At 39.9% G+C, this 72,089-nt stretch overlaps 2 long non-coding RNA genes across 2 annotated transcripts; one reads left to right on the forward strand and one right to left on the reverse strand.

Moving 5' to 3' along the window:
* Positions 1–30,135: 30,135 nt before the first annotated feature.
* Positions 30,136–31,607, reverse strand: LOC119145250. Its single transcript, XR_005103363.1, has 3 exons — positions 31,411–31,607; positions 30,930–31,165; positions 30,136–30,590 (listed from the first exon to the last, which is right to left on the reverse strand). It is a non-coding gene; the product is annotated as an uncharacterized LOC119145250 (long non-coding RNA).
* Positions 31,608–31,757: 150 nt separating this feature from the next.
* LOC119145296 lies at positions 31,758–37,262 on the forward strand. The gene is made up of 2 exons (XR_005103377.1): positions 31,758–31,965; positions 35,825–37,262. It is a non-coding gene; the product is annotated as an uncharacterized LOC119145296 (long non-coding RNA).
* Positions 37,263–72,089: the final 34,827 nt, after the last annotated feature.

The following is a 72,089-nucleotide window of genomic DNA, read 5'->3' on the forward strand; positions in this document are numbered from 1 at the left end:
TATATTGTCCTAATAAACTGGTCTTAACCATGCTGTTAGACACAGCTGCAACACAAGTGATAGAAATGCACCAGTAAAATCATCATTTATTTTCTCTGGCTTCACGGGAAATTGCTTGTATGCTTTGGAAAGAATACCTTCAATATACCAAAAATTGAACATTACCCAGAGGAGACCATGGGAGAACACACTAAGGTTTTAGGGAGGCTTGCCTCTGTTGAAGCCCTTCTAGAACTTAAGTAAAATAGAAGCAAGTTGCAGTTTTGAGGAAAAAAAAAAATCCTAAAAAGAGAAAATAACATGACTATGACTGAAACCAGAAAAGAGCTGACAGAGTGGTTCTTTGGAGACTAAGCATATTTATGATGAAAGAAAAATTATCATCTATGATTTTTCAGCTAAGGAGCACCTCAGTTGTCAGGGTTGTTGATTAAAAAAAACCTGGTATCCAATAACTACTGGAAGAGACAATTAGAGATCTTCTGGAGGAAAAAAACCCACCAGAGAATCCTTTACAGCCTTTTACAAACATATGCAAATTAAAGTCTGATTTTATCAGAGTGAGGTAAATATTAGCTGAGATAGAATCAAAAGTCTCCATCAATGTCACTGCTCAAGTATTAAGGACTAATGCTACAGAAATTAATAAAATAATTATGAAGATGCAGAAGTACTATAAGATTGAGGAGGACATGTGAATGTGGCATATTTCTATCAATCAGAGACATTTCAATAATGGATTTTTAAGTAAAAAATCCTAAACCTAATAAACATACAGAGAAACCCAAGAAGGTATAGATATAGATGTTCATGAAGAAACAACAATAATTGCTTTATGTTAACTCAGAAAGGATTATTTGATCCAAGTGCTTTGGCCAGTGCTTGCTTTCCCTAGCAAAATCTGCCCCTCTTGGAACAAAACAAAAAAAATGTAATTATAAATTCAAACCCAATAAAAAAAAAAGTTCTGAAATGAAAATTTAAGAGATTATCAAAGTAGCTGAATAGAAATGAGCCATTATCTTGAAGGGCCTTCCTCTTCCTGTTTCCACTGTTCATTTCTTCCCTTTTTTTGTGGCAGAAACCACTCACCATTTCCTAATTGCTTCAGTGACCTCTAAAAACTGCATTTTTGTCAATTTACTCTTCAATGAAAACATACCACTGAACTCTAATTATAACAGCATCTATTAATGTCAACTACTAATACCACACATTTCATTGTTTCATTAAATCATCCTATACTGTATGGCCGTTGGAGCAGAGACCATTTCTCAGCACAGGGAGCTGAGTTCCCAAGAACATGATGGGATCCCATTCTGGAGACCTTGTATAAGGCTGCACAAACAGGAGAAAGATCATCACATCTCACTTCCCTGTGGGATTCCTCCCTCAGCCTTGAAAGGGGCTCGGGTTGTGATTAAACCTTCATGCTATTTACCTCTTTCTGGTGTAGGCAGGAGAAGAATTTGGATAAAAGATTTACATTGACTCCTAGCCTTTTATTAAAACACACCAATCCTTGCTTAGTTACCTTTGATTTTCTTCACTCACTTTCTCTGAGCTGCTGCTGTGCATGTACCCATCACTGCAAAGGGGACAGTGGCTTGTTGCTCCTTAAGCACCACTACGCTGTGCTCAAGCACAATGGGAGAGTATTTTTAGTTAGCATGTAGACAAAAGGTGTAGTAGGAGCTGAGAAAGCAGACAGAGTCCTCTCCTTCCCTACTCCTTATCTCTGAGGGAGGGTGGGGCTGTGTTTTATATATTTTAAACAATCTAGCTACAGCTGTGAAACTGGTGATAGAAATGCTTATCAAAGGGCCTTGAAAATGCCTGCAATTTGTGCAAGTCTCCCCAAGGAGAGGAGGGGGAGGAAGGAATTCCATGGTAATCCATGTTATAGAAAATGCTCAAATGTATGTAATGCTGATTATTACCACCTGCTCAGCCTTTTCTGTGTTACAACCCTCTTGGGAGAGGCATACTTAAGGGTCTTGTCAAAAAATGTCAACTTTATTTTTTTCACCAGATGCAATAACTTTCCTTGAAGACCGCCTGCTTTGGATCCCACGTGAAAATACCATTAAGCCTTCAGAGAAGGGGTTTGGGGATGGCAATCGATTTGGGACTAGTTTACGGCTGTTGCAGAGCTTTGAAGGGCCCATTGCTCCCCCCTACCCCTTACTGAAAAGGCAAGGCTGGAGGAAATACTGTGCCATTCCTTTTGTATCAAATAAAACACAGATAGGAAGCACTTGATTTGACTGTCTGTGATTTCTTTTAATTAGAATCCTGAAGCCATCCTTTTCCCAGGGGCTAATGCTGCTAGATAATCTTGAACAATGTGTGTGTGTGCGTTACAAAACCGGCAATTCAACCACTTTTTGGCTACGGTTACGTGTCAGAAATGAGTTGACGGCAGGCATTAGGAGGTGCCTCCTCTGAGCCGGGAACAAGGATGTTATATGCTTGTACATAAAGAAGTCAGGCAAGGTTTTTCTGGCTTCAGTAGCTTGGAAACAAAGAGAGTGTGTTACCAGGATTTCTGGCAGCTATAAAAAAGTCCTTTCACTTTTGTGCTTTAAAATGTTGCTGTCAGTGATATACACAGTGAAAACTGTATTGCTGAAGTCCATTGTTTTCCTTGTTTTTTTGCTTGGTAGTTCCTTTTGCCTTCTGTAGCAGTTCAAGGCAAGGAAAGCTGGAGTACATTATGTCTCTTTAAAGGGTTTCAAGTGGTAGCCAAATGCCAAAGAATAGATCAGACAAGAGCATCTTTGGCGTTTGCTTCTCTGTCCCTAACACACTGCATGCTATTGTTGATCCATGCTTCAGATCATCCCCTTGCAAGGTTTTAGTTCTTTGGCTGGTTAATGTTTAATGTTACATACATTTGAAATAAGGGTCAGGGTGCGGTCACTGCTGATAACTAACTGGGTTTTCTTCTGACTTGTGGTGGGTTTGGCGTAGCAAGCTTTGAAAAACCCTTTCCTTTGAGCCTGGAGGAGGCAACTGCAAGCAGAAGGCTTAGATCAATGTACCTGGGGGTCCCAAGCTCAGATCTTCACATTGATGCTGACTCTCCATGTGGCCTGAGGCAAATATCCCACTCTCAGGCTCATGCATGTGAAAATCCAGCAGTCTTTGCTCCTTTCCATTTGTATTTTGTCTTGTCAGTTATATGATGAGCTTCTCAGGTCTCAGATGGAGGTCCTGAAGTGAGTTTTAGCATCTTATACACCGCTGTATTCAAATAGCAAATGAAAAGACAGGAACTCATAAGCTTTAAGGGAGTTAAAAAAATTCTTCCATCTGTAAGCAGCCACGGGACTTTTTGGCTTTTTCTACAGTCTTGAGGGCCCATGTTATTTCTGGAAACCATAAAAAACATACAAGCTGAGAAAGTTATGATGTATCTTTTTGACCAATAGAGAGGAGGAAAAGTAATTTCTGCATGAATGAGATATGTGAAAGGTCTTGATTGAGCCATAACGGTGAACTACCTGATACTGAGTTAGTATGATCATCTTTATGGTAGAAGATGCAAATAGAGTCTGTGATGGGCTACTGGCCACTGATCAGTAACAACAAAAGGGTATTCTGTATTATTTTCTGCTAAGTACCAAGTGCTGGTGAAATCAGGTGAATTAGGGTGGGTAATATTTGAAAGGTTTAAAGCTTTCAGTCAACTGTATTGTAGTCAGAGCTTGGCAGAGTCTTCCACGTGTCTACAGGAGAATTTCATGTGGGTTTTCCAGAGCTACCTGCAAGTGCTTGGGAGAAACTTCAATGGATAAATCCGTTAGTTACTGCATCATCACCCTGTACTGTTAGTTCAAGGAAAATTGCCATTTGACGTTGCACAATTCTTTTTTTTTAATCAGGCATCCTATAACCCTGACTACTCCATACACATTTTGTTAATAGTTTTTTTCCATTTCAGCCAATTGTCTGCAGTGTTGCCAGTTCTTTTTAGAAAGAAGAGAAGGTAAGAAGAAAAATCACCCTGCCTTCATATAACCTATGACTTTTATGCCACTAGGTAACTAACAGAAAGCTGATTTTCCTGGATATAAAATACAGTCAGTCTGCTGCAAGTAGATGCTAGGTTGACTGCCAGATTTGGCTGTGCTCTCTGAGAAAGGAAGGATGCTGTGTGTTGTTAAGCTGTTTGAAAGAGGTGGGGGAAATTTAATTCAATCCATCCCATAGGGCATTTCTGTGATCATAAATTGCTGTGGGAGTTACTGTAATTCCCTGTGAGTTCAGTGCTAAACTGAATGTATTTGCTCACTTCAACAATACAAGGAAAGAGCTTTTCAACTGAGAATCCATCAGAAAACGATTCTGTAGTTTTAAGACAAATAAGAGAAAAACAGACACTGCTTAGAAGAAATCAGAGACATGTTCAGGATATTGATGCGTAGCATAGTCCCAGATGATCAAGTCCAAGGCCACTTCACTCAGTGCTGGAACTGGAGACCATTACACATAGGAAAGTTAACTTGGCAAAAAAATGATCCTGTGGATATGGCATGATAGGAAATAAACATTTGTAGTGTATGGACTCTTTGTTGGTGATCCAGGATACTTTCAGTGTTAGTCCGTAGATACCGAAATTAAGACTTTCAATATCTATATAATTTAATTTTATTCACTGTAGAGGGACTGAGGAATGATCTTGTGGTTAAAGCACAGACCTGGGACAGAGGAGGTCTGGGCTGAAGCCAGACCACAACTGAAAACTTCAGAAAATAATTCCAAGTACTTACATCAGGCACCCAGAAACAGAAGTATCCCAAATTAACTGTCTTTAACTGCTGACTTAACTTCTCTTTACCTCCATTTTTCCCTGTCCACTGTAAATGAGTTTAGTAATAAGGAGGATGATTTTTTTTTCCTTTTTATAAAGTTGCTTATCTATGGAAAAGAGATGATAATACTCTCAGCATACTACCTGATAACAATACTAAATCATTAGCTACTTATTGTTATCCAGTACATCTGTATGGTGTGCTGAGATGCAGAAGGAACACCCTAACCAAATGCATATTTTCACAATATAGAAGTTTACAAAAGTATTTTTAAGTATTTGGAATAAGTATTTTCTTTTCTTCAACGTTCAGTTTTTTGAACATTTCTGCTGACAGAAAACCCTTCTATATTTGATGTTAGTTTTAACCTTATTAAGGTAACTTGGCCTTGCTGTTGTAATGCCTTGGCTTCTGCCACATTACAAATGTTGAATGTTAAACAGAATTGATGGGGAATATTCTTATTAATTGTCACTTGTGAAAAGATAATTATATTCTCTGTCTTGGGTAATACACTGTGGCATTTGGGACTAGCTAGGCGTGACCTGCCTGACCTTTCCTGTTCTCAGTTTTGGAGTGAGTGGTGTGGAAAAACAAAGGCTAGTTGAGACTAGAAAAAGTAGGTCGTCAACCTACCATAATTAATTTGGAGGAAATATGTTTAAAGTTAATGCAATCAATAAAAAATGATGGTATATGTTACTAGGAGTGACTGGGAGATCTTAGCATTGAAAGCAGTTCTATTTTATTATGTGGTGCAGTTTGAGTGTCTTTTTGAAGTCCAAATACAACAAATTTATATGCCGATGTTGCACAAAATCTTTGTCAGCAAAATACTACTAAGGGAAAAATTTGCTGCCAACCTGCACTGCACCCTTGTAAACAAGGACTTAGAGCAGGTGAAAGAATATATTTTTTACAGAACAGTTACCTGGTGAAAAATGACACTTCATTAAAGCTAAAATATCCCATCAATTCTGTGGACTGTTTTCTCCAGGTCTAGGATGACTCTGCAAACGTAGGTGGACTGATTCAGTTTCAGGCCCTCGTAGGTAACACCAGTCACTCTAGTTCAAGTCCCTGCTTGTTTTCTGGAACATCTGTGAGCCTGGTCTCACACATCACATACACATACCTATTACCAAGTCTTCCTGGGGCTTCTCTTTAATTTGTTTTCTCCAAGAAATTCTGAAAAGCTTTGCTTTCCTTTTCTATAGCCATGAAAACATGTTTGAAGCTTTGATATGTTTTATGAAACAGAAGTGCTGTTTTCTGCTCCTCCATACTTTGAACGTTCTTCTTCTGCTTCCAAGGCACCCTGTCACTTTTGCAGCCTTGATTGTGACACTTGAAGTCTAAAGGGCTAGAGGACCTTACTGCTCCATCTATAAACTACAGAAAATTCAGTGCTCTATTTGTAAAGTGGTGAGAGTGCCCCTTCCCCTCTTTATTTGACTTGTTGTTTTCTTTGTTTGTTTTTACATTTTTGACACTTATTAGCATTGGGCAACCCACTTAAGTGAGAGTCTGATCTCCTTTAACACTCAGCATGCTATTATTATAATGCAAATAATTAACAAGATGCAGAAAACATAATTACAAAACGGCAGGGGAGCACAAACAAGAGCAAAAATAAAAATTAAATTACTAGATATTTATTACCATATCTTTGCACCATTTTTTCATGTACTGTAGGAGGAAGAAAGATAAAGAGAATATTTCATTCATCCACTGGATTTTTGTTATAGACTTCGACACTTTTCTTAGTGCCATGCAAGTTTATGGTCTATTTACTTCTGACTAATTTCTGCACTGTTATACTTGTTCTAATATTTTGTCATCAGGCTTCAGGCAAAACACTTCTCACACTTCAGCATATTAGCCCTGCTTGATTCTTTCTTTCCTTAAAGCTCTGCAGATTTGCCACCACTGCTTTTCTTTACCTCTCTCTGAAGTTCTCACTGACAATTAGCATATGTCTATTCTATATTTTTGCTAAGTTACAATAAAAATTTACAAAGCTCTGCAATAAAGGGAACTTAAAACTGTGTTGTAGGCTGAAAGAGCTAGGATTTTCTGACAGAATTTTTTTACAGGATCCTGACATCTTCTCCTATACAATTAAGCAGTTCTAGATTTCATCCCTTCACAAACCATCAAATTCCTGAAAACCAAGCTAGCCAAAGACATGAGTCAGCAATTTCTTCATTCACTTTTCTCTTATTGCTTTTTCTAGAGCAATGACTATTTCCAGCTGTGCATTGCTTGCCTTTGAGTTAAATGTGGGTGGCAGCATGTACCATTGCTGACTGGTTTATGAGCCCAAGCCAGTGCTGAAAGAAACCACTTCAAACAATGCTACCACAACAACTAAGTGATATCAGATGGACATTGACTCAAATTTGGTCTATTTCGAAACAGTTCCCAAAAATGCAACCTCTTTCCAGATCTAAGTGTGGTGTTCTTTTGTACAGCTAAATTAGGTAATTATGGGGAACGTGTATCTTCATAGCTATATTCAAAGGCTTTTCTTGCCTATATTTTAACAGAACAAGAATATGTGAGGAGCACAAGGCCCTGATCCCCTGGATGCTGAATATGTCTTATTCACTATGGTATGCACATGAGAAGAGGGAATGATGCTTGCCAGGATATGGCTCTGAAGGTGCATGAACTAGGCACAAGATCATTGCGTTGATCACTGTAGACTATCAGTGAATATGAAACAGTAACAACGAGTCAGGTCCTGCCGTTTAAGCCAGACAAAATGTTCCCACTAATGGTAAAGGCTGAGTAAATCTTGAACTGTTACCCAACCAGTTTGCCTCCTCTTCCTTTTGGCTTAAGAAAACTCATATCCTAGGATGCACATCTGAAGTGACGTACAACTTTAGTAAGCGAAAATAGACATGCTTTGAAGCCTCCTTGGCATCTTCCAAGTCCTCAGGCTGTTCCAAAGGGTGTTCTGGGAAAGGATTAGGTACGAGAGTTGGGCCACCTGCCTTGGCATCAGAACAGCAACCTACTTGTCCCTGCCCAGATATATGAGGAAAGCAGGAAGCAGTTTGGCAGTCTGAAATCCAGTTTTGTAAAGGCATCTTGCTGCCTGCCTGAGCTCATCATCGCCGTTCAATGTTTTTCACACAGCCCTTCTTCACACGTTTCCTATCGACTGTCAGGTGCTGGGCACTTACCTCTGTTCAGATGGTGCAAGCTGAATTTTGATGCCTCTTCCAGTCGTTTGAATTATACTTCCCCAGCAGCTCCAGATATCATGAAATCTAACACCCCCCCCCTTTCATATCCCATCTTCCAGCTTTGGCCACTCTCCATATATTTGTGTATTAGGAAAAAATGCAGGGACGTTGGGAGCAGAACAAAGTGACACTGAATGGCCTTCACATACAGTATTAATAGTAGAATACATCAGAAATAAAATCACTGATAACTGAGTCAACAGGAATGAGATACAGAAGGAGAGAAAAAGTATTAGGAGGAAGAGTGAAGAGGAGAACATGGATGGGAAAGACTTGGGAGAAACAGCAAAGAAAGGAAAGGACACAGAAAGATGAGCAAACAGAAAAAAGCAAGAAACAAGGTGAATCATAAAACTATGCATAAAAGAAGGCATAGTCAGACTAAGGACTAAATGGCAGAACTGATCCTGAGTTCTTAGGAAAGTCTGGCCCCTGCTCTAGATGCTTGTTTGACCCCACTTGTCTGAAGTGAAATGCCTTCCTAATACTATAAAATACGTCATAGAGGAAGATGCAAAACCATTTAGTTGATATTTGTGACTGTTCACTTTGTCCAGGTTAACACCCTTCTCCTTCTTTCCCCGTGATCTTCAAAACGGCACAATCACATTTTAGCAGCATCTGCACAAAATCCCAATGTTTTCTGAAACAAACTGATCCGAAAGTCTCATATGCCAATTATTGCTCTTTCAGCAGGCATCAAATGCATTTCAAAGCATCATTTTTTAGTAGGTGAGCCTTGAATTGTGCTCAGAATATGATAAGGGCTTATATCTCTCTTTTCAAAATAGCATGAGAATATAAGCAAAGAGGCAGCCGACCCACTGCTATGCTATGTGATCCTCTGTGCCCACTAAAGGTGCTGTTGTAATTTATAGCCCTCCTTGTTTGTATCTCCTCACAGTAATCTTAGCACTGCCATCTTGGAAAGTGATATATGTGAATCAATTACTAACTGAGATTACTAGGATAGTGGCACCTCTGAAAATGCTTTGTCTGAAGCAGGGAGGTGAGTGTCTTGAGACCTGACCAGAAAGCAAATTAAAAAAAAAAAAAAAAAAAAAAAAAAAAGAAAGAGAGAGAGGAGAGGAAACAATAAAAAACTGAAGTTGTAAATGGAAAGAAATAGTGTGGTTTAATAGCCTAGATTAGGACAGGTCTTTAGCCTTTCTCTGTGAATTGGCAAGGTTAACCAATGATTATTTAAATTAGTTCCTCCTATAAAACCTATGCTGACTATTGTTTGGACCTGGGTGGCGATCAATTTTGTTGCATGCCACCTTGCTGGGCCTTAATTCAAGAGTCCATTCTCTTCCAGCAGCACGCTTCAGCCATGGCCTAACCTCAGGTATTCTGAAGTTCTGGTGACTGGTCTCAAAGATTTCACAACTTTTACCCTTTGCAAAAGCAAAAGAGGGATCCCAGCCCAGCTTGCACATCCTTTTGGTCTCCATTTTGAAATGGAGGAATAGGGAACATCTGGGCAAACATCTTGGCCTCTTTTTGTTATGATGGCTCAGGCCAAAGTTTGTGTTTCAACAATGCCTTGTAGCATACAGTCACAAGGCACAGAGTAACTTTAGGTCCTTAGAACTGAAAGATTTTGGAAAATTCCGTACAAATGAGGCCCAGACGTATAAGAAGCAATTATGGTGTTTCTTTCCATTTAGCTTTGAATTAACATTTGTTTGAAATAAAAAGAAGCTTTATTTTTCCCCTAACCCTGATTTTTTTTCTGAGTTTTGAAGACATTTTCTTTTTTTCATTTAGGAGATCAGGTTCTGGCTGTTTATGATTTTTGTGAAAGGGTACTATTTCTTCTTTTGATTTATTACCTTAACCCTATAGTAAACTTTTCCAAATTCAATCTAGATAAATATATATGTAAAATCTTAAAAAAAACCAATCAAACAACCAAAAACCAAACCCAAAAGAGAATATTAACAGGAATACCTTCACTCTAAATCAGTAAGAAAAAGGTTGCTGCCATATAGGTGTAAGGTTTTGTTATTATTTTTCTGTGTATGTGAATTAATTGGTCTCTGTATTCATAAGTCAGTGAAATGGAATTTACCATGATTTTTATTCTTATTTTCTTTAAACAGCTAACTGGACTGACTACAAAACTCTCTTTAGAACTGTTGTGGAATAGGTAGTAGCAAATAACGTCTTGTTGAAAGCAAGTTTCCGTTCTCAGCTTGTAAGGGTGGAGATATTTTTGCTTAGTTCCCAGGGGTGAAATTCTGCCCCATTGAAGTTTTGCCATTAATTACAGTTGGGCCAGAATTTTGCCCCAGGTCTGCAAAATCAGCTGCCAGATGTACAGTAAAATACCTGAGTTTTGGCCAGCTTTCCTCCTTTCTTTGCCAGCAGTATGCATAGAACAAATAGATACAGTAAAGAAATCTTACAGAAAATCTCACAGACTTGAACACAATTTAAGCACAAAGGATTCTGTATATACAGGAAAGGAAAGTTTTGTAAAGTTGCTTGAAGGACAGAGCACCAAGCAGACATTCACACCATCTAGGTCTTCTAGCTCTGCCACTAGTATATTTGGGGACTTTGTTCAAATCATTGCAGTTTACTGAGATATTCTTGCATTAAAAAAGGAGTAATAGTTAATTTCCTCTAGGAAATACTTAAAGAACTACTGATCAATACTAATACATAATTTGTTGGTGTTTTTTACTTCCCCCTAGTGAAAACTGGACATTCATTTTTCATTTTTGGTATTTTGCAACATGTGATTTAAAGAGTTGTCTTTACCATGCATATAGTTCAAAAGTTATTTCTTGGGTATCTTCAGGATGCATAGCAGAGACATAGTTCGATACAGTGTCCATCCAAAGTACCCTTGGGAGATTCATTGCACAAATGTTCAGTTCTTCTATAAGAAAATAAAGATACTCTTTGTGGAAAGAAAGTTCTAGGGCACATGCCCACATCGCAGTGTGCTGTGAAGAACCCATAAAGTGAAGAGGGCTCATACCCCACAGCTTTTATCTGATTTTGTGTTCACTAGAATTTTTTCAATGGCTTTAAATGCAGACTAAAGCTTATGAGAAATATATATATAAAAAAACACTTAAAAGCAATTGTTCTGCTTTTTTTTTTTTTTTTTTTTTATGTTCAGCAAAGGTAACTGTTTACAGTAGTAGTATCTGGAATGTAAATGGAAGATTACCTGTAATTCTGCATTGTGTAATTACTTTTCTTTGGGATTTTACTTTGTTCATGCGATGGAATTTTGTTTTTTATAAGGGTGTGCCTTATAAACAGCAATGTATTTTATGTGAAGGAAATAAATACATGATTCTTTTCACTAAGAGAAGTAAATTAACAGTTTAGTCAAGAGATGCCATTATACTATTTACCTAGATACTGTCTTTTATTACAGCCCTTTAAATATCACCTACTTACTCTTATATGAAAACTGTAATTTCTGCTTCTATTTCATCTTAAAGATGTATTCCAGAAAGACAATCTATCCATGCTGTCAGTGGTTTGTTATACTGATTAACTGTTAAGTATTTGTCCATTATTTCTTGTATTATGTGATGCCTTTCTCTCCTAGATCAAAGCAACTTTTTAGTATCCACTCCTTTCTCCCTGGGAAAAGGGTTCATACTTGTAATCTTTCCCATCCTTTTTGTGATCAGATAAACAGACTGAGACCTTTTAAGTGTCTCCATGGACAAAATTTTCATCATCTTCAAAACATTTTAAACTTTCTTCTGAACACTCTCCAGCTTTTCTACAACAATTAAAAGAGGTAGAGTGCCAGAAAAGTGTGCATCATTCTTCTGTAGAGGGTAGCAGAAGACTATGCAGCACACAGGGCATGGTCACCTCTCTCTGCTGGCTCAGTACTCTTAACTTGTACACTAAAGATGACATTAATCTGTTCTGTCACAGAATGTATGTCGTGCCTGCACCCAGGGTCCCCTAGATCCTCTTCAGACTCCTGATACTTAGGAGCTTATTTAGAATGTTGAACAAGGCTAGCTCAAGTATCACACCAAAAGGGACGGTTTCACGACTACATATTTAACTTTATTCACCACAATTTAAATGGAATAATGACAGTGGTTACAAGGGGTAGGTATAATAGGTAGAGTTTATATTTTCTACTCCAGGAAAAACTGGGGGTGGGGGGGTGGGGAAGGTATTTGTTGTCACAGCCCCATTAATATACTAGATTTTCTACAGGTTACATTTTCCAGAATACCTAGGTCTCTCAGAAAGTTGTCAGCCTATTCTGGGACTGTTCCAGAAGTTCAGAGGAATTATTTGTAGCATTTTCTCTGCCAAATTCTCCTGGAATGCCACCATTTTCCTGGTAGTTATTTGTGCTGCTTTAACCAGAAATATATGGGATATTCTTAGAACATGAGGGGCTGAGATACAAATTGGTATTTGGGACCACCCTTCAGTGGTCACTCGCCACCTTTGCCTTCCTGCAACATTTCCCCAGAAAAGTACTCGCCCAGGGGCCACCACAAAAGCTTTGCACCTGTACTCCATGAAAGGCATTTCCTTCAAAGAAAACATCAAACTCTGAGAAATAACCATGAGAAACATTTCTCTGAGCATCGTTCTAACTATTATCTTGACACAACTGCTGTGTTCTGGGTACTTAACCCAGGAGATTAAATCTTTATGCACCAGTGCAAAAAGATCATAGCCATGTAATTTTTCATATATATAATTTCTCAGCTGCCATAGTTTAAACCTGTCATATTTATGGCACAACCATAATTTAGGTGAACACTTTAAAATGCCATTCTCAAAGGACAATTGTCTCGAACTACTACAACAAATGCCTTCCCTTGCCAGTATATTGGGTGGTGGAACTGATCATTGTAGTCACTTATATTTCTGAGCCAGTGACTTCTTAATATTCTCTAAGAGAAAAATCATTAGGGAGTCTGTACCAATAAATTACAGTACAGTGTAATTGAAGTAGGAACAAAAAGTAAGACTCCGTACTTAACTGCATTTGCTGCAGAAGTGAGTTAGACAGGAGTAATTCACCTTGGATGCCTAGAAAAAAATGGAGTGGAGGAGTATATATAAAAACTGATTTAGCAGCTCCCTGTCTGCTTTCGGTGATTCTGTACCTACTCTTCAAACTGTCTCCGCTTGTCCAGTGCTAAGCTAATCATTTCCATGTCTCCTATCAATCACTGCAGTATTTCCTGTACTGCCTACTGTTAAGATCCTTTCTGCACCCTGAGAATCTTTATACAGGACACATTTTTGGGGTCTTCAAATTGCAATCAAGCCGATGTCATACTAACTGAAAGTGGCTGAGATGACTAATGCAGTTAAAAGCAGCTGACAAGTAGCCTGTGCTTAAATGTCACTGAATTCTGTGTGATTTAAGCATTTACTTAGGTGCAGTGCCAAACTGGGGCATTTGTGTTCCTGTCAGCACTGAATTCTGTATTGAGCTGATTCGGCTCATCAGTCCCTAGGGACCATGGTGGTCAGGAAACCACATAACTGTGCACCTTTAGGCACACTGAGAAACACAACCTCAAAAGTCAACTGCCGTTAGACACTGAAGCGATGTGGCTAGCTACCAGGCAGCAAAATGCACTTCTGGAAGAATGCTGTTGTTTTATAGAATGTTTCTGGTTACCCTCTTGTAAGATCTTAAAAAAACCCTTGGAATTTCCAAGAACACAAGAGAATAAGGAAAGCATAGACTGTTTTGGAGCGGCAGAGAGGGTACACCACATCACACAAACCTCTACCACCATTGGCATTCTTGCTGTTGGCCTTGGATGGCAGCCCAAGGGCTGAACAGGCAAATGAATCTGAACTCCTCCCTCTGACCCCCGCACCAGGCTTGGAGCCTGTGTGGAGAGCACAGTCAGGAAGCTCTCCTTGACACTGTTGCTCAGGCTGCTCTTGGATAGCTGAGTCTCCAGGATTGTTAAAGTGGTGTCTGGATCTTCACACTTACCTGATTGAAGAGGGTCATCTTTCTGCACGGGATACTCTGTAGGGCAACTCCTTGAACCTCAGTTAGGTTGCTGTTCCTCTTCTGATGGATCTTTCCTCTCTATGCAGCCAGCTTGAGAGGCCTAGGCTTTATGGAGTGTCAGCTTAGACACCTAAATCACCAAAAGTCAAACCTTAAAATGGAGGTGGATCTTCAAGGATTTGGATGGAAAGACAACTTGATTCCCATGCAGGCCTGTAAAATCATTAAACTCTTCATTATTGGCAGCTGACAGTTTTGTTTCAGGATGTGCTGCCATATTTCCTGTTTAAAAAATCATGGAGTCTGTGCAGAAACAGTATATATGGGCTTTACAAGGCAAAATCCAGTTTAGTATTTTCTGAGAGCGAAAATAGAGAGGAAAGTAAACTCCAGCACCAAATATAAAAGCAGTGAATCACTGTGTTAACTGCATGGCATGAGGAGTAGATTGCCAATGGAGTGTCTGCCTGATACAAGGCTAAGATCAGTACCAAAAAATAAAGTGTAGTTCGCAACAAAGGTTCTGAAGTTGTCAGTATCCGTATGCTGTCTCCACATATGCAATGAGAGCTGATCAAAACAGCTGTATGGGGCTTGCCACTGGCCTGAAAAGCACTCTTGGACACAAGACAACCTTCAAGCAAAAGAGAAAGAGCTTCTGCAAGTGGAAGGGCTAACAAAGGCCTGTCCTTCAGAATTACTCTCTCAGTATTCTCCTCTGTGAGTTTTGTGTGTATTATTATTCCCATGTGGCTTGTGCTGCACACATATTATGAGATTTCAGGGGTGGATCTGAAGCTGGGACTGAGCTGAAGTTGTACTGGTGTAATAGGTTCTGGACCTAAGTTTTCTTTGCTGAAGAAGCAGGTGAGACAGCAGGGCCTGCATCATTAGATCATGATGCAGCCGTATTCCCTTCAGAGCCTTTGTCTTGAGGTGAAGCAAAAGCATCACATTTTCTCAAATATATGAATCCCTATTGGTGCTGATCAGCCTTTCTAGGTGTGCATCATGTGCTTTGTTACCATGCAAGGCTCACGTTCACAGCTTGCTAGGTCAGCAGGAATGCATTCCTTTGAAGTGGACAATTGGCTTACAGGTTTTTAGAAAGCGATATTTGGAAACCTCTTGGGATGCTTTTAAAAGAGATACCTGTAGGTGAAATTTGCCAGCACAATGTCTGAGAATATTGCTGAGCTCAAAAACAAATACTCATATATATAAAAAAAAAACAAAACACACCTCTGAAAAAGTACTGATGAGTCAGCAAAAAAAGAATATCTTTGTAGTATGTAACTGACCCACACCACACTAAAACTTTGAGTTTTAGTGGCAGTCTTAGAAGTGTGCAGTCTGGTTCGTTTGGCTTCTGATTATATTAAGTACTAGTTTTCAAGACCTTTCTGTATTCCCTGCAGGACTGTTCAGAAAGTTTCTCCTGAGGTTCAGGGACTAGACTTTTGTATTACTCTTCTCTCAAAATCAATGAATGGTGGTTGTAACAAGTCAATTAGGATGATAATTTTTTCAGGTAGCCATCAAAGTTAGGCGTTCACCCTAAGCTAGTCACCCAGGCTCTATCCATACTCTGTGGAGTGAGAAATGTAACTCCATAGAGTGATTCATTTCATCTATCTCAGACATTAAGATGGGATGAATCACAGTTTTGGAGACATCCACTGGTTTCCCTTGGAGTGTTGCTCAATTTGGTACTTAGAAAATGCACAGCCACTGGAGCATGGAGGTCTATGGCAGTTATTCCTAAACTCACTGGAGCTTTGTGCCTCTGTGACTGGATCATTTCCATTACCTATGTAGTTTCTTCAGGTGACCTCAGGTATGACAGATTTTTTTTCCTTCTTCGTCTGCAAATACCTCCCAGAATACCTTGAACACATAAATATTGCAAAAGTTGTAATGTGCTCAGACACCTACTGGTGTAACCTCAGCTGTGGTTATACAGCCATCACCATGTATCTGTGGCAAAATAAAAAACAAAACAAAACAAAAGAACTTACTAGGAGAAAAGACAGATTGATGCAGCTAATTAAAACTAGTTCATTCAAGCTAAAGTGCTGCGGAAAGATAGAAGTCATCTAAGGTGAAGAGTCGAAGTTTCTGTCCACTGATGTTGAAACATCAGTTACTAATTTGAAATAAATCTCTAAATCTTCTATTTTACAGATATTCTGCTGATCTTTGGTTAGAGAGACACCATGTCTTACTTTATGCTCTTTCATCAATACTTTAGGTGGAAATCAAGATAATTATACAATTTTTTCAGACAAAGAAAGATGCAAATACAGGTGTTTGTCAAAGAATAGATGAACGAGTGGCTGTGAAAAAGCAAAAGGAAAAAAACCTGGCGTGTGTGGTTGTGAGACCATTACAAAAGGAAAAATCTTGATCCTCTAAATTTGAGTCAACAGGCTCCAAACTGAGATTTCTTCTGATTTTAGTGGACTTCATTTAACACCGATGAGAGTCTTAATTACAGGCATTCATTTCTTACAAGCATTGACAAATTTAACCCAAGATTTGGGTATTTTCTTTGTTCTGAATTAGTTACAAATTCTACTCTTTCCTTACAGCTATACGATGACGTGGATTTTGCTTAGGCAGCACAGGTGTAGCTGGAAGATGAATTTGGCCCAGAATGTTTTCCCACATTAACAATTCATTTGACATTTTAAATAAACCATACAAAGGCAACAGATTAATCAAGCCAGATATTGTAGATATGCCTGGGGCACAAGGAAAACAACCCCACTGAGCTCAGAGCTGCGTTGCCTGAACTATAAAGCAGGATTTCATTAAGTGTGTATGATTCAGACAAATTAGGAACTGAGTACAAGGGGAAAAAAGTCCAAAAATATAATAATTCCTGCACACTAAATTAAGATTAAAACAATAGAGCTGTTTGACACATTGCTGACCATGTGAATTTCTATGTCTAGATGCTCAGACTATTTTGTATCCACCAGAATCTACCAATGCTTTTTGTTGTTGGGTATTTTCTCCTCTCTTCCAATGCATTGTCAAGGACTCTTCCTTAGCCCATGGAGTTTAAGCACAAATTCAGATTCCTTGTAAAGCAAACGTACTATGCAGTCACCATATCAGCAGGATTTCCCACATGCCTGCATTTTAAAGTGTACCCAGGTTTTTCAGACGTGACCAACAATTTTATACAACACTGAAAACAAAACCAGTAGTAATGTGTGTTTTCCATTCCTAATTTGTGAACTTTGTAGTAACATAACTACGTAGTAATATTTTTTAATTTATTTTTCAAAATACCATTATATTTTACCACTACAGCAGTTAAGATTAAAGATGTACTGAGTATTGGACTAATTTAGTTCAGGTCCCTATTCTGTTACAAAAGCGTTTTTGACCTTGGGTAAGATATTTAGGAATCAGTAGGCTACCGATGCCTAAGTTTCATTGAAAATCTGGACCTTTTTATCCATCTGTGCTCTTGTTTCCTTTTTGTAAGATCAGGGTTAATAATACATCTCTACTTCCCAAATATCTTGAAAAGGTTAACAGCAAGCTATAAGAAATCATTAGCTTTTTTTGTTGTTTGTTGTTTTGCAAGGCAAACTAAAAAAAATGGAATTTGTGCCTTTTGATTCTTTTCAAGTGCTTCTTTTTCTATGAAAACTATTAAACCCAATCACAAATTATTTTGGTCAGAGGTATCATATGCAAAGATACCACCTAGGGTCAGTAACGTGGGTTACTTCATTCTTTCAGATGAGAGCTATATCAAAAGTGAAGCTATTAGGTAAGATATTCTTCCCTGCACTTGTCCTATGTGGGTAACTAAATCTTTGATTTCTTTCTTTGTATGTCTTCTTTTTTTTTTAAAGACGGTACTAATTATTTCCTTTTTCTAAGGAGACTTATCTCTGTATACAAATTGTACTTGAGCCACTGGAGCTGTCTGAATCTAAAAGATCATTCCTGCAGTAACTGGTATCAGTCTTTGGAAGAAGTCACTTTTTTTTCCTTTTTTGATTATTGCAAGACAGCAGTTGCAAGTCTCCAAGTTCAAGCAGAAACCCTTGCTGATTTTGAGGCCTCTTAGCAGAGACAGATTATCTAGATCTCAACTGCAATGCCACAGAGCTGCCATATGCCTTACCCGTTCAGATTTCACAGTGTCCAGTAGCTGCAGATCTCACGGTGCAGACATACTCCACTTCCACTGGAGGCACACGTCTATAAATGCATGTGCAACTGCAGTTGTTAGGTACAGGAAGATTGCTACTGTAAAATAATTGAAGTTGAAGCCCCTTGCTATATTCTCTTCCTGCAAATTTTTAGGATGCTTAAACTGAGTTTAGCAATCTGCTATTGCTCTTGCTAGAGTAGTAAGTTACCCTTTCAGCCAGAATGCAGGGCTGCAATCGGCCTTTGGATTCACTGAACCCAGTGTCCAAGCATCACAGACAGCAAAAACAGCAGGTTCCTTAGAAGGATCTGCAAAGCATTGGTTCCATGAACCTGTTCAAAGCACCAGTTACAAAACTTCTAACACAAATATTATATAAGACACTTCTGAACTCCCTGAGGCAAATCAAACACCATGGAAATATAATAAAACTGCCACTGTTCTGGCTCCTTGACATGTAAACATTTTTAGCTCATGGTAACCACATTATTCAGGGGCTTTCTACATACCAAGAGAAGATCCCGTGGCTTTTAACAGGACATGTAACATTGCAGGGTGGATGAAACAAAAAAATCACCTTAATAATTGAAAATTATGGTGGAATATTTGTTTATTTAATCACTACAATAGGCAGTGACTAGCAGCAGATCTTGATGATACATCATAAAAGTAAAGCTGTTAATTTTAATGCAACAATTTTTGTGCAAATGCTAATAAACATAATTGAAACTTGCGGTTATGATTATTGTGGTTTTATTCAAGAGATAAAGACGGGATGATATAATGACACTGAGTCATTCACTTAAAGCTTCTTCAGGCTCTAATAAAAAAGCGTACTGCAGAATAACATGTTAGAAAAGACTCCTATTGCTTCTAGTTTTCGTCATCTCACAGCCCTCTGGTGCAGTCTTACTCTGAAGCAGTCGGCCACAGCAAGCAGAGGAGCTGCAGTCATCTGAGAAGAGGACACAGTGAGGGCAGATCGAGGCCGACTGTTATATTTTAGGAAGAGGTCTGAGCCACAGTGTTCAGATACTGATTCAGTCTTCCCCAAATTACAGAGGCTTCTAGATCCAAAGTTTAGCTTCAGGCTGAACTCTTCTGGTTTTGCAGTTTTAAAAACAGAGTTTGGTATTCACAGTGTGTGTTGATCTTGTCGGAATACTCAAAGGAGAGCAGTACAGAGTATTCCCAGAATGACTGGTTTGTTTTTTTCTCCTCCCACCTCCACTTAGGAAATTTCCCTTAATGTTAACAGTCTTAGCATCCATTTGTGAATGTGAAACTGAAGTCAAAGAGGCAAGGACGGGTAGTTGTCAACATCTCTGCTTTTTCTTTCACCTTCAAGAGAAACAACAATATTTTTTTATCTGTGCTTCTTTATGAGGCTGTACTTCAGAACCTCATTGTTTTGGAAAAGAATTACTCCTGCTGTATAAGCTGAGAAGGTCTAGTCACGGTCAGTAACCATTTAGGACCCCAAACACTTACTTCTCCAAAGTGTGTGTGTTGAAGTGCATCAAGGATGCAAATACCTTTTTCCTTTAATGCACTTGGAAAACATTCACAAGCCACTTTAGGAAAGGTGGTTGATAGTTAGAAAGTATGTCTTCCCCATCATTTTTTTAAAATGTGAAGATCTCTAGACTACCTAGTTGATGATCATTAGAAACCCTTCGTTATCTTTGACTGCCCTGTTCACCTTTCTATGTGACTTACTTCAGTCTGCTCTTCGATGAGTTTATTGAAATAAACTATGTTGACTAACCTTGATGCAAACTATCTTTGAAAAGGGGCAGCTGAGACCAAAACAGGGCTTTCAAAAGGATTATTCAGTGATCTGACAGTGATACTTGTTGATTTGAAGTTCTCAAACCTGGCTGCTGTTCTGAAAATCTGGGACGTATTGCTAGCATTATTGCTTGGGCAGTGCCTTTACCACAAAGAGTTGTTTGGAGATGAACAATGCTTTATGAGCTGTTCTCTGGCTTCATTTTCACCCTCTTCTAAAAGCATTTCCATTGTTTGACATGAATACTCTTCCTGGAGGCTTACCTGGTGCTCCTAAGTAGATGCACTTCTGTATTGCCACCACTTGCTAACATTCGAGGGGCACAAGCTTGTCACACTCCCTTGCTCTCAGCCTCTCACAAGCCACCAGCATGTTTACATCTCTTGTCCACAGCAGAAGCAGTATTTAGCCTGTCTGCTTCACCACAGCACAACTTCTCTCTGTTCAAACATCAAGTCCATTTCAGCTTAAGGGACTTCAATGTATTTTTTTTTTTTTTCTATTTATGCCAAACCTCTGATGCCTATGGCCTAGAATGGGGCACACCACCATGGAATTCAAGTCCACTCTTCATTGCTAAGGTCCTGCTGTATGAAGACAGCGTGAAAGGCAAAGGTCAGGATTGTTGCCGTATGTTAAAATAATGTCACCACCAGCAACTGATGTCAAAGAGGCAATGTACAGATTCAAACAAATTTTTTTCACTGCCTGTAGATCTTACGGGCCCACAGGATATGCTGCAAGATGAAGCTCTCAAACTAAACAGAGTGGTTTACCTCCACAACTGCCTGCTGGCCTCTGGAAGCTGGGCTGAAACTCAGCACCACACAGCAACCACCTGTTGTTGTTTATATTCTGGGCTGGGAAAAAATAACAGAATGACCGTTTATTGTTTTGATTCCGTGGAAACTATTTGTTCATTAGAGGACTTAATGATAATTTGATATTTTAATTGTGCTGTTCCTAATAAGCTTTTTTTTTTTTTTTTCTGCATGGTGTTGGGGAAATCAGGGGAAGAGATAAGTGTGGGTTAATAGTGAGCAGACCTAGTTTATGGAACTACTGAAAAAGACTTTCTCTTCTAACCAAGTGTCTCAGGGGTCAACTCCTTATCTGGGGTGCATGCAGAGGGAGTCCAGGATCGTTCTTCTCCTTCACCTGGGGGAAGCAAACTTGGACCTCTGTAGCAAAACACAAGCCACCAGCCCTACATTAAGTGCTGTTTGCAGTATTTCCTCTTGACACTGGCTTGATTTGCAAGAATATTTACAACTGGCTACGCTGTGACTTGAACTCAACATGCTACCCTAGGTGAGGAATCACCTCTGTCACACTAACTGTCTTAGCATTTTAAGCCGGTTGACAGCTTTCCAAGAGGAGAGGAATTTCTCATGGAAGATGAGAAAAGCAAGGCTAGGCTTCTCATGAGAGCATAGCCATTTTCAGAGTAACTCTCTGATTCAGAGTAGCAATTTAACTACAGGTTATGTTTACTTGCAATTTCATTAGCACGTTGTAACAAGGTTCAGCCCCTCTTCTGAGATGCTGCAATTCAGACAAATCCTTGGATTTCCATTCCAAAGTAAAATCTATTTTCATCTTTCCTGCACCACAGATACAGCAAAACAGAAGTAGTTACTGAGGCTGTGGTTCTCAGCAGAAGCAAACAGCTGAGAAGTAGTAACTTTTAAAAAGATGCCAACATGACCTCACTTTCTTCATTTTCCCAGGTGAATTTTCTTCCCCACTGGCTAGCAGATGCTACAAACCAAATGCATTGTTTCCTTTTTTTTAGGATTTACTCCATTACAGTCCTGAGACACTGAGACAGAGATGAAGAAAGCACAACACTTCTCATTTGACAATTAGGATATGTATGAGAAGTGCAATCCTTAAATTTCAGACTTTTCCCCAGTGAATAATTAAGAATACAAAGTATCTACAAAGGGAAGTGAGCCAATTTACCTGTAAATTTTCATAGTCTTGACTTTCCATTCTAATGCATGATGTTTTTTTTTCCTTCCCCAAAAAGGACACCTTTTTTTTTTTTTTTAAATGGGAGGTTTCCTGGTTTTTTGGTCCATGCTAATGTATGTATTGCACTGCTGGAATCCTCATTCTGCCTCTTCACATCATTTTCAGAGGATGCAAACTGAGCTGAATAAAGTCAGTTGATATTATTGCTGAAACACAGTCTGAAACACTGGAAGCTAGAGATATTGGCAGGAAAATGTCAAGCATTACATTGTGGGGTTGTTAGGCACTTGTAAACCAGGATATCCAATAAAATATTAAAAAATATCTCTAAATATTTTAAAGAGCAGTCATACTCTGAAAAGTGACTGTAAAACGGTTTTATAGGCACTGTGTTTATATTCTGTCATAAATTTGCTTACTGTCTCAAAACGCAGCATATTATATAGACCCACTTTAGAGGCTGCAAACTTCTCCAGCTTCTCCAGAGTCCAGTTGCACAGCTAAAAAGAGAGCCAAGAGACAGGATTTTTCTCCTTGGATGAGAGCTCTGCAGGAGTAAGGAGAGGGCTGATGCAGACTCCTGGGTGTGGGCTCTGGCAGCCTGAGGGTGTGAGGACAGCATACACCCAAGTACAGCAGGGAGACACTCAAAGGAATTTGGATACCTAGCAGGGCACAGTGCCCAAGCTAATCAGCCTGAAGGTTGTCCTGCATTCTGGGCTTGAAATCATGTCCCAGAAGGGCACCGGACCATGCCCTGTGGAGGTACCAATCTGTGAAGAGCTTGGGTGGGGATTTTTGCACCTCACACCTGGTGAATATGGTCCCACTGCTGCATTAGCCACGCATATTAGCAGAGAAAAACATTGCTGGTCTGGTGCAGTCACAGTCACTGTGCACATATGTGGATTGTGCATAAAGAAATGGACATACATCATCTATGCATCCAGTCAAACATTTTCCCAATGTGTGACCCATTCATTGTCATTTTAGTTTGTAGCAGCTTTTGGACAAGTATGTTCCTAAATGAAGCGTGTGGGCCTTGGGATTGCACTGAAGCAAACTCAGCTGAATTTACAATTTAACATTTACATAATTAAAAGTCCAGCTTTTAAATGCATTTGTAGTTGTTCCTGCATACGTAGAAACATGTATATTGTTGTACATGTACTTCTTCCTTTAATTAATCTTTGTCTTGCCCTTTTACATGCTAACGTTTTCCAGCTGAAGCAATTATTTTTAGCCTCCTGTAAGAAAATGAGGCACTAGGTGGAAAGGCAATGAGCTCGAGAACCTTTGGTCTTCTACAATGTGAGGACACACTGTTTTAAAGTGAAAGGTCTGATCCTGCTTGATCAGAAAAATCAAAGCTGTGGACCCCTTTATCATTTGTAGGATCAGACCCAAAATAGATTTGAAATCGTGCTTCTACATATCCATATTTGAAAGCTTTGTTTGTACTTCCTTCCATTTTTAAACATAATTAAAAAGAAACGCCACTCTTCAGAGAAATGCATACCAGTCTGCAAAATTCCCCCTTTCCCAGGGCAGTAGCCCAGAAAGAGACAATGTTTCTTCTCCCCAGAATAGGTTCCGGTTGCACTAAACTGAATCCAGCAAGAGAATAAATTGTCTGTGGTCACACATGAATCAGGGCTCTCTTTTGGTAATTTGGCTCAAGATATAGGAAGGCAAATTTACTGGACGGAATTTTAGTGCACACATTTCAATAATAAAGACTCTGCAAAATGCATAGCTGTAGGTGGCATTAATTACACAGGATGCGAGTCAAATAGCATACACATACGAAAAGTCTATATGCGATCTATTTTGTGGGAGGCTGCAACTTTGCCCTCACACACAGATACTTCAAGTGCTAAATTAACAGCTACATGCCTAAGAGGAAACAAATACATTTTAAAGTTGGAGTATAAAGTGATCAACAAATGAAGATGGAAATAACAAGCTGAGATTTGGGGATATAGCTCAAGCTTTTGGAAATGTTACACAAACAGGATTCAGAGTTGGGAGTTAGTTGGCTGAAAGTAGAGGGAGAGTGTGAGACTAACCTTTTTTGGGGGGGTTATGTTTAGCATAAAGACAAATATGGGTGTGGACTTGACTTCACGGCTTGACAACCAAAGCAAAGCTATAATGTTGAACAAAGGGATCCCTCTTCTATGTGGGAGAAGAAAACCTGTTGACCAGCTGATAGCTGGAGTCATGCATTACGAGGAACTAAATGCTCATAGCTTGCAGATTCCTTCCCACACGGAGCTAGGACATCCCGCGCTCTCTCCATCTGTGCTCCATGGCAAGCATGAAAATAGTTCCCTGAAGCTCCTGCCACTACGCTGAGCCTTCTCAGACTCTTTCCATCACCACTTGAAATAAGAGTATGTTTTTCCCTTGTTAAAGAAGATTAATCTACCATGATGTCAATGACTGAGTGGACTTCATGTATTTGGTCTCAGTCATGGTATTTTTAGCCTAATTGGAGACAATGTTGCTGATTTAGACCATCTGCTGAAAGATGACATCCTTTTGAGGCACTCGCAGACCATAAACAATAACTGCTCAACATGCATAGTGATGTTTTACACTTCTACCCACCATTTCCATTAGAGGATCTCAAAGCTCTCTACATATCAGTGAGTTTAGCCTCCCAGAGACTGTGATGAGTAGACAATACCCCTCCTTTACAGATGGCAAGATGAAAGCCCAAAGAAGCGAAAGAACCTGAATTCAGGATCACTCAGCAAATCTTCAGCAGGATGCGGAATAGAAACCAGGTCACCTTACATGTGGTTCTGCACTTTATTCACTCCCCTGGTGCTCTGACCTCACTGTGCTCCATGAACCTCATCATAACTATATGGGATATGCAGCTGTTAGTAATAATACACTACCTGTTTGAACTAAAAACACACTGGCAGATGGAAATACAGTAGGTTAATAGCTATTCCAAGAAGCAATCGTTTAAGGTACCAAAAAATTGCTTCTGTTAACCTTTTCCCATTGTGACATTTGACCAGTTTATATGCAGGTTACAAAGGTCACCCATTATCACCATTTTATGAGACTTGGGTTGCCTCTGATCTTTCTCCACATTCTGCATTCAATAGCCTTTACCTGATCCAGCAAATGGTAATATTAACCAGCTACAATACATTTTTTCCTTTATGACCCAGGGTCCACAATCATAGAGAAAGTCTAATGTAGCTTTCTTTTCACTTAGATTTTTGCTCTTAAAGTCTTATACCAATTTTATGGCAAAATCGTATTCCCCTACATCTTTGATCCAGCCTCAATTTCATATGTATTTTAGAGTCGGCTATTATGTTTCTAAACAGATTTTGGATGTTCTGTGTTTTGCAGTTATGCCTATTTTGTTGATATATCCCTCCACTGTCAAGCTAACCTGCCTGTTGTACTCCTTGCATCAGTGCCCAGATTTTTACAGCTTCTGCTTTATAACAAGCTTTGCATAGATCTGTATGTTATCTAACACAGTTGTAAAATATTAGGGTGTGTCTGGCTTATCAAGTCCTTCTGAGGTTCAGGCAATCAGCCCTGCTAACTTCCTTGCCTGATTTGTATGCCTTCAAGGACAAAAGTCATTCATGAAATCATTTTCCAAAGTGATATAACAAAGAACCCTTAGGGGAGAAAGGGTATGTTTTGATCTAAATTCATATCATAGAGGAAGTTATACAGAGAAAAAGGAATGTGGTGATGATTTAATTATTCTCTTCAAAGCAAAAAGCATGTTATTAACAAAAGGCTGTGTGACTCAGAGGTTTATACTTGGTTTAAGTTCTTATTAGTGGTTTTGAAACAAGGGAGGCTGATTGATTCTTGTTCACTCATTAAACTCATTACTTCACAAAGATTCATTGCACTTGTGTTAATTTGAGAGTTGCAGGAAGTTGCAGAAAGAAATTGAATATGGTGTAGATAAAGTTATTTCAAAGCCCGATCATCAATTCCCTGTAAAGCTTCCTTTGAATCATGTTTTTGAGGCTTTATTTCTGTATTTTTAGCATGTATAACTAATGAAGGGGTATGGGCATGGGCATTCACCTCCTGACCCAAAGCATTTTGTGAAATTGTCTCCAGAAGCAGTTACTTTAAGGAATAACATTTTGACATCTAGTCGTTTTATTGCTGTTATTTCTACCTTCTTGAGCTTTTCTACCACAAGAAAGCAAACACAAGAGTTTGAATCAACAACTGTTCCAGCATTAGCAGTGCCACTTAAGGACATTGTGGGCTTATCTTTCTTTGAGTCAGGCCATGCCCAGCACAATTTCTTCCTTAGATATCATATCAGCAATAAAAGATGTGAATACAGGGTCTGTCGTACAGGAAGATACTGAGCTCCTTCACAAGGCTAAAGCAAACTAGGGTGTGGAGTACAGGAGATGAAAATAAAAACATTATTTCAGTTTCTGCCCTAGATCAAAACCAAACAGAATCAGCACATGTGTGTGACAAAAAGCGTCAGGTTAAACCACCTTTCCTACTAACAACTGCCTGTAATTGATTACAGCCTTGTTTTACAATGTTTAATACACACTATTAGGATTTAAGGAACAGTCAGTGATTCTGAATATCCCATTTGGGATCTCTTTGCCAGAAAGCAAGTGCTTGGTGCTTTCTCTAAAAATGTAGCACCTTTTAAATATCTCAGTTTGGTTACAAAACAGCAAATATCCCCATTCCTTGCTAAACTCAGTCTCAGAAAATATTGGCTGTGGTGTGACAGTTAAGCTGCTTATGATGAAAAAAGTCTGTTCTGTGTTACACTCTTAATGGATTAGCATCTTGTTGGTCAAGGCAACACTTCTCTCTAGTCCTTGATGCCGAAAGGTTAGGTATGAGTGCAGGAGGTCAACTCTGTTACTTTTTATGGAGGCAGAAAATGGCATAAAATGAAAATAATTTCCTGTGAAAGCTGAGGACATTCCTTCATTAGATTTGTTTCCTGTGCTAGGTCATATGGCTTTTTTCCTTTTTTTTTCCTTTTTTTTTTTTTAACATGCATTTGCTGGTTTCCTGTGCCCCAAGGGCCTTAGTGATCTGCTTTTATGAGACCAGGCCCACCAATGCTGTTTTGTATGGCAAGAATGAATGAACTAAGTGAATCAAAAACATCAGAGGAGAGCTTGATAAGGGACAACAGGTGATATGCATTTGATAGAGGCTAAACCACTCAAGTTATAAAACCCTGACTTATTTACGAAGCCACCTTCTAAATCGCCACTCCACCTCAGTACCTCACAACTACAGGCGACACATCCTCTTCCAGACAGCACCAGCTGGACTTCAAACAGTCCTGGTTAGTCACCTGCCTCTTTTTTCACTGTTGAACATAAAATGTTGAGCAATAATAAGATCCAGAGGTTTTTTTATTTTTTTTTTCACCCTCATAAAAGCTGTTGTTGCCTGGTGGGAAGGAACAGCTGGTCACCTCTTTTCCCAGCTTTGGTGGGATGCAAAGCGAAACTGTGTTCTTCATTCCCACTGCCAGTAGACCTGAATCCCAGAGCAGTCCCAGAAGATACCCTCTGGATACGGCATGAGCTAGACCAATGCCAAGGAAAGAGGTGATACAACATGTCAGATCATGCTGACCAGCTGGTATCTCTGCAATATCACACTGAGAGATTACTTTTTCACAGCTTTTTGTGACTCTAAGGAAAGAACACAGCAAAGGTGAGCAACACCCACCCTCCCCAACCCCACCCCATGTAAACAGGATGATGGAGTTTGAACTGACTGCTACCACTGAGAGACAAAATCTTGTAGTCACAATAAATAGCCTGGTGAAAGTGCCCATTCCTCACCCTGGTATCCCTCAGAAAAGCAAACTGAGTATCAGGATGTATTAGGAAATGAATAAGGAACAAACCAAGAAACATCATATTACTGTAAAATCCATGTACACCAGCATTTTGGTTATGGTGCTCAATTCAGGATGCTTCCTTTCCTCCCCCCACACCTTCAGTAAAGGTGTAGTAGAATCAGGAAAGCTTTCAAGAAGGACAAAAGGGGTTATCAGAGGCATGAAATACCTTCCATATGAGGAAAAAATAAATAGACTGGGATTTTTCAGCCTGGGAGAAAAAAAAAAATGAGTGGAAGGGGATCTGCAAAAGCATGAATGACATGGAGAAGGTGAATAGGAAATTATTGTTCACTGTCTCTTCCAATACAAGAACTAGTACATCAGCCTACCAGGCAGTAAGCTCATAGACCAAAAGCTGATTTTTTTGTCACCCCGATATGAAGAACTCCTTGCGCCCTGGACATTTTGGATGGTGGAAGCTTTCATGGTTTCCAAAAGTGATTGAAAAAAATTATGAGAGGAAAAAGAAATAGAGGAAATGTTATTAAACAGAAAAATACCAGTATCCACCTCAGCTAAATGAGTTGGTCTAACCTGAGTCAGCTGTTTGTTTGTGCCCATACTGTGTTCTCAGAGCGGGGATTATGAGATTTCTTGTAGGTCACCTCTAGATATGGACTATTTTGATTCTGACTGGTTTCTAAGCTCAAAAACCTTTGCTCAGTTCAAGTAGGAATTTTGTCTGAATATGGGCTTATTTAAGACTGGAAAAGACATCCCCAGGAATGTAGGTGGAATGAAATACCCTATCAATGCAAGTGGATGTGGGTAATCTGGAAACCCTGAGTAATTACACCAAGAAGCTGTGTATAAGTCTTCACTGATTTTAGTGCATGAATACACGCAAGGACTGTTTCCTTAGATTTTTTCAATTGACTATGTCAGGCAGATCATACAAAACCCAAGGACTTTGGGAAATGTTTGCCTTATCCATTTTTTCTTGCTCAGTAGGCTAAAAATACGCTGTCTGAAGTAGTGTCTCTGAGGCATTTTTCCTTTTAACTTCAGACACCTTACCCACCATCTGAACTCTTGAACAAAAGCTGCTGTAAAACTCAGATCATTATTCTGTGTCCTACTGTACATTAAGTAAATGTACTTCTTTTTCAAAGAATACAAGACTTGCAGTCTTGTCACTGTTTTTGTTTAGTAGCTCTTTTTCTTTCCTCTGAGTGCTTCAGCATTATACAGAAAATATTTTACAGCAGTGCCTAACGAACGGTTTTCCTTCAGTAATTGTGGTGGACAGGCCATAGGAACATAGGGTGGTCAGAAGCAGAAGAGTCTTTATGTTGTCTGTAGCTGGCAAATAATAAGTGCCCCCACAAGAAATTTTATTATGACAGGTTGTTTTATTACCCAAGGAAGAGGCCTCAAAAGACAATGCATTTTGTTGTTAACAGATGACCTGTTATCCCTACCAGTCCAATTCACATTTCTTTTTGATGGTTGGCTGTTTATGGCATTTTTAGCAGCACTGTGTAATACCCTAATTTTCTAGCATTGTTGTCATAAAAGGAGGTGATGCTGAAGTACAAATTATATCACAAGCTGAACAGGGCACCACAAAAGCAGCAAGAGTTAAAACAAAGTGAAGATATATTAAACCACAAGGAAGATACTGCTATAACGGTGTGGACTGCAGCCTTCCAGAGAGTCTTAAGAGAGGGGCAAAAGAACTAAGTAAACTCATGGCTAAACCAAATATAATTGAAATCATGTGATATTACTATGCATTCCAATGTGTATCAAGAAGAGAGTCCATTTGATGTGAAGCTGACACAAGGCTATAATCCAGGAGATCAATTGTTTGAAAGGGTCTGTTTATGTCTTAGAAGAATGGAATACCACTGGAAAGAGCAGCCAGGGAGATGATGGAACTAGGCTGGGATCTTAAACCATGTGCATCATGGCACACTGCTTTCAGGTCATGAAGGAAAGCATACAAAAGATGCAGACACAGATCTCTATTTAGACATTTAATGCTGGGTAGGGAAGAGTTATCAGGATATAATGAAGAAGACAAATATAGTGGAGCAGTTATTATCCTTCCCAATCCCAGCAGTGGACTTTCAGGCACTTTCTTACCTGGAATTTGCATCTTGACCATAAACAACTGCAAGATGACCTATTTTGCAGGTTTTTGCTAGAGAGCAAATTAGGTTTTTGGCTTTGAAAATGTGGTGTATGAAATTTGTAGCTTTATTACATATTATTGACACAAATAATCTACATGTCAAGCAATCTGAACTTCTCTAAAGATATAATTTCTTGAAAATAACCACTCATATACATCTGTGGATCATGTACATTGTCAGGTAGTTGACCGCAAAAATTCGTTAAAGAACGAATGGTAGTATGAGACAGTACTAGCACATTTAAAAGAATTGTTTGATGAATACATGGTGCTATAATGTAATATAATTTTAGAAAATGACAGAGCAACCAAAAATTTCAACCATACTTATCAAAATGGGGTCAATTCTCTTGCTTCAGAGCTTATGCTGGATTTTGTCTTTGAGAAGAGCGTTGCCTTTGACAGCTGTTCCATATTCACAGTTGGCGTTTGGAGATAGAGCAGAGTTTCACCAGTTTAATTTTCTGAAGTGTTGTCATGATCTTCCCTTTTGAATTCAGCCTGCATATTCTTGGGGAACTTCCCTTTTTTTAAAAAAAAAAAATTAATAGATTGTTAATCACTGACAAACCAAGTTTCAATCATTGACAACCCAAGTTTCCTGCAAATTCTCCTAATTCTTTCTGCTGCACAGGTTTTTTTTACTGAATTTTCTGATTTTTTAGTAAAAAATTATTAAAAGCTATAATTACTGGCTGTCACATGGCTATAGTAATTTTATCTGGCCTCTAGAAATGGCCAGCCTGATTCCAAGTCTGAGAGATTTTCTGTCATCTTTTCCGTTAGCCAAGGTGAGTCAATTTCGTGACTATAAGCCCCAACTAGCAGTTTTCAATGCAGTTTATCACTATTTTATAACTCACCCCTTTTTTTTTTCAGTAAGTCACAAAATCCTTTTGGCGAAGTTTCAAGAGGCATCACTTCATGCTTTGAAAGAGTTTATTCTTCTATTAGAACAACAACTTGAAACAAGCATAAAGTTAGTTTTCTGATGTATGGTGCTAGAAATAATCAGGCCTCTTGCATCTGCTTCATCAGCTGGTTTTCTTACAGAGTTGTCAAACACAGGGGAATTCATCAATGAGGTGCAAACTGCTTTCTGCAAGATTTGAGTTCATTGTTAGGTCAGTGATATATGAAGAAAAGCTCATTGCTTTTTCTGAGGAGACATCAGGCATCTCCTTGCCTGAGGTTTTACAAATATTCTTGGATTACTTCAGTTTCATCAGCATATGCACTAATTTGGGCCGTCCATAAACTTGCTGATTTATATTTTTTTAGGCCTTCATCTGAACAGTTACCATTACAATTCAACTATTGTTCAGCTGAATTGTAGCAACGTACCTTTTCAGATATGTCTCAATAGTACTTTTCTGGCAAAAATATTGCCCGAGGATGATTTATGCAAGGGAGCTTTTTCTCTCTGTTCTCTGCAGTGAGCACACACTTTGCCTGTGCTAAATTCATGTTTCCCCATTGCGAGACACAGGCTACAACTTCCAGCTTGAATTCAGCTGGATAAGTTTAGCATGTCATTTCTGATGTCATTGCAACCACTGCATCCTGCTGTCAAATAGCTGGATGCTTATTCATGACCTATTTGTGTCTCTCTCTATAGTTGCCACCTTCCCTGGCTAAGTTAATGTGTAGCTAGTAGGAGGGGGACAGAGAAGTATTTTTCAGAAATAAGAGGCAGGACTACAGTGCGAGGAAGGGCTCAGGCCAGAGAGAGGTGATCCTGCCCTTGTGTAAATCCCTCCTTTCCCAAGGCAGCTGCCAAGTCAGAGAGTCCTTCATTTCATCTTGGAGGCTCTCTGCTCCAGGGAAGGAGAACAAATGTAATGGGGATGATGGATCTCAGGGGTGGAGAAGAGTGTTACATGGAGTAACAAGTAAGAGGTATGCTCGTGCTTTTCTTTTAGTGTTACCTTCTTGTTCGAAGGAAACACCACTGTAGGCTTTGTTTTTACACAGTTACACAGGCTGTAATCTTGAAAGTACCATACGTGTGAAAAAGGTTGTCCCTTTTTTTTGTGTTAGCAGCAGTGTTGCTATCTGTGCATTGCACTGTGAGCCCTCACTTCCTTTACTATGAGGCACTAACTGTTCTGTATTCATCTTCTCCCACCAGTCAGTTCTTTGTAGATCATCTTGCAGAAGGTTTCTGTGCTGCTGTCATGCCCAGACAAGCATTCTCTCTCTGAACTTGTGGTAGGTGAATTTTCCTCAATCGATGGGTCGATGATGTAGGGAAACTGCAACGTGCTGACACATATCCACACACAAAGAATAGATTAAGCATGACACATCAATTATTCCTCATCTACGAGTCCTTTGGTATGCCTCAGAAGGTTGAGAGAATCTGGTAGCCATGGTGGGATTTAGATTTCTGCTCTTAAGCAATTTGCCCACTTCTCATATGAGGCCCCGAAGAAGGGGGAAACAATTTGTTGGAGGGTAAACAATAATTCTACTGTCTACAATAAATGACTCTAGTCAGCAGTGCCAAGGTTCATTCCTGATCCTGTAACGAGAAGTGCTCAAAACTCTGGCAGTGGAAATTTCAAAATGTTATTTTTACCTCAGGCTTGTAAGGAAATGAGGCTTGTTTGATCATACTCTCTGTGTGTGCGTGTGCCTATTTATCCGTCTGACCTTTCCTAATAACGTTTGAGGTCTTTGTCTAATTTCAAGAAAATCTCATGAAGTAGAAATCCCAAGCAATGTTAAATACCAAACAGCTTCAGAAAAGTAAGCAGTTGCATAAAAAAGGAACATTCTTCTGATGTCTCCATCGAGGGAAAGGCAAACATAACTTGCTAGCTATCAGAAAGGGCTGTTGAAAGCCAGGCTATATTAGTTCTTTTCCACCTTGAATGACTGCTTTTAATTCAGTTTTCTTTTACCACTTCACTTTTGCCTATAAGCTTTTTTGCAGCCATCACATGTAAGAGTGATAGCGCACTACAGACACTTAGCCAGGGCACCCCATGGGAAAAAAGCTCAGAGTAGCTCGGTACTACAGATCTCCAGTTTGTGGCAAATGGGAACTTACACCTTCTGGCCTACGTGGCTTACAGTGTTGACATCTCTCTTCTGATTCAGCATCCTAATAGCTTGTCCAAGAAGATAAAACTGGGAAATGCCAATGGAAAGCCATGGCAGGGATGTCAAATTCAAATATTTGAATGTCAGAAGTCAGCCACAGGAAAATATGAGATTTATTATAATATCTCAAGGCTTCATTGTATTTTGCCCTCTTCCACCTGCGATTTGGCATAACACACTGAAAATGAGATATACACTACACACAGACTTGATAACCAGTTGATGTACATATACATGCGTAACAGTTGAACAATTAGGCAGGTGGGATTTGTCCATTATCATTTTTGTCCAAATGTATGAATTTTCATCTAAAACCCCTGGATGTTCCCATTGTAGCAGTTTTGCTTTAGCAGATCTGGAAGGAAATTCCAATAAATTTGTATTAGAAGAATGCCCTTCCATCAAGCATTCTGCTCCATAAAGCCCCCATTTAGCTTACTTCTGATAACTCTTTAATCAGTGCTACACTGACATTGATATCAAGGTCAAATAAACCACATTCATATACTTGGATCGACTTGTAACTTTTAGCGTTAAACAGCAACTAAATTAGTGAAAAATCCTGAAATACAAATATAAACAGAAGTAGCTTATTAACTAGAGCTAAGTAAATCATTACAATACACTGATAAGAAAAGTTAGGGTACTTACTGAAAAGTACAGAAGAGATAGAAGCAATAATACAGGAACTGTTGTAAAAGGGCAGATCTGAAGTATTTAGACAGGTTGAAAGCACATACTACAGAGTAAACATCTACATTTATGATAGTAGTAGGTTTTCTTTGTAGCTAAATTAATCATCTCATGCTTTTTGAAACAGAAACAGTAGAAAAAGTTTCATCACTGGATATTTTAGTTAGCTTTTCTTCTACTGCTATGATGTTTTGCAGGATTTTCAGAAACACTAGAAAAGTGGTATTTAAGTAAAATTCTCCAGAGAGCTTTGAAGCAGCCTAACTATGCTCACTGCAAGCCTAAAGAGCTGTAAATCTGCTGTGTTTTCCTGTCTGGGACTCTCAGAACTGTTGGACAGGGATGTGTGAGCTTTGAGATGAACTAAGCTTCTCAAGGAATGAATATCTTGAGTCTTCTGCTGCACATGAATTTGCTTGGGAAGGGAGTTGGATGGACAAAGCTTCATAGCAATGGTGTAACACCACGTCTGGTACCCAGTGAAAGGGCTTCCTTCATGCCTACCCATAAGATAGTTGATCTGTGTGCTGGAGAAGTAGGTATTTACAGTTATACAGCAGCTGAATCAGATGGACCACAGCCTTTTAAACAGCTTGCTGTCTGTCCAGAAATCTCTGATCAATTTTATGAACCATCAGATTACACTGGGACAAAATTTGCTGGTGGGAATGAGCAACGTGCTTCAGAAGATGTGGCCATTGGACAGTGTTTAGCTCTTGACTTCTGTGGGAAGGGTGGAGCTGAATGCAAGCACCTAGGCCAGCCTCCCCACGGGCCGCATTTCTGTCACACGCTTTTTTTCAGTTTTGTTTTGGACTTGTATCCTCTCGCTGTCACTGAGTATAAGGACAAATGGTAAATCCTCCCAATCAGCAACACGATTGCAGAATTGTGTGAAGGCCTTATCAGCAAGTGACCCAGGTGGCAGAAATACACTGTATGCTTATTTCATCTCTGTGGTGACAGCAAGAACCATCTAAAATGGGAAGAGTGGAGAAGAAAAGAGTTGGGAAACTAATTTTTGTCTATAATGAAAGAATAATTTGGAAATCTTCCTGATTTTTATTATATGTCTTTTAAAATCAGGAGAAAAGCATATGGGAAAAGTAGATTTTCTCATTTTAAAAGGACATATTAAAGGTCTGCCAATGAGATAGTATTTTCAGTTTATCAGAATAAAAGGTTTTCATTAACCTGAAATAAATACATTTTTTTACATATTGTTCTGTAAAAGAACTCTGTAAGGTTCTGGGTTTTATCTTTTTCCCCTTTGGTTTGAAAATCCATTTTCTGCCCAGCTATACAAAATAGTCACAAAACAACATTTTCTTTTGCCTGTCAAGCAAATTCTTACTTGTAATTTGACCAATGATATAATAGTCTTTGGTGTCTTGTGGAGACGATGCATAAAATATTTATCATGCACTTAGTATACGTCGCTTATTTCAACTCAGGACCAGTAGGCTCCTCAAACTTTAATTAATTTAGTTCAGAATCCACTGTGGATAAGAAACCAATGGGCAAAGTGGGGCTTAGCAGGTACAGGAATAACCTGAAATGTAGGAGAAGGGTGTCCTGTTCCAACCTGATCTGCTGGGAAGGTTGGACAAGTCTTTTTCTTTCTCCTTGTGCAGACTCTGCCCCAAATCTGGACAACAAAAACATGATGTTGCTTAGTTAGTAAAGTAATTTGAGATTGGTGGATAAAAATGTTACCTAGGAGCTAGATAGTAATAAACACTATTACTGAATCTCTTTAGGAAATGAGGGAAGTACATGAGTGCCTGTGGTCACAAAGCAGAGCTGAGGTTGGGATTAGAGAGTGAGATTTGTACTTCCTAAACCCCTGTTTCTTTTTTTCTCTTATTTTTAAATCAGACTTTCTTATTTTTTAATATTATATCATATGTAAATATTTTCTCAGATCATAAAAATAATTCCTTTTTTTTATTATCAGGTCACACAACCTTCATGTATGATCTTCAAATTCAAGGACTGTGATTTCTTTGAACTATGCTATGAAAGTTAATAATAATACATCCATCAAGAAATAAAATACTGACATCTAGAATATCCGTATCCTGCAATGGTCTGGAGGGTAAATCTGGCAAATGAAACTGAATGCTGCAGCGCAGTAACGGGCCTTGTGGTCCAACTGTGAGTGGAATCTGCATGCATTGATGAGTGAAGCACAGGATGCACCTGGAAGAACAGAAGGACCTGTGTGAGTGGTCTTCTCCTCTAGCGTTTTCATGTGACTTTGCCTCAGGTGACACTAGGAGTCAAGAGGCATTGACATCTCCAGATGGATCTGCCTTTTTTCCTCTCTATAGTCAATGGATAAAAGCAGAGATTCTTCTCAAAGGTGATTCTGAGGAGCAGGTGTCTGATTTAGGTGCCCTGAACTGGCTTCCAGGGATGCTGTTCTGTCTTTGTTGACCAGCGATACAGTTGGGGAAGATGAGCGGGAAGAATAAGCCATCTCTGTTGCCAAAATTCAACAAGCTTCCTTCCTTTTCCCACTTTTCTTGCCTCAGTAACTCAGTTATTTCACACTACTGACACTATCCTTCCTCTTCAACCCCATCCTAAGAATAGACTAAAGAGCTCCTCTGGAAGGTAACATAGCAGAAATTGTAGGTTTAGTGTTCCCAGCATGGCCACTTACTGGAAGTGGCTATGCCAGTGAATGCCCAAAGCAGCATGACCTCTTTGCAAGAAAGCAATGGGTATCTTCAATCATACTGCAACCAGAATTTTGAAAAACCTTTGTAATTTTTTCCCATCCTTATAAGCTGAACTAGTTGATCCAGCTGGTTGGTTTTCCATCTAGACAACACAATATCTTCTCAAAGTGAGTTTGAAAGGACTTGCATTTGATTTCAGTTCAGATCTAACCTCCTGGGAAGGGTCCAAGACAGCCACATGATATAGCTGGCAGTCATCTTCATGCAGCACTCTTGAAGTGTTACCCTTTAAAGGCATGATCAAATCAGCCAGCAAAAAGAAACAGAAGAGAGACAGGTTTTCTTTCCACTGAAACCAGGGATGATTCTAAACGCTGGGAACATCTCATCAATGATCCTTGCTTTGACCCTAGCCTGTGATTTGATATGAATATCTCATTTATTCCTTCCCACAGAGTGGGAATAAGAGATAAAATTTGCAAGCTGGAAAGAAGGTGGTGTGTGGTCTGCCTTTGAAAAAATAAATGAAAACAACTTTTTCTTTTGTTGCAATGAAGATACACTAAAAGACAGAATGTGGCTATATGCCTTATGTGCATACCTTAAATTATTTCTCTCTCTCTTAGTTTTCCCAGATTGAGCATTGGCTTCATGACTTATCTTCTCAGCTTTCCAGAATTTGTGGCGTGTTTCATTTTGTTTAAAAAACTGGGGCAAACCCAGGGAAATGACTTCAGCTGTGTGGTGAGAATTGCTAGCTGCTAACTGAACCACAGAGTACTGCTGGGAAACTGCATGCTTGCATCTGATAACCATTTTATGGGAATGTGTGCTGACCCACAGCTGTGGTTCTCCGCAAAATGCTGGGAGCATGAGTCCTCTTCTACCAAACATACTTCATGGTCTATTCTTAGCCTCTTTTTTTGTAACAGACTTGTTCTGTCCTCAAAATTGAGATTAAGTGGAGGGAGGGAGGGAGGGAGGGAGGGAGGGAGGGAGGGGAAAAAAATCAATGTTTCTTGTGTTTAATTGTGTCTGTACATGGTTTGTAATTGGAAGTAACTCCACTAACTGCAGGACTGGTATATGTTGGTGTGAGTTGGATAAGGACTGAACTAATTGTATTACTGGTTTCTTCTGCCTCATCTGTAACTTCTGAAGAATGACTGTTAATTTCAGTTATGGCATTTATCAACTCTGATTGTACAAAGATTCAAGGAAAGAAAATTCTAACCTGTCAATATTCCAGCAATGTTAGGACAGTTGTTCCTCAGACTTCCTTCTCCCCAGGACGCACTTTTGTGGATTAAAAAAAATAAATATATATATATATATATAATAAAGAATGTTTATGGGTAGTTAATGAGATGGTAGACAACTAAGTAAGAACTCATGTTTGACCTTTCTGGGGCAAAAATTGTGTATTGAGTTTTCCTAGTGGCTTCTCCTCTTGTGTGATTACCAGAAAGACTTCAGTGTTCACAGCTGAAAATGATCTGACACTTCGGTGCTTTGAAATAGATTGAGTCACGAGTTTACTAAATCACACCGAAATGCATTGGGGTGTCAGCTATGGCCCCATAAAAATCCCATCAAGGTTATATTTCTGGGAGAAATCTTCAGCGTAAACAGACCTTCCTACCACTTAGCAGGTGTGAAAGAACAAAGCGAAGTGTCACAATTTGAACTTTACTGCCACCTGTTTCAAAGAATGATGAAGGTCCCAAAAGTCCACTGAACATTGATAATCTGCCTCAGAATAGAGAGGCTTTAGGTTAACAGTTGGACTCAATGATATTAAAGGTCTTTTCCAACCTAAATGATTCTATGACTTTTGTTTCCCAGCTGTGGAAACCGTTGTATCTCTTGTTTTCAGATTAGTTTAGATGAGATTTGTTGATTTAATAATGGCATGTTCCTCTGAGCAAAGATAATCAGCATCATTAGAGACAAACTGGGTATGCAAGTGCCACCTCGCCACACACGCAGAGTCACACACTTGCACAAGCACACACTTGCATTCATGCAAGTGTCTATATATTAATCTGGCAAAGCAGAACAATGTGCAGGAGAAGGTCATTAAATTCTACTTAAAGGATCTTTTCTTTCTTCCCCTTTCTCTTGCCTCTAGCAGTTACTTGGCTGCCTTTAGAAGCAATTAATCTCTGGTCTGATAACATTTTGCACAGTAAACTGGAAAGCTCTATTCAAGCAGAGTGAAGACAGCTATAAAGTTTCCCTCCTGAGCCCCCCATCTGGCCTAGGAAAGCTCCATCCTGTTCTCTGCTTGAGAAATGGGGTCTCAACAGATATTTTCACACTCCCCCTATCTCATGGGACTAGAAACTGGCTTGCAACGTCTCCCATTTTCTCTGTTGCCCCATTTGTCATCTTTTAAGTATCTTCAGGCTATTGCCATGTATTCACCCCTTAAACAAAGTTAGTATTGCCGAAATACTGTGGCGATGAGTACTGGCAATACATGCTCAGTGCGCATGCTGCTTCTCAGGGATGCTGGTTTGGAAAGAAAATGAAAGCCCTTCATGTATGCCATAAGGCAGCCTCCTGAGATATGGATTTTTTCCTTGCTCTAAGTCCCACCATGCACTTCAGGAAACTGAGGCACAGTGACTCTGTCAGAAACCAGCACTTCTGCTCCTTCAGGAAACTGTTTTGTACTGGAAAAATGATTGCAGCGAAGACTAAAGGTGCTCGTACGAGGGCGATGGGAGCACTCAAGAGAGAGAAAACAAACCAGCGATCAGCTTTCTTGCAAACACTTTGCAACCCTACATAGTCTAATTGGGAGCATGAACCTGCTCTTCCCTCCGTGTGCAGTGCCCAGGTCCAAGTTACTTGCGTGCCAGCTGGAAAGCTGGGAACCTGGGTCTGCAGCATTTAGCACCCACTAACAGCACCGATGGAGAGAGCGGGGGCTGCTTTGCTCCAGTGGATGGTGGAGGTACAGCAGGGCTGAACCTGGCTGCAAACTGCCTGCACATCAGCAGCGGCGAAAGAAGCCGCTTCCCATCTCTTCCCCTAAGTCCTTCTTTCAGGGCACTTAAGGCAAGAAAAGTTTGCCAATTTGAAGTCATTCATGTAAACATTTCAAATCGCTTGTCTGCTTTGGAGTCAGCAATTTCACTTGCATGACAGTCTAGTTCAGTGAACAAATGAAATGGTTTATTTATAAGCTTGCTTCTCACCAGGGAGCCAATTTATGTTTAAAATTAGCTAATTGTCCCTTTGATGGATTTCTACTTGAAGTAAATAGAGGTCATTAAGTTCCTCTGTTAGGGTGAATTCAGAAAACAGCTATCTGACAAGAGGCTGACCTTACTGAGAAATCCCAGGTAAAGTCAACTATTTGGAACAGCTATTTAGCTTTATGTGTTAGTGAAGTGCCTAGGGAGGAAAGGGATGTCATTACCCTGACAGTCTCCTCATACCTCATGCCTTTTATGACTGGAGGTACAAGTTAGAATAACTTGGCATATACTTACAAACCAATCACATTTTGGGGTACAGAGTGATTTTCAGTTTCCTCCTTGGAAACACCAGTACTCTGTTGATGAAACATTTCTCATCAGACCTCCCAAACGACCACTGAGTTCTCTTGAAAAGAAGCAGCAGCACTAATAAAACATTAGGCATTCTCCCAAAGTCAAAGAGTTGGCTGAATCTGTACTTCCCAAGCTCTGCCAAACCCGTTAATATGACTCCTCTGTCTACTAAGATATTGTACACCTGCATTTCAAGCTTCAAAGGTACAAGGAATCTTCTGAAATGCAACTTAACTAAGCCCAAGATATCAGAATATTCCGGTCTGCTCTTATCCATGATTTTCCGCTACAGCACATCCTCCGTGCGAGGACGTGCAATGCAAGGAAGCACTCACTGTGGTATAATTTAAACAGCAATGCATCATGCTGTGGAAAGTGCTGTAGGGATGGGAATTTGGCCCAGCATTATTCAACATTTTTATTGATGATCTTGAAGAAGGAGCACACACCACATTTGTTAAATATGAAGGTACTACTAAATTAGGAGGTGCTGTGAGCACCAGGGAGGATGGGGAGGTAGCAGAGAATGACCTAGAGTTGTCAGATATATGGGTTGGGAATACATAGATGAAATCCATCCTGGACACGAGGCAAGTCAAAAAAGAGAAAAACCATCCAGCCTCTGTACTTGGCAGAAGAGACATGCTGAAGAGCTGGAGAATGAGCAGAGATGGCTGTTGGTTAGATAAAAATGTGAAAATCTAATATAGATAAGTGAAATATGGAATCCCAGCACCAGCAGTGACTCCCTGTGAACATAGCTGCATTGGGTTTGTGTCAGAGGTTAAGAAATGCTTCCTGCATCTCCTACGTGACAGTGATGAAACATTTATGAGAATGATCCTACAAAGCCAAACTAGTGGTCCATGTAGTCAAATATCCTGTCTTCATAAAGAACTAGTCCTAGATAAATGAGGGTAAGGTGTAAGAAATTCTGGAGTGAACAGTCCTTGAGGGCACGATGACACGGCATACACAGAAATGCCAGGAAGAGTCTTAAATAAACTCTTTTGGAGACTGGGAAGACATGAATGAGTCTGTCAAGTTGGAGCACTGCTGTAAGAAGCTGTAATCCTGCTAGGACTGGAGTCTCTCTGCGCGGCTTCGCGCTGGGGCATGGATCCTGGAGTTCTACCATACCATAAATGACCTGCGCACACAAAAATTTCCCTTCCCACCTCTGCTAGTTAGGGATCCCTCAGTGTCCTGAAGAGTGACGGCTTACATGCATTCCAGAATTCCTTAGGTAAAATGTTAGCCCCGTGGAAATAACTGGTAAATTCCCACTGAGTTCAGTGGGAGCAGGATTCCTTCCAATGGATATATATTAGATGCCAAAGGCTGTGGAGGAATATGCACAGGCAGCCTACTTAGAGTCTTCCCCTTATAAATCTGCTGTCTCCCTGTTGCTACTCCAGTAACAACTTACTCTTCCCAAAGGTAATCTTTGGAAGGTATCAGCTATCCATGAAGAATTCTACACTATTTAATCAGGAAACTAGCTGTGGGAATCTTTCATAGAACTCCCTGAAAGCTCACTGCAAAAGCAGCTTTGTGGGGAATAAAATGAAGGCATAGGAAATTAAAGTTTATTATTTGATCGCCTTTGTTTTAAAATACACAAACAGAATTGGCAAAGTTACCTCCTCCATTAAATTGAATAAAAATGCTGAGTAGCCATTTGTGGTTCTTTTCTCCCATCCTTTGATTTAACTGCTGCTGGGAAATACAATAACCAAATGTACTTTTTCCTACACTGAGGAGAAAGATGCAGTGAGATGCATTAGGTAAGAAATTGTCTCTGAACTCTTAATTTTAGGATGCTGTGTTTTGCCCAAAAGCATAATTTTCTACTACAGACCCCACAGTAGCTGGAGGAGACTATGAAGCTGCAAACTAGGTTCCGTTCCCTTGCTAAGCTTCCCTACTGCAGAAGGTTGTCTCACTAGAAGAGGGACAGCAATCCTGGGACAACCTTCTGACACTGGCACTGACTGTAAAACTAATTTTCTATACATTTTACAGCTGAACTGAACTAACATATTCAAAAGCCCTCCTCACCTCTTTTTAGAAATTCTTTATTTTTTTAAAAACCACGACTGTGTTAGGAATTTGTCAGAGTAATAAGGCTGTAAAACTGACCAGAGCCTTAAGTGATAATAATCTACTGTTACATAGTTTTCTTCACAGTCTTGTTATTTCTGCTTTTCTGGTGCTCATGCATCATATGTGTTGAGAATGTATGAAAACAATGCTGCTTGTGAAGTGTGTTCTTTATACATATTTTATGCAGCACATTTAAGCAATAACTATCATTTGATTTGCATCAGACAATGATTACTTGCAGCAACATTTGGCTTCTAAATTGGCCAGGGGTGATTTCTTCCTTTACAAGAGGATGGACTGACTTCACATCTAATTATCTGGAGCTTCGACTGAACTGTTCCCATCATCTACTAGGACCAATGCAAAGTGAAAGGCATCAAGTTTATCTCATCTTATTTGAGTTTCATACTGAATATTATAATTTATTTAGAAATTGATAAGAAACCATTTATTTTTAGTTTGTTTTAATTGCAGACAATTTTTCTGTAGTACTGTTATGTTGAAAATCAACAAATGCATGGAAAATGTTTCTTTAAACAAAATTATTAAAAATTATTAACACAGGACAGTATTATGAAACAGAACTGAGAATTACAACGTATTTCTAGGATTTAGTGCTACTTATGATATAGAATTTTTTTGCTAAGTGAGACATATAACTAGAATATGTCTTGGTATCCTCACCCATAAAACTCAGATACTTATAGTTCCTTTCCTTATAGATGTGGTAGGAATATATTTTTCTGAATATTTTAATGTGCTGAGGGTTATTAATTAATGCTGCATAGAGACTGAAGTCCTGGACTCCTATTTTCTGTCTGATTTTTTTAATGTAGACCTTTGCATTTTTCTCTAGCAATAACAGGACTCTGCAGAGAATGAGACTGCACCCAGGTATATTCTGGTGAAGAGTTAGACCTTGATTAAACTCACTCTTTTGAATGAGGGAAGGTGGATTTACAGCTTGGAAGTTGTGCTGCTCTCTGGAGGGAGTCCAGGTGAATGGACTGTAAAGTCCTGTGGAAAAGGGCTTGTTGAAATTGCTGCACCTTTCCACTGAATATTCAAAACCTCATTGGATATTTAAAAAGAAAAAAAAGTTCATTCAGGTGGGTCTCCTCTTGACATCCTAGCTTTTCAGAATCTTCTTCCTTGTCACCAGCTTTCCTGGTGTTGAATAGGCGAGCACAGGCACCTGCTGCAATTCTCTGGGCTCCACCCCATGGCAGAACATCCAAAATCTAATCCTTGGTGAGTTTAGCCCTTTGGATACCTCTCTTTTACAATAGGTAGATCAAATTACTTTATTTTTATATATGTATAAATTAAATCGAAATTAACTGGTTTTATGGTTTATTACACAACACACTGTGCTTGTTGAAACTTTTTACTGCAAGGGGTCAGACTATGAAGCTTTTGCTTCAGGCATGTTTTTGGTGAAAATGATGTCGCTCCATTGACTTTTATCACAGTGTATTAATTTCCAGCTGCTCAGGTTGATTAGCAGATTGAGCAATTTATGAATGTTGACATCAACCACAGTGAACTGAAGAAGAAGTAAGAAAGGTTTCATTGTGAGAAACATGCAGAATCTGCCATTGTGGGAACAGTGGGAGATGAAACTTGCACCAAAGGAGAAGCAACAGACTGACTGCATAAGGGTATTGGCAGGTAGCAAACAGATTAAGTATCTACCAAGCGTGGGTCAGCATAGTAGCTAAGAATAATATATTTTCCTAAATATTTGATTGTTATTATGTCTTTAAATCTATAAACAAACCAAACAAAAAATAGCCAGCTGTTTTATTGAAGCAGCAACAACAACAAAACATGAAGAAGAAATTAGGTATTAATAATTTTCTCCTTATGGGAGTATAAGAGTCCAGCAGCTGCTGCAACTGGCAGTAAAGTCACCATTTCAAAGAACTTATTGAGCAGTAACTGTTAAAAAATCCAGGTTGCCACTAAATCACAGTTCTTCACTTGGTTCCCACACTATTGCAATGCCCTAAGCTATTCACAGCTGCCCTGCATCTCCCCAGAGGTGGCTGCGTTTCAGTGGTACGCAAAAGAACACCAAAATTACATCAACGGGCAGATTAATATACTCTCTAATTCTACATGACAAGCAATAAACAAATGCAAACCATAATTTTATTCAATAGGTGACACAATTCCTTCTTAGACAATAGAAGCTAGTGTCCTAGCATATTGCTAGGAAATACTGAAAGGCTACAAATATTTGGCTACTTCTCCTGGTTCCCTGCACTGTGTGTGGTCACTTAGAACTATTTTGATGCAGTCTTGTAATGCTACAGAATCAGCGTGGTAACATTTTATACTAACTTTATTTTGATTTCCACAGAAGCAAATAGTTTTGTGATGTGCAATGCAATGTTGAATGAAGTTCAGTCTCATTGAGACCCCAAAAATATCAGATGTGAATGCAGGGCAGAATTCTAAGAGGTTTATCTTTGCTGGGAAGGAGTATTATATACAGTAGAAATATGGTAAGTTCAAAGGTACATAAGCAATAAGGTGAGAAGTGACTTTTATGAACACAGCTCAGTGAAGAATGATGCATACGTACATTCTCAAAGCACAGGAAAAGTTAATATGTAGAAATACAGGGTGACCAAATATGCAGAAAAGCCAATAGAGCAAATTGCTATAATAAAATCATTTTGCCCTAATTATTCATCAAATTCCTTTTCTGTGCCTGAAAGAGAAAACAGTAACCAGCACTTGACTTCCCAGCAGACATGATACAGTTCTTTTCCCACAAAGTAATGATACATCACTGTTCGTGATAGATCAGAAGCTTAGTGACAGAGAGGAAAAAGAGTGCCTAAAGACTCAGGTAAGATGCCAAATGCAGCTGAAAAGGAAATGAAAACCATTTTTTTCTACATTTCACACAAATTTAAAAAGTTCCCTTAAATATCTCCATAATTACAAAGAGTCAATGTACTTAACACATCCTATAACTGCTCTAAAAATGAGAAAGTACTTATTTATACAAGGTATTTCACAGAGCCTCACACAGCCTTTACAAATAATATCACAGTATCATCCCTTCTGTTTTTCTGTACAGGTTTTATTAGCTCTGTATTAGATTATTAGAACTCCAGTCTGCAGGGCAATTTTCCACAAAGAACTAGTGTTCATCCTCACTATTTACTTCTATCAGAAACTTAAAAAAGCCCTACATTAGCAACAAGTCCATAATTATTTGGAAAAAAAGAAACATGATCAATCTAGCTTCTCTTAAATCAGAGAAGAGATTCAGGCTCTAAACTGCCAATGCAGCCTCAGTAAGAGTGATTTATTTGAGCTGCTGCCATCAAGAACATATTCTTTTGATAATATGTCTGAACTGGGTGTTGAAATTGTTTGTATAATCTCAGTTTGTTATTTTTAGAGTCTGTTTTTTGCATCTGTATGTTTGAAGGGAATATCTCCTGTAAGGACCTGCCTCCCCTTGAACCGCACTTAGTAACTTGAGCTGTAATGAAGCAACTTTTCTTGCTCCGTTTTGTCAGTTTTGGTAGTCGATGAACAAGAGCAGTGTAACGTTGATCACACCCAGCCAAGGCCATATATTCACAGAAACACTTCCCCCCCCCCGATTCTTTTCCTTCCTCTGCAACACGGGATGAAGAAGAGGTGTCTGCGAAGTTAATCTGAGTTGACAAGCTTCCTTCATATTTTATACGTGCCTTAAACTCATATGGCACAATGCAGCCACTTTCTGCTTACGGTGCTAATGCAAGAATGTCTTGCCCTTGGTCACTGAGCAAGTGCAACATGACTGTCCCTGGTAAACAGTGGAACAGCAGCAAAACCCCAGAATTTGTACATAAGCTTTCTCAGAGGCCAGTTGTGTAAGAAAAAGGTGCAGAAGGTTTTGAAGTGCTAGTCAGAGAAGGCTCCGTGCAATGGAAATCCACCCTGTCTAGTCACACGTTTAGCCTTTATGTTTATACAGTGGTCATTCTAGACCAGGATTCCAACCATGAAAAAGACATGTTCGTTTTTTCTTAGAGGATTGGGGTAGGTCCTGAATGTACCTTTAGAGTATATAGCCAGGACCAGCTACTCTCATGGATATCATAAAAACACTGAGAGTATTGGAAGAATAATAAAGGGGAGATTTAAGTCACAGGGAGGGTAGTGGGTGAATTTGAAATGGCAGAAAAATTATTAGCCAAAAATGTTCAGTCCTTTAAAACCAATGATCAGTCACTTGCAAGGTCCTGGTTAACTGTGGTTTTTAAGTATAGGTTTGTACTGCTGGTGTCATCAGTAATCCAGTATGCTCACACAACCACGATACTTCCATTTTTATTTTTTTTTCTGAATTTGACTGTTTTAACCACATACCAGAAAATGTACTAGTAAACACGGCATTGCACCATTATTTCTTATTCATATCCCCAGACCACATTAAAACAGTTCAAATCAATTCACATTTGCAGATGCCACAGTTATAAATTATTTGAAGGGAGAGCAGGTGGAAGGAATAAAACCACATGCAAGATAAATATGTGAGAATTCTATTTGAAGAGTCTTAAGTAACAATTTTTGAAGAGAGAAAGTATTCCAGTTTGGAAGGTTTGACAAGGTGTAGTTGTGAGCAATTTAATTTCTTACTGTTCATTTTCCATAATCCCTCATTTGTCCAGGCACACGGTTTGTGTACCTATTCTTACTGCATGTGCACACTTTGACAAATACACATGCAAATTTAAATCTTTAGGAAGGAAAAGATTAGGAGCTTTGGTTATCGTAACAGTTTTGGGTCTTGAATGTATGTCCTGTTATAATTGCACTTTGTGATCTGACACCCTTCAGCCCAGCACCCTTAATGTTTTTCACTGCCCTCTTGACAGCTCCAGCTTGCTACTTACAACACATTTACTTATTTAAATTATCTGAATCAGAATTAGCCAGTCCAGCAAAATCTGTTTTGAACAGCTTCAGCTAGCTGACCTTTTTTGCACCTGTGTTAGGTTAGGGTGCATTCAGAGGAGCGAATTGGCTGGCAGATCAGCAAGGGCTGTGATCTCCTGCAGACGTGTGAATGAGCATCAGGGAGCAGACTGCAAGGTCTTCTGCTGGTCTGGAGTCTGGAAAGTGCACAGCTGAGCTCAGCCAAAGCCAAAATTTGCCTGTACTTAAGCCATCTTCACTACCACCTTATCAGTAGGTGAAGACTCAGAGTCTGAATTGGAAGAAGGTTAGGTTGAAAAATCTTTTCCTGTATCCAGACCCCCTACAGGTCTCTGCACAGTCTAATCCATGCTTTCTGTCCACAAATACTGTCAAATGCACACGTTTTGTGGTTTTCCTAACTTGAAGATTTCTCAGCACACTCAAACTCCCCTGAATCCTCCTCAGACATACAAATACTGAGCCCTTCAGGCAGCTCTTCAAAGACGGCAGCCCTTGCCCTTGCAGTGATGGCCAGCGAGGCAGGACATCCCTTCTCCCTCTCTCTCAGAGGAGGTGATGTTCATGCCTTGCTCTTCCCTGCTGCATGGGGAAGGTACAGACATAAGACCAAGCCCGTGGTCTGGCAAAAGCTGCCCACAGGAGCTGGCACAGCCTGCCCAGTGGTGGCTGAAGGAAATTCTCCTTCTCAACTTGGGGGTAGAAAGTGAGGAACCTCATAAGCTTAAACATTTGGGTTGTGCTGTCTTTCTAAAGACATGGCTACAGCACTTGCCACTGCAGTTCCCAGGATTCATATATGGATTCAGACCAAGTTTCTGCCTGCTGCTGGGGTAGTATTGAAGATGGCTTAAGTACAGGCAAGTTTTGGCTTTGGCTGAGGAGATCTGCGTACTCACCAGGCTCCGGAGCAGAAGCCCAGCCCTAGACCCCTTCAAGGAAGCTGTACCTTGCTAGAAGTTTCATGGTGGGCTCAGAGCAAAGCACGGCGACTCTGAATATCCCACTGGCAAGAGGGAAGTAATGTCTCCAGCTTCAAAACCGTGAGCGTGTGGATCCGAATTGATCTGAAGTTGTCGACCTTAGCTGACCGAAGAAGGTGGCTGGTCGTTAGCTGCTGGCTCTGTGCAGCAGAGGGCAGTAGCTGACACACACAGCCGGGCACATGCAAGGGACACGCTCAGCTCACACCCGCTTTGCAATGCTTGGAGCATGTCATCCTTCTCCTCACCATACATGAACTAACAGGTTTTGGATCTCTGCAGAGAAGTTAATCACTTTCAGTCCGAACGTGTGAGCGTGATGGACAGAGGCTCAGCGCCACTTGCTGAGTTTTGCTTTACAAGTCACAGATGTGCCCTATCACGCATCGCTGGGTTTACGGCAACAAGGATACACTTGACGAAAGAAGCAGGGGTATTTATCCTGAGCGCTCTCCATGTGTGCCTTGATGGACTTGTAAACAACCAGCTCTAACAAGACCAGGAGGCGAGGATGTGTTTTGTAGACCAGAAAACTGACCACGATGCTGGATTCACTAGTCAGTTCATTTGTGTTTATCTGGGGTGGCTTTTTCTCAGCCTACCTTTCCGAGGCTACCCTAACAGCCACAACAACACACGACATTGAGCAGGGAGCCATTAATTTAGGTATGAATCAGGTTCTCTTTGCACAGGGAACTAGAAGTGCAGTTTCTTTCTATGAAATATATTTTGCAACAGAGACGGAGGTGTAGGGAAAAAACCTGCATGAAGTGTGGGCCATTTCACCGGTTCTGAAGTTTTGGAAATATTTGTGGGAGCTTGCCCCACTGGAGTGTTCTTGAAGAACATTCTCCTGCAAGTCAAGCAAGGGTGCTCGTGTCTTTGATGGGCATGATTCAGTTGTTTGAAATATGTCTAAGCAAAATGGTCCTGAGCCTAGAGTGAAAATAAGGCTCAGATACTGAGTTTCTTCAAGCTTGATGCTGGTTGCATTTGGTCTCTGTTCTGCTTGATAACAGAGGTTGCAACCAGCTGGAAGTAAGCAAACACATCTTTTTCCTTAATCTGCAGATTATTTCAATCTAGTGTTTCAACCTGTATCTGCCTGACATAAAACATTTTATTTAGTGCATTTAGAATTGCTACGGTGGGGTTTGGCACCGTTACAAGAATAGTCCTCTGTCTTGCCCATGCTGATGAAAGAAATCTCTGAAAGGTGAAAGGAAATGTCTGCTCAAAGAGAAATGATTTCTAAACCTCTGGCGGTTAGTTGCTGGCTTATTTATTTTCTTCAGATTGTTTCAGCAGCAACATTACTACCCAGCTTACTGTCTTATCCTTCTTCAATCTTACAGAATTGTTGGTCTCGATGTTACTCCTTAAAAGTCAGATTTTTCAGGATACTTGCATTTAACAAAATGAATTAGTTTGCAAATCATGTCATCTTAAGAAGTGCTTCCAACATAATTCCTTAACCAAGATAGAGGAGCTAAAAGGAAATCCTTTAATTTCTATGGTGCAAGAACCCTCATGAAAAGGTAATTTTTAAAAAATTTCCTCTTTAAGTACCAAATCCTGGAATTTAAATATATGAGAGTCTCAACATTCTAGTCTGCATGATCGCAGGGAAAAGCTTTAAAATGTTAATCAAGGGTGTTCTTCAGTCTTACAAACAGAAGACAAAATAGATAATTATTTAGTGTTATATATATATATATAGCCATCATTTATTAATAGAATATCTGGATTTTAAGCCTGTCTCACAATTTTAGGGTCCTTGATTAAAAACTTCTGAGTGCTTAGAGTTAATAATATTATTTCTGTAGTGGAGCCCTTCGGAGTTTAAGACTCTGGCAAAGAAAAGCTACATGGGAAAGAAGAAGTGGGTTGCTGCTGGCCCTGACTCAAATAATTTTCATAGACACCCAGGCAGGATAACAATAAATGGTGCTTTCAATTCAACCAGGAAGTAACAAGCAGCAACAAAACCTGAATCCAAGTTTTCTGTGGGAATTTCTCACTGCCTTCTCACACACACAATTCCCTCAACTTTGTAATGAAAGTGATAAATAATAGCTGAAAGTTTATGTTAGTCATCAGGAGCATGGCTCAAACTGTGCCTACCTGGAACTAAGGGCAGGGGTCTCCTGACCAAATCCATGACCTCTCTCGGCCATGCCTGTGACAGGTTCATTTCCCTCTGCCTTCATGCCCTTACACTAATGAAGGAGGAGAACTGGAGAACTCATGTCATACTAATTGCTGTTTCAAAGGGAAGAAAGGACCTGAAAGCTGGGTTAAGCACACAAAACCCTATGACCTGCATTTTTTCAGCCACGTTCCTGGCTGTAGTTCAGGGTCAGAGTATCTCCCCTGTGTTTGGGAAGATCTCCGCTCAGTATGTGTGTTCAACAGAGCAAACCATACCACATTTAGCCCTGTGCAAGCCTGACTCTATCAGACTGCATGAACAAGAGCTTACCTTTGCCCAACAGCATTGAGCAAGCCTGGACCCCCTGCCCAACTGCTAAGGCAAACCAAGATCTTGTGCCAAGAGAGGATTGAAGCACATGGCCGGGTTTCCACTATAAAAGGTAGATGTGAGACCAAGGAGCACTGCATTGATAGTTTATCGAGACTCATTGCAACTAGTTCATCGCCTTCACCTCATTCCTTCACATTAGGAGACTTTTGTAGAGTTCTAGAGCTTCTGAAGGCTGTCAGATATGTGCAAACCCGGCAGAGTGAGTGGTCCAGAAGAGGACGAAGTATTTATCTACAACATTATGCTCTTTCGGGCTGTATCAGTTGTTATCATTGAAACCTTTTCCTACTAAAACATCAAAACAGCTTTTTGAAAAAATTATCCTGCCGTTCATACACCAAAACTGTCTCAGTTTTAACCATACATCAATACTTTGTTTTCTAACTATCACAAATTCCAAGAGTTCATTCAGATTCCATTTGTGCTTTTTTTTTTAACATGCTGATAATGCATTGATTGAGCAATACACACTGTGTTTACAGAGCTTGGAGGGATCTCAGTTGAACCTGGTATAGCAGAGATCAGAATTAGCTTGATACATAAGAGAATTAAGGCCATAAAGATTCCTTAGTTAAGAACAAAATTGTATCCTTTGGCATGAGTCTGTACAATGAGTAAAGTTTCCTTTATTTCTGGAGTTCTCTTATATGTGCTGTCCACAATTTATAAGACAAAACAGGGTTGTCATAGCAAGATATTAGTCAAACTAGTTTGTTCTGTTTCCTGTCAGCAATCATATATGTATTTGATATCAGCAATCATATATGATTTTAAATCCAAATGACTAACAATCTGGAGAGTTCAACCTTGGACCCCTCAGAACTGCATGATCTGTAGACTGGGCATCAGTCTTGTGAAAAGCAATGCTGTTTGTGCCCAAAGGTGAACATTCAGAAACAGAGATAGGCAAAAAGCTTAACAACTTCCTAGTCAGACTTTTCAATTTTTAACATTCACGCTTGTCACAAGATCAGCTGAATCCCTGGCTTCCCTCTTGCAGAAATGTGAGTCCTAACTTGTTTGAAAGGCATTATTTATTGGACAAACCCAGTTGCCACTCATGCTGTAGTTCCCTGATTGCGAATAAAGTGTCTGTTCCTTACAGCTCAAACATCAGTTCTGATCTCGATTGGAATGGGTTCATGATTGTTGAACTCACTGCAGGAAAACCTGCAGAATTTATACTGATTTTATGGTTTTATGCTGTTGCAGGAAACAGATGATGCCTCTTCTATCAAAACATTAAATCTGGTGCAAAGAGAATATTTTGAATAGATCTGAACTAGCAGAATGAGTTTATAGCACCTTTGAGCTTTCTTACATATCTACAACATTTTTGACAAGGCAGTAGTAGAACCTGATGACACCACAGAAAGCCAAGAAGCAAATCTTCAAGCAGTAACAATCCTTCGTGCCTTTTTGACCGTGGTTTTGCCTCACACTCACCCTCTGAGATGCTTGGCACTTCAGAATTATTGTAAAATAACATAAATGGTTTCAAATCATGATTTCATGAAATTGTAAGTCATAACTGGTGTTGCAGCAGTTCACAGCAGTCACTGCTATGGACTTACTGCCAGTAAACCATGTCATACTTCAAAAGGGAAATCTATGTAGAAGCTGAAAGGCAAAAAAGAAAGGAGAAAAAGCTGTCACTGCATTACAGAAAAGAGAAAGAGGTTGTTAGGGTCTTATTTTGGAATGGTGGGATCACAGAATCATGGAATGGTCAGGGTTGGAAGGGGCTTTCTGGAGGTCATCTAGTCTAAGCCCCTGCTAAAGCAGGGTCTCTTACAGCAGGCTGCACAGAGTCACTTCCAGGTGAGTTTTTAATGTCTCCAGAGAAGGAGACCTCACAGCCTCTCTGGGCAGCCTGTGCCAGTGCTCTGTCACCCTCAAAGTAAAGAAGGTCTTCCTCATATTCAGGAGGAACTTCCTCTGTTTCAATTTGTGCCCGTTGCCCCTTGTCCTGTCACTGGGCACCACTGAAAAGAGCCTGGTCCCATCCTCATGATACTCACCTTTAAGATATTTGTAGACATTGGTAAGATCTCCTCTCAGTCTTCTCCAGGCTAAACAGGCCCAGCTCTCTCAGCCTTTCCTCATCAGGGAGATGTTCCAGCCCCCTCATCATCTTCATAGCCCTCCGCTGGACCCTCCCCAGTAGTTCCCCGTCCCTCTTGAGCTGGGGAGCCCAGAACTGGACACAGCACTCCAGACACAGCCTCACCATGGCAGAGCAGAGTGGAAGGATCACCACCCTCGATCTGCTGGCCATGCTTCTCCTAAGGTGGCCACGCACCCCAGGGTCCCATTGGCCTTCTTGGCCACCAGGGCACACTGCTGGATCAGGTTGACCTCTCTGTTCACCCGGACTCTCAGGTCTTTCTCCACAGAGCTGCCTTCCAGCAGGTCAGCCCCAGCCTGTACTAGTACATGGGGTTGTCCCTCCCCAGGTGCAGGAACCTACACTTGCCTTTACTGAACTTCATTGGGTTCCTCTCTGCCCAACCCTCCAGCCTGTCCAGGTCTTGCTGAATGGCAGCACAGTGTTCTGCGGTATCAGCCACTCCTCCCAGTTTTGTACCATCAGCAAACTGCTGAGGGTGCCTTCTGCCCCTTTGTCCAGGTTACTGATGAATAAATAAGTTGAACAACGTTGGAGGCAGCACTGACCTCTGGGGAACGCCACTAGATACAGGCCTCCAGCTAGCCTCTGTTGTTGCTCACAACCCTCTGAGCTCTGCCGTTCAGCAGAATGAGGAACATAAATAAGATCTCCTGGTAGTTCTCTCTAACCCCTAAGCATCATTTCTAGACCTTCACAACTTCAAGTACATTTAAGGACAGGAGGTCATGAAAATAAATAATTCACTTCATATTTTCCTCCTTCACCAAAGTTCATAAAAGTAGGTTAAGAAATATATCCCAGAGTTAATTTCATCTATTTTACACCTTGTCCTTCTGTTTTCCTTCTTTGCTCTTAAAGGTTACTCTTAATACTAATTAAAACAAAAAATGTCCTGCACCTCTTCTTTTCCCATGTGGCAGACGGAGAGACTTTGATTCATATGGCCCACCGCTATTTCCCTTTCAGAGAAGCTGAACAGCATGGCTTGGTCCATCATGCAAAATGCCCTTGTCCTGTCCCACCCTGACCGTGTCCTGTCCTGTCCTGTCCTGTCCTGTCCCACACGCTGGGCCCAGGCACTGCCTGGCAGACTGTTGGCTGGCCCAGGTCAAAACTGCCAGGAAAAGTGATCAGCTTTGATGATTTCCTTGACTGTTAGTCAATGGCCATGCTGGCGCCCTGAACCTTTTTAGCGTAGAGGCAGCAGATTGCTGGCTCTCAGGCTTCCCCCAAAATGTACATTTTTCTATTTACTCAGACCTGATCCCTGTGCAAGTTAAAGGGGAACTACATTTAAATATCTCAGAAATGTTTATAGCTCTAATAAAGACAATTAATAGCACATACCTGAATAAGAACAGACAAAGCATTGGTTATAATACAAACTAATAAAAAATACCCCACATATCACATGAAAACAAAGAGCCAAAAGCCCCCAAATCATGCCCCGTGAAACACATCACATCAAGAATAGAACAAAAATATTGATGGCAACAAAATGAGAAAAATAAGTAGTAAGTTAAGTCATAGCCCAAAGGTTTTAATTTCATGCTTTGAAAGTCTCTTGTCTCTCCCTTTCCGCTTTTTATTTCAGGTTCCGGTGTCCAATCATAAATTAACACAACCCCTGTCACTCAATAGCTACACGAGATGAATTAAAAGTAGGAAGGAATACCCATCCTCTACAAAAGCTGAGGTACCAATTCAGAGTTCACTAACAAAAAAGTTGTAAATTACCCTGGTAAAGCAAATTCAGCTGACAATATCTTTGGATTGTCACATAAAAACGATCAGAAAAAAGCCAGGAGAGCATTCATGGGATGTGTGCAATTTTACTATGAAAACCCCACCAGCACTGTCATTGCAAAATCAGAGCTGTGATCTGCTTTATACACTCTCCTGCCCATCAAAGTAGCCATCAACCATCACTTCTGAACAATGTAAAAGACATTGCTGTGAGCAAGCAGGGATTGATGTCTTTGCATGAGTAGCAAGGAACAAAATTAAGCCAGCCAATGGCCTGTGTTTACCTCCATCTCCTCCCATCGCTGTGTCTGGCACCGGGTATCCTCCAGACATCAGCTAGGGTGTCATCACTGGAACGTGAGCTGTGTGAATGTTCCATCTTCACTTCTATGAATTATTTGAAACTTGTGTGTTCATCTCACTTCCAAACCTGTCACAAAAACAGTGAGTGAACAGGGGAAAACACGAATCTATGTGTTAGTTTATACAGTGCACAATGTTCATATCTGTACTCTTCCCATCACCCAACCTGAAGTAAAATGTCTGTACAAAAGCAGGTTTTTTCTTACCTCCAGGATGCTGTTGCAATCGATTATTAGTAGCATAGGAGAGTTTTGGGTGAGCTCCTCTTACTGGTGCAAAGCACTTACACAGTCATACACTGCAAGATCCAGAAACCAGTCAGAGGTGTGATTTATTCAAGAAAATCATAACATATTAGGCTGACAGTCCAAACATGTCAGCCTTCGAGCACTCTCTTCATAACCCAGGAGCACTCACTTTTTGCTAAAGGAAAGAACTTAAACCAAACAAAAATGTTAGGTTTTGTTTTAGTAAAGCCTGATGCCAGCAGCAACAGAATCTTTAAATTTGCTGACTGAACTGTCCAGTAACCAGCAGTGGAAAAGAGGTATTGAAGTATAATGAAATGACCTATTAATATTACGCTGCTATCATTAAAGATAGAGAAACACAGGCTGAAAAGATAAATCATTTTAAGATCCTGGGTTCAAAGAGCCTCAGCAGATAGATAAATGCAAAGCCTGATGCCAAATACAGCATATGCCCAAGACTGTAGTTTTGACCATAATGTTCAGGAAAGATTGAAGAAAACCATAGGTAAAGACTGGATCAAGAAAAGAAAGTTTTTCAGTTGTTTGGGTTATTTTTTCATCAGCTAATGACAAATCATGTGTGTCTTTACGTGTGGCATAAAGCTAAAATGACAGTCATCAAGCTATCAATAATTGGAAGAAAGAGATCATTCTTTGTAATGCTTTGTGTCAGTACTGTAGGAATACTTTATCTGCTCCCAGAATTATTTCAGGCAGAGAAATATGATTGCCCCAAAAATCTTCGACATAAAGTAGAGCACAAAGTGTTTAAAGCAGACGACTTCTTTTTATCTGACAAATAATCGTGAGGCCAATTAAACTTTGTGCATTTAAAAGAGAACATTAGACAGAGAGTGCTGGAGGTTCTTCTGTATATGATACAGAGTTTAAAATACACAGATAATTTCCCCAAAATATGTTATTTCCACTTCATATTTTTCTTCTACAAAGGTTTCACAGACCTTCAACCGGTTAATTGTACATCAAGCCTGTGAGCGGCTAATTATAATATCAGTTTTACAGATGGGAAACAGATATCCACAGTCTAAGGTATCTGCCAAAAGTCACAGAATGCTTGACCCACATCCTCATGAAGTTGGTAGTAGTCTTTGCATTCATTTTATAGTTCTTAAGCCCAGGGGGAGCCGAGACTAGAGCGCAGTTAATTGCAGGGTCCTAGTATGAGCGTGTAACTGTTGCCATTACAGGAAACCCAGGCCATTTGTTATGCCACTGGAGCATCCAACTGATCCTGTCATTAATCACTATGACATCACAGGACAGCTACCATATGGTGTAAAATAATCTCCTCCCTTGCTATAGAAATCAGATATCTTTAAAGACAAAATGATCTCTACACCACTTGGAAAGTACATTAGACTTTTGCTTCCCCTTAGAACTTTGTCCTAAAAATGCTGGTTAAGATGATTTGTGAAGTCAAAGTGAAATCTTCAAAAAACCTTCTGGAAAAGAAAAGGCTATCAGTCAATGCACCTCTTGCTATGTGCATATCTCCATCCTAACCATCCTAACCTGACCATTAAAAATCCCTCCCTTCTAATGCGCTGGGAAGATAGGGGGTCAGAGAAAATAATTATTATTCCCTCTCACGCACACTTAGCCCCCTTTCCATCAGATGGAAAGGCTGGTTAAAAATCTTCTCCAGTGGTGGTTGCAATGATTCTTCATGGATGGGGCTTTTGCAATGAACAGGATGATATCCCATCATACATTACTCAGATAGAATTTTACTCCCAATACAAGCATATTAATTAACACAGTTTTAATTTTGATGTTAAATTTCAGTCATCTCCAGCATGAACCAGTGGCCTGAGTGATAACACGCTTTGGTTTCATTGCTTTTCAAGCAGCAAAGTCATTAGCAGTTTTCAGGACTTGACAAGCCCACCCTCACTGAAAAAATAGTTTCCTCCCTTTGCATAGGAAAGTTGCAACAAGTCCACATATTGCAATACCCAGCTTCAGTGCTAAGTTTTTGCAGCAGAATCTGGGACAGCAAGTAGATCTGTACAACATATTCAAAATACCCAACATATTCAAGGAGGAGGTGCAGACGTCAGTTGGAGTAAAACATTAAGCATGGCCTGGTGCCTTATAGACTTTGCCTTATTAGAGAGGAGGTTAAATACCAGAGGCTTGTTTCTACCTCTCATTAGTTCCTATATTCTTTTTCTTCAACAGCCTGCTAGTAACTCACCTACTTGTAGGCTTTAGGTACTCCTTCAAACAGCCCCTGGAGAAAGTTGTATTTTGTTATTGCAATTTGGGATTTTGGCACCCATATTTTTCTGAATTTAGCCTTTAGTCTCCAGGTAAAAGGGTTTGAATATGGGATTAAAGTGAAGCACACCTCTTGACAGCAGTCTCCATGCTCCTACAGGAGTATTACCAATTTTCAGAACCCAAGTGTTAGGAGCTTCCTTTGTGTGCACACATTCTGGATGGATTCCTGCTTGGAAAGATTTGTAACATAAACGGTGGGAAAAGAAGGATTTAATCATTGCCTGTTTTACTAATGGGAAACTGAGGCACAAAGAGGTTAAACCTTAACTGTAAAATCATTCAAACCAAGGAAGAAATCAAGCCAAGACATGAATCAAATGTCTTAATCACAGGATCATTCTTCTTTTTTTCCTTACTCTTTTTTAAAAGCCTTGATGACTGTAGTGGGTTGATTTCTTTCCCCTTCATCTTCTATGGGAGATTTGAAGCATACCTGGAATTCCTAAAGTTCTATTTGATCAGACTCAATTTGGTCTAATCACGAGCACAAAGATTTCAATATTTTATTCTTATTTCTCTAACACATTAAGTCAAAAACATATAATCTTAGAATAAGTACCTCATTTTGAAAGAGAAAGCTGGTAGGAGAAATTATAATGTAAACCATGTGATGGTTCTTCTCTGTTTACAAGCTTGCTGAAAACTCTCTTTCCCAAGAGAAAGAGGGTTCTTTATGGATAACCAAGTCCAGATTCTTATTCCAATTCATTTGTTTCAAACATATTGTTAACATTTTGCAGTATTTTGTATACATTTTGCATACATACATATGGCTCAAAAAAAAAAAAAATATCTCCACATCTGTGGCTTTAATTGTATTTGACTTAAGGCAAATATTCATTAAGTGATAGCTCTTCTAAATCTGTATCAGCAGGAATAAAGCTCAGCTGAATAATGGTAACCTGTTAAGATGTTTAGATATTACTGATGAGCATTAAATCAGTATTTTAAGGTGACAGAAATGCAACCAACTGTAAGTCAGACTAATAACTTTCTGTCAGTGTATCAGAACAGACACGCTAAAGGACTGCACCTCAAAGGAGATAAAATAAAATATCTTGGGATTTTTGTGCTCTTGTAGTTTGTTTAAGAAGCAGACAGGAACTTTTGTTAAAGGGATGTGTTGCTCTCTCTTCTAGTTGAGAAGATCCAGATCTTCTTTTTCCTCTGCTCTACAAAATAGACTTTAAAATAAGTTTATAGGGACAATTATGGTGTTGATTTAACATCTACAACATTGTATAACACAGAGGTGAACCTGCTGATGGGAGCAATGGGACACATTTGTGACTGTTTACCTCCCCAGCACCTCTTCAGTGTGTCCAAGAGGTAACAGAGGGTATGCTCAAAGAAAACAAGACATGTTATGACAGGGATCAGATGTGTCCCCACAGAACAGAACTGTGACCTGAAAAACTTTCTGACATGCAGTAAGCCTTTAGGAAGCTAAGATCTGTCAAGGCATTTGTAAAAAACGAGTTTTGTCTGAGCATATTGAAAAAAATCATTTTGATCAGTTGTGTCCAGTGAATTTTCATCTTAATGTGGTAAGATAAAGATCTCCAAGCAGTCAGGAACTTTGGTTCAGGGATAAGTGACTACAATGCTTTGAGGGAAGATCAATCTTGTTGTTATGTATTTGTAATAAGCTTAAATGGTTTGTATTCCTGAGGTCAAAAGCACACACAGTAAGATGGTTTCTCAAATTTAAAAACATTTCCTTTCACTTCCATAGATATGTAACTGTAGCATACACAGCTATACAAGTATGCGGTAGACATATAAAGCAGATACATAACAGCCCTTAGATAATTAAATCAGATTAACTTTGGGTCAAAAATTTGACATGACTCATTCTGTCATTTTCATGCCTGTATTTTTTTAAAAAGAGCCGCGCTCACATCACTCATTTAGGCTTACCTAAAATAATAATTTTCTCATGTTAATCAACTGTTTTTTTTTTCCTGGTTGAAAAGTGCATAACCCAGGTAACTAATTGGGGTTTTGTAAGCAGGCTACAATGCTCATAAGCTTAAGTTATTTCAGTAAGTACAATTGTGTATTACTCCAGCTGAGATAACATTCTTTGGGTTCAGTGCTGATGTAACATCTGGAAAATGAATTCATTCTACATTAATAGTAATTCATAGTCTAGCTGTTCAAGTCCTAAGCATGTTGCTTATGGAGAAGAAATTCTCACTGCTTATGCTTTTTTCAGATGTTTCCATCTTAAAATAATCAATGACATCATCTTCCTCTTTTTAGTGTAATTAAATCTCCATATCCTCTGTAACTTATTAATTGCATAATCCAGAGACAGCGTTAGTATATAGAGCTAAGAACAGGAATGTACAAATGGCCAGGGTCAGGCCAGAAGTCTTCCTCTCCTGCTTCTAATAGCAATTACTAGCAGGTCAGTAAAAGCAGTATGAAAATAAATTTCTAGTGGAAAAGAAAGCAAGCCCACAGAGATTCATCAGCAGTCGTTCTCCAGACTGTTTGAACTTGCAGTTCCTTCCAGAAAGTGTACCAGATCTGAAACATACCCACTGTGTGGAAGTTTAGGGGTTAATGATTAATAGGTGTATTTGTGTAGGAAGGGGAATAAGGGGGATTTTAGAAATACTAGTGGCAGTTAACTGCCTTTGAGTAAATTATCTTTAACCTTTGAAAATCCTCCCCCAGCCCATATGCCACAATGTCAGTAAAAAAAGTCTTGATTTTCAGCAGTGATGAACTCTCCTGTGTGATGACCAGCACCTTTGGAAACGAGGCCAGCCTTTCCTGTCATAGGCAGCTTACATTTACCTCATATTAAAATGTAATACGTATTAAAGAATGTTTTCCAGTGTGTCTAAGGGTGCAAACTCAAAGGAAGGTGTGCATGCTGTGTGGGGGCCATTAGGGCAAGTTAAGTAAATCTAGGTCTAAACCCGAGAGCCTGAAAAGCCTTGCTTAGCTGACAGGTCTAATCTCGGAGGATGCCTCCTATTTTAGCTGTATGTTTCTACAGATGGCTGAAGTCCTGCCACTGCATATACCCAGCAGGATGTTGCTGTAGACAAAGATGGGTTGAAGCCAACTACGTCATGGCTAGTCAAACGCCTTGATGGTATGCCGCTTCCTATTTGGATTTCAGCTGCTTAAGTAGCAGCTAGGCACCTAGGCTGCTTCTGTACATATGCTGAAGCCTAAATTAATGTGGCTTCGGAAGCAATGAGTTAGAGATGAAAGTGCCAAATTTCCTAAGTTACTAGTCACTGAAATTACATATAAAGCACAAGGGAGTCTGGATGTCAACGCAGGATAAGGATACTATAAAGATTCCTTCCTGAGAACTTTTATTATGTCTAATTTCTTAAAGGAAAAATAGAAATAGTGAGTCATTTGCAGTACTTTTTCCAGATAAGCATAAAATGCATCCAATAAATAGTAGCATACCCAGGTGCTACATCCTACATTATGTCAGTCAAGTTCACAGAAAGCTACTTGTGGGTGGGGGAAGTGTGTCGAAAACTCCACGTGAGAAGTTGGAGGTGTATATAAAAGCTTGAGATACACTACCTCCCTATATTAAAAATAAGCCTGTGATGCAGCATGATTCACCTCTTAGGTGTATGGCCAGATCATTTCCCCTAGTTCAGCATCATTATCACAGCTAGAATCTGCCAAGCTCATTTCCGAGTGATCTGAACTCCAAATGTATAACTCGCTGTAAATTCAGTTAAAAGTGCTCTTTTTTTTTTTCTTATTGTTCTGCAAGACTCCAAGTTATAAATTTGCATTTGGCACCCAGAATTACCCTGCTTCCAAGAAAACTGGATAGAAGTGCTTAATCTGTGAGGTCACCCTCCACAGCATTCCCTAGGTTTGTCTAATAACTGTGAGGAACAGAAAGAGGGATTCCTGATAGTGGATTTCAGATATATCAGCAAAAGTAAGGCTGGAACAAGTCAGCTCTGACGGAAAAAACCTTTCCTGGGCTTGCAGTTCTCCTATTTGGACCTCATGATCCCTAGATAGCCCAGCTGATTCCTCCAAATGCCAAGTATAGTTGTCGTTGTTCAAGGCTATTTCCAGAGGACACCACGCCAGGCATTAGAACACAGAATGCATATTTATCATGTTACACACTGCTGGACGAAAGCCTACATCTGTTCCTCAAGCTGACTAGACAAAAATGGGGCAGGGTGAAGGAAATAAAAATCACCAATACAGATCTGCTATGCATAAAACAAAAGCCCAGAAAACTCCTGAGCATTTCTAGTTCCCCCTGCTTATGCCTCCATTAGAGCAAAAGTTCACAAGCAGCCTCACTGAGCGCTGGCTGTTTCTGAGAACCGAAAAACTTCTTCTCAGAAGGGAAGAGGGTTGATGCAATTTGGAGGCCAGAGATCAAAAGACATTTTCAAGGAAAGTGTAATCAGTGTAGCTCCGTACACTTAGCTCAAATTCTACTGCATGCACAGAAGATTTCTCAGCCAGATCATTTGCCTAGGAGGACACCTTTGTTCACTTATGACCACAGATAGGAGCTCTGGCAGGGTTCCTCATCTCTTTTTCCTGACAGTAAGAGGCTCTTAGGGTCTGCTCTACATCCATCTCAAAATACTTCATCAAGGGAAAGGTAGTGCATCATTTTCCACCTGCAGCGGGAGAACCCGAAGCATGGGAAGTTATGTGCTTCTTCATCATTACATAAAAGTTCAGCCCCAGATCTGCTATGGGAACCCCGTTTGCTTGTTCTAGGGTGATACACCTGTTCTGACCCTGAACAAAGCTTTGGGCTCTCTTGTTCTCATATAATACTTGGGAGAGGTTCTGCATGAACACTTCACTTTGTTCTTGATTTGAGATCCTTTTTAAACATCTCCAGTTCTGGTTGGCTTTGCATTTTAAGACCACTAGCTCTTTGGGAAGGTGATCGTGTCTTCCTCAGTACTGACTGCTACACAGGTCATTGTTTCAAATGCCATGGCTGGATACCTGGATATACCAGAGCCCAGGCTGCTGATAAGCTTACATGCATGTGTACACAAGACTGTTTTGGATTGTATTTTATGAATAATTTTGAAGGCAATAGCACAAAAAAATTCAACTAGCTTGGCTAAATAATTCAACATAATTTTTATACCCAAAACATTGTTTGCCTGAAAAAAATGTTTTTTCTCCACAAAAGCCCATCACTGAAAACTTTAGTGAAAAGATATTTTAAAAAAACAATAAAGATCACTGCGAGCTTAAAAAATAGTCTTTAAAATTGAAAGAAACCAACCAACCTAAAAAAAAAATCCCACCACTTTGTAAGAAAAAAGAAAAAGATACCAGGATTAACACTTTTTGTTTATCCAAGCCAGATAAGATTCATTAAAGGAAATTAACTGCTTCTTAGAATAATATTTTCTTTTATGTTGAAATCACAAAGATATAGAGGAAAGAATAAAAAAATGCCAGCTTCAGAAGATTACAAGGCAATCTTTTTTGATCAAAATACATGTAAGAAACAAGTCAGTGGAAAATGCCTTTATGGTGTTATCACCTCATCCCGTAAGTTTTCAGTGCCTCAGTTTCCCCATGCAACATGCATTTTCCTCTGCACTGCCAGAGTCATCATTCACTCACCTTCACTGGACTTTGAAAAACTCCTCCCCATAAGTGAAGGTCGAAGGTCTGGTCATCCTGGGCACGTGCAGTGAAAATGGGTAGCACTTTTATTGATAGGCAATTACACAATAATGGAATTTTTCTGACAGTTTGAAAAGCTATCTTTAATATCTGTATTTTTCTAAAAAGTAGTGAGGAAAAATTATACCCATTTTCTAAACAGGAAAACTAAAGCAAAGGTGTTTAGTGCTCAGTTTCTACTTCTTTCAGCGAGAGACAGAAAATTAAACATCACAGAGGAGTGGGCTAAAGCATCTTGTGCAAAGTCTGACAGGAAACCTGTGGTGAAGCCATCCCTGAACTCGGGTCCCTGTCTACAGCAAGTCCCTATCTAGCAACCATCCCACCCGAAGAAATGAATACAAAGCATTTCCAGCCTTGGGTTAGGTGGTGAAAACATGAAAAAAATAAATGTAAAATGAAACACTTGCAAAAAACTTCAGGCACTGAGAATGACTGCTTTTTTGGTTGTGTATCCGAGGATTTCTTTCCTTCTCAACCAATGACTAAACTGAATCACAATCAAAGCCCCTCTCTCTTCCCCACCTTACACATTCACACAGAACAACAAAAGTTCAGCTCAAGAAATTCAAAACTTCTGACCTTTATGTAACTGTGTTGTTACTGCAAGACTGTTTGGACCCAGCGCTGCCAAGGCTCTCTGGAGGTGGATGACAGCATGGTGACCTTTCATTATGGGTGCTAGACCAGTTGTAGTTCCACATTCCTTTGGTTTAGATCCACAAAGGCACCATAGGCAGCCAGTCTGCCCTTCACAGATGAACAAGAAAAAAGTGAGACCAATGCCATGATTAAAAATAACAATTATACATGTGACATTAAGACTTTTTATAAACCCAGTACTCCTGGTGTAATGTTGAAGTGAAAAGCATGGCAGAATCTGTGTGAAGCATGTTACTGAAAGGCAATGAATGTTCATTACAATTAAAAAACAAAAAAAGAAAGTGAATAAATTATGTTTGGTTTTCCAAAGGTAACTGAGATCAGTGCATATTTGTATGCCTGTTTCTATGCAAGGAACCACATTGTGTTAGAACTAAGGGTGGCCCATGTCTGGAGCCAGAGGCTGTCAAAGTAGAACCCCAGAAAACATCAAAGTCTGAGGGTGGGGAGAGGGAGTGGGTACAGGAGAGACAGCAAGTTATGAGTTGCTTACATTTACATTTTGATGTAACAGAAGGGGAATACCCAACTGAGTGTAGAAGTTGCTGATTTAGCAGAACGAGAAGACACCTTTACTCATGACTTACTCTGCTCATTATAAAGACTGTGAAGGGAACCCCCAAAAGCCTATTGAATCTAACAGAGATGATCCATTTGATTTCATTGATCATGGATAAGCAATAAAACTGAATTTGTATAAAACTCACACCTTCCAGAGATTCATGTAAGGGACCTTCAGAGGAAAGCAAAAGGAAAAATGCCTGTCACAGCCACAACAACAATGCTGACTAGAGATAGTAAGAAAATGAATCATCAGTGTTGCCCCTGTGCTGTCACTTTCTGGAAATTTTCAGTGAAAATAATAAAAAAAATAAAACAATGACAGCATACAGAGAGCCAGAGAATACTCACTCTCACACCTGCAGAAAAGGGTGAGGTAGTGGCAGGAGCATGCAAAGCAGTTTCAAAAAAAAAATAATAAAGCATACTGATATTTTCTCAGGAGAGCTCACATTTTCAGCAAAGAAGTAAAGACTGAAATATTCTGACTAAGAGTGTTATTGTTTCTTGTGGAACCTGGAATAATTCCCCTAATAAATTAACCCTCCTGGCCAATGGCCTGTGCTCTAATGAACCATGATCTTCTCGTTAAAGAGTGGAAAGGATGCAATGGAGACAGTCTTTCTGACTAAGTATGCAAGAAGGTCCATCATGGGACACATAATATGCCTAAGGAGCACATATAAATTAACAAGGAGGTAAAGAAACATGAAGAACATCAGCCAGCTAACAAAAAAGAATTGTTTCAGTCTTTTATCTGACTGAAAAAATGTGGTGTCAGTGGTCTTATTTTATATATATATATATATATATATAATTAAGGAAGTCCAGCATTTCCAACAATAATATACTGTAAGAGGAAAAATATTTTTTGCCAAAAAAGAAATGTCTTCATTTGAAAAGCGTTTCAGCATTTTTTCCAATGTGAGAATGTCAAGCTAGTCTACTGCTGATACACTTTGCCTTCTGGTTTGGCAGGGTAAGAGCAGAACCCTTCCTTCTTCCCCAGTTAGGAGTTCCAGTTTTTACCTCTGTGTTTTAAGGCGGTGTAAGCTGCTGCCTGGATTTTGCAGCTCTGTAACTGTGTATCCAGGTATAAACATTCTGCAATGAGTGAGCTTAAGGGACATGAAATGTTCCTTGTCCCAGTATAATACAAGGCAGTGATACACCCACACCATTGCTGAAAAGGTTTAAGAAACCTGATAGCAAAGGTAGAGAAGGAGGGACAACATCGCTTGGATCTACTTATACATGAGTATTTGTGAAGGGAGATTAAAATCATTGGACAGACAATATCTGTGTGTTTGCATCTTGCTGAAGAAGCAGCCTTTTCCTCTCCCTTTACGTCACTTGCAGTGTCACAACTGTGAATGTAACCACATGAAGAGAATGAAAACTTTAGGCTTTGAAGGTCTACACTCCGCTTTCGCCAGCATCACATAGGAAAGTATGTGGGCCGCTCGGCCGAGTGAGGCAGTCACACGAGCACCATTCTGCCCTGACGTATTGCCTGCTGGAGAGGATAGTGGCATTGTGCTGCCTGTACGTCACGGCAGAATCAGACCCACGGCCCTGCTGGAAGGGCTGCACAGTCCCTCCTTTCCCCCTGCACGTATCTTCAGACATACAGGCCTGCATGACCTAGTCTGCAACAGAGTGCCTGTGTTAGTAACCCATCGTCTCTACTGGTCAACAGCCAGCGAAAATATAGTCTGGTTGTTTCCTTCAGGGTATACAAGATGGCCTTAAAGATCATTTTATGTTAGCACTCAAAGGCTTTGTGTAGTCCAGCTTGGAAAGATATAGTTAACACACATTTTCAGTTAGCTCTCAGAGTTGGTGACCTGAAGGAAGAGTGATGTGGAACAGCCAATATTGGAAATGGCTCTTCTGGAGTTTGGAGCGGTGCAGATGCTGAAACACTGACGCATCATCAGTCACTCATTAAAAGCAGCAATGTACAGCATCAGGTTTCATGTCAGACAGGTGCACTGATAAAAGAGAGACCCAGAAGTCCATACAGGCTATGAGCTCCAGTGGAATCTGGATGACTTCTTGATTTGAAAAAGATTAGCAGCTTAGGTCCCTTTAACAAAGCGTTTCATTGGTCAGGAGAAAAAACACCAGAAGCCCCAAATTACCAAAACTTCCTGTTAATCTTCTCACTGTCTTCTGCTAGTAACTTATCACCTTCCTAGATCTCAGAATGAGCCAGACTGTGAAGTTTGTAGGAGAGTGATTGCTTCATATGTGCTAACACACCAGTAAGCATCATGGGACCATAAATCTTAACATGAGTCTAGGTGTAATGTAATTCTCAGGTTAGGATCAATGTACCCTTTCCAGCTTCTTTCTCTGGGCTTAATAATGACCAACTATTAAGCAGCTTTTCCCTTCAGAGCAGACTTATTCCTCAAAATGTCACACTGAAGGTTTTCCTTTTGTTTTCTAGTCTTCTTTTTAATTTTCTCTTTCTACAAGAAGTCATGGAAATATCATGAGGAAATTCAGATACTCTGAGCATTGGCTCTAGCCAGCTAAAGATGTGCAGTAGCCCTGCAATATGATTTTTACCATTGGCTATCATGAATCTTTAATTCAAATGAGCTTTCAAGACACATCTCACTAGCTAGATGTTTATTTGACCTGTATCTAACCTCCCAACCTTTTGTGGCTGACACCACCACTTAATATCATATGTGCATGTGTACGCACACTATAGATAGATGCGTACAAACTGCTAGAACATCATTCACTTTTGCTTTTTTTCCCCTTGAGCTCCTTTTACTCTTCATGGAGTAGTTTCTTCCTTTGCATCATCAATTTCTGGGGCTGCCTGCCCTACATGGATGACAGGTTGAGGAGTGTAATCTGCCTGGTTATATGCCAGGAAGAAAAAAAATCTAATTTTAGTAAACAAGTGTTGATGCAAAAGGTCACCGAAGTCTGTCAGCCCTTACGTGGGAATTGGGAATGAAGCATTGAAAAGTAGGGATGTTGCCAAGAACATGACTCTAATGGCTTTACATAATGCCGGTGACATGTGCGGGGGGCAAAGGCAAGAGGACAGGAGTCTTGAAGGAGAGGGTAGATCCTGCCCATGCTGATCTAGAGGAAAAGGTATTGCATATATACAATACATAGATGTGCTTTGAGGGAAAGGTAGTAAAAAACAAAAGATCACTTTCAATGATCTCAATAAATGCTGTTGGCCAGATTGTAATTAAAAAGCAAGTGTTTTCTTTCAAAAATGTCCTTTTTTTCTTTCAAATGTGAAATTTCTTATAAGGACATAGTCTTCTGAGAAAGTTCTCTGTCCTAAAAAATTTATGCATTTGTTTGTTTGTCCTTCTGCCCACACATGCCTGGGCTAGGAAGGCAGTCAGTCGGAGAACTCTTTCAACATCCACAGTGAGAACCACTTTGTTTCTTTAAGAGGTTGGTTAAGGGAATGAAAAACGGAACCATTGCGAGTCCTGCAGCATGGAAACAACTCCAAACTTCTTTTTTTAAAAAATGCTCCTTAAAAAACCCCCCACAACATTGCTTGTTATAGCATTTTCCTTCTCAGAGACAAAATTTAATGAATTTGACCTCACCCACTCCCGGTGGGAGGCAAGCGAGACCAATGTCAGTTAAGCACATTCTTTTCTTGAATGAGAGCTCAACCTGCTCCTTTCAGATCATACATACAGAACTCAGCTATTCTGGCTAAGTCTGTGCTAGTAAATTAATGTGTCCAGTACAGTTCTAACCATGTAAGTGTATAGACAGTCACATTCCTGTGCCTGGGAACATTTCCTGGCACTGGTTCATTTACTGGTTCATTTAGAAAGGCTCTGGGTCCCAGCCCACAGCCCCCCACATTCTCCAGATGAGGTACAGACCTCAATATTTCAGGTATACATCTGCTGGTAGCAGGTTTGACGTTTTTTTGTTATTTCTGGGGGGGCTCTTAGAAATGACTGAGGGACTGCTGTTGGAAAAGCACCCTGTGACCCACCCCAGCCTTAAGCACTACACTCAATGTGCCTGGATTATTTCTCTACCAAATTCCTGCAGAGATCCAGTGGATGTCATCCTCTGAGCTGCTGTGAAAGGTGAGATACAGTTTATATGTAGTCTATCCTGAGACTTAGACCATGGAAGATTTATATAAGCTAAGCAAAATGGTTTAAATTTGCCTAAAATAGAGGGTGAAGAAACTCAAAGTGAGGGTGAGGGAACAAGCAGGGAGAAGGGAAAATTCTAAACTTGTTTCTGATAAGAAATACCAGCTGAAATTTATTTTAAATTATAGACCTGACAGCAACCAGGATCTATTGCCCTATGTACGCTGTAGTCAGAGACACCACCTGAGACTTCAATGTTTGGCATAATTTGTTTCCTGATTTCTTCCCTTATCACTGCTATTAAATTGCTTACCAGATTCTAGGAGGGGCCAGTACAAGCACTGTTTTAATAGAAAGCTATTTGGTGGCTTCCCCTCTTCTCTCCTTTTTTGCACACGCACACATTTACTATATATAAACCCAGCTTGGTTAAGCTGATAGAGCCAAGGTCATAATTTCTCAGGGAAATGGCAGACTAATGGAAAAAAGGTTATAAATATAATAAAACATGAGTCCCATGACATTTACCAAGGACAATGGTTTCATAATAAACTCTCAGGCACTTTGAAGCCTTCAATTAGGTCCCCAAAAGACATCCTGCATCATCAGAGAGGAGGGGAGCAGGAGCAGGAGGTGGAAGGGAAACCAAGCAAACTTTGAAACAGCCAGGGAAAAAATATGCCTGTGGTTTCCAAAGTGGCCTGAGCTACCAGCGCTCTCTGACGAGTTGAAGGATTAAAAGTTCAAAAGGGCAGGTCACATGAAGGCACTGAGGTCTTGCAGTGCTGTGACCTAGGAAATACTTACTGGTCAGAGAGTGAACCCAGCCGCAGCATGTTACCAATTAGTGTTTAATGACCAAATGTGGAATGCATTAGTGCTTCTGAGAACTGAATAGGTTTTCAAAGGGTCTAAGACGTTCTTTACAAACATTCCTGTGTGGTTTGATTCACACTGTGTTTGGGGAAATCTTCGAGCTTTGTCCAGACTACAAAGTAGATATGTTGCAAATTCCAGTGGATGTAAGAATGGAACAAACATGGTTTAAATTTCTAAAAAGACAAAAAGTTTGAGCTCAAGGACCCAGGTAGGGCCTCTAGGAGTTAAAAAAGGAGATTCTCTTGTTGTTATTCACTGACTAACACACTTGGTACTTAATTCAAGACTAAAGAGTATGGGGATTCAATGGAGCTCTCTCAGTTTATACCAGCTGAGAATCTAGCCTGTGCTCTGAAGGCCTTGCTATTAGAGAGGCCTAATCTTGCAAACACTTCCTACCATACACATTGCTTTTACATCGCATCACAGTTGCAGGCTGCACAGATCAATAGATTTTAGGGGGTGTAGTGGGGAAGAAAGGAAGACAAATCACTAGACCCCAAAGCCTTGGCTGCGCCTTCCTGAAGGCCGGAGAAAAGGACAAAAAAATTGGGCCAGTCAGTGTGCTTCACTTATCCCTATCCACTTCTCCCCCTGCTCCAAGCTGACCCTCAGTTGCTTTTCACTCTCACTTTGGCCCTTTTCAACTTCATTCCTGTTTCTTCTCACAGCTTTTTTTTCTGGGCCTTTCTTTTTCAGCCTTCTGCCTCACCTTCAAAATTTTACCTTGCTTCCCTCTTCACCTCCTTCTATCTTCTGAGAGACCTGTGTTCCTACTTACTTCCCAGATTAACATGCATAAAACCAACTCACCTCTAGATCATATATCAGGCTAAATTTTGTACCCACTGCATTTCAAACTATTCTTTTAACTGGAATTTGGCCTGGATGTATAATTCTGGTGAGCTATGTTACAGAGATTGATCTGAAAGGCTGGTGTTAACTAGTGAAGGGCAAAGGGCAAAGGATGAATCCTCTTGTTTCTTGGTTCATCGTGTTCCATTTTATTTATGTTATCTGAAAGTGCTATAAGGCATTTCCCACCATCTCTGTTTGCTAGAGAGAAGATTCTCTTAGCGTATATGCTACAGAAAATACATATAAGACTACCTTCATTAGGACATCTTCAAGAATCTCAGTAAGGGGCAGGATGGGGGGGTGACGGGCCCATTTTGGTAGCGTACTGCAATGATGCTTGGCTGGAGTGTTCCTAGAAAGGCCAGCTAGTTTGTAACTGCCCCCAGGAGGTGCCAGGAAGAAGGAGTACAACTATGGCTGAAAGCCACGATGGCGTCCTTCTGGGTTCAGATAAAACACACTGAGATGTCTCACATCTGTGGAAAGAGACAAACAGTGATGATGTGCTCATTCCTCCTCCATTTAAACACAAGGTACAACAGGCTAGCTTAAACCACGTCATGTACGGCTTCCAGTTGTCAAAAGTAGAGAGAAAACAATGGAAGGTGAAAACTTGGGTGGGAACATTATAATAATCATAGAATCACAGAATTTGATGGTGATATTACAATAGAAGATGTGGAGAGCTACAGCTCTGTGTTTATATAGGAGAGCACAAGTCATCCACATACTAGTCCTTGTGTCTTTTTGGGTAAAACCTAACCCTGCAGGTACTATGAGATTTTTTTACATCTCTATGGTAGGATGCCTGATGAAAACATTTTAAAAACAAAAATATCTCGTCATGATTTGTTATTTAAGGAACTTAAGGAAGCACAAACCCCATCCTTTGGATCTATTGGAGGTGCTAGTTGATAGAATATAGACATACGGATTGGGATTTTTCTGCTTGTAGAGACCAAGAACATTGAATTTTTAAGATACTTGTTTCTCTATGTAATAGGTGCTAGCAGCTGGACAGGCACTAGAACAAGTTCGAATGTAGCCATCCTGAACAAAAATTGTTTTTCTTCTGATTTTATCTCTCTCTGCATAGCTGCAAGATAAACAATCCATAGCTTCTGCACTCATCCATAGATTCATCCAACCACCATCCCTTCCCAACTAGGACATTCACAACAGCATGGATACTCTCCAGAAACAGCTCTGAGGCACAGATTGCCTCAGTGACAGGGTGTTACCATTTTGGATGTACAGATTGAAAGCATACCTTAAAACATCTACCTCTGCTCATTTTTTGAAGATTGTGTTCTGTTAAGACAACAGCTGTTTATAAAGAAGCAGAAAGTGGCAGACAGATCAAAAGCTTGGCCTGTATGAATTTCATCTACCAATAGGTCCAGCCTATTTCCTTTGTTGGGAAAAAGTACCCTGCTAGCAGTGATATGAACTGTGCATTATATTCTGCTTTCATATAATAGGCAGATAGCTAAGTGGGTCTCATAATACATACAGAACTTCTTGACCCAGAAGGCAGGCCAGCTCACTCTCAGGGATGAACATTATAGGCTCTTGAGGATATGAAGTAGATATTGGAGTAAAAGACTGCTTATAGGTGAGAGCATTGTTAGCACTCTGTTCCTCCATTGAAATCTTCAGCTTTTAGGTCCTGTTGCATTGGAAAGAATGAAATGCCAAAACTGGCTGTTGAAGGATGGACCAGAACTCAGCCACCCAGGACGTGTTTTGAAAAGTTTCTTTTCCATATTCCTTTCTAATTGCATTGGACTGCTTCTAGTCTCTAGAGCACGGACATATGTTGCATATAC

Source organism: Falco rusticolus, chromosome 3 (assembly GCF_015220075.1).
Source record: "Falco rusticolus isolate bFalRus1 chromosome 3, bFalRus1.pri, whole genome shotgun sequence".
In the NCBI taxonomy this organism is placed as follows: Eukaryota; Metazoa; Chordata; class Aves; order Falconiformes; family Falconidae; genus Falco; species Falco rusticolus.